At 35.4% G+C, this 72,089-nt stretch overlaps 5 protein-coding genes across 5 annotated transcripts in view; 4 read left to right on the forward strand and 1 right to left on the reverse strand.

Annotated features, from left to right (window-relative positions):
* The first annotated feature begins 8,903 nt into the window (after window positions 1-8,903).
* On the forward strand, window positions 8,904-11,958 carry LOC120276951 (ABC transporter I family member 10). Its single transcript, XM_039283692.1, has 6 exons — window positions 8,904-9,092; window positions 9,178-9,364; window positions 10,566-10,652; window positions 10,738-10,863; window positions 10,957-11,079; window positions 11,511-11,958. The coding sequence occupies exons 1-6, from the start codon at window positions 8,998-9,000 to the stop codon at window positions 11,718-11,720; spliced, it is 828 nt and encodes a 275-aa protein (XP_039139626.1). The 5' UTR covers window positions 8,904-8,997; the 3' UTR covers window positions 11,721-11,958.
* A 1,901-nt stretch (window positions 11,959-13,859) lies between these two features.
* On the forward strand, window positions 13,860-36,854 carry LOC120277604 (Fanconi anemia group D2 protein homolog). The gene is made up of 33 exons (XM_039284464.1): window positions 13,860-14,010; window positions 14,676-15,553; window positions 15,650-15,904; window positions 15,980-16,192; window positions 16,303-16,434; window positions 16,613-16,742; window positions 16,835-16,881; window positions 16,981-17,082; window positions 17,215-17,322; window positions 17,961-18,103; window positions 18,248-18,342; window positions 18,451-18,532; window positions 18,621-18,672; window positions 18,763-18,843; window positions 19,904-19,999; window positions 20,088-20,191; window positions 20,843-21,293; window positions 22,023-22,058; window positions 22,142-22,346; window positions 22,419-22,552; window positions 22,626-22,812; window positions 22,881-23,113; window positions 23,189-23,284; window positions 23,508-23,600; window positions 23,688-23,720; window positions 23,819-23,944; window positions 24,790-24,850; window positions 24,928-24,983; window positions 25,068-25,124; window positions 25,203-25,323; window positions 25,533-25,692; window positions 34,411-34,502; window positions 36,550-36,854. Exons 1-31 carry the CDS (start codon window positions 13,860-13,862, stop codon window positions 25,685-25,687), a joined length of 4,713 nt encoding a protein of 1,570 aa, XP_039140398.1. The 3' UTR covers window positions 25,688-25,692; window positions 34,411-34,502; window positions 36,550-36,854.
* On the reverse strand, window positions 25,744-26,346 carry LOC120277403 (outer envelope membrane protein 7). The gene has a single exon (XM_039284236.1). It carries the CDS (start codon window positions 26,145-26,147, stop codon window positions 25,914-25,916), a length of 234 nt encoding a protein of 77 aa, XP_039140170.1. The 5' UTR covers window positions 26,148-26,346; the 3' UTR covers window positions 25,744-25,913.
* A 9,716-nt stretch (window positions 36,855-46,570) lies between the features above and the next one.
* On the forward strand, window positions 46,571-48,752 carry LOC120276817 (9-cis-epoxycarotenoid dioxygenase, chloroplastic-like). Its single transcript, XM_039283532.1, is given in 2 exon segments — window positions 46,571-47,713; window positions 47,715-48,752. Coding segments are annotated over 2 exon segments (1,818 nt in total). The 5' UTR covers window positions 46,571-46,684; the 3' UTR covers window positions 48,504-48,752.
* Window positions 48,753-70,552: 21,800 nt separating this feature from the next.
* LOC120276751 (protein WHAT'S THIS FACTOR 9, mitochondrial-like) overlaps window positions 70,553-72,089 on the forward strand; it is a 3,604-nt gene continuing 2,067 nt past the window's right edge. Inside the window, 2 exon segments of the mRNA XM_039283437.1 lie at window positions 70,553-71,109; window positions 71,111-72,089. The exon segment at window positions 71,111-72,089 is cut by the window's right edge and continues 208 nt beyond it. Coding sequence (XP_039139371.1) covers window positions 70,634-71,109; window positions 71,111-71,930 — 1,296 coding nt within the window. The 5' untranslated portion in view covers window positions 70,553-70,633 and the 3' untranslated portion in view covers window positions 71,931-72,089.

The raw sequence follows: 72,089 nt of genomic DNA on the forward strand, positions 1-72,089 counted from the left end.
TATTACTCTGATGACTGATATTTACTTCCATAATTATTGGGAAATTTTTTAGTTATTCTGCAGGGTTTTTTCTTTTCTTTTTTCTTTTTTTAAATAGACTTCCACATTTTATTAAATAAAAAAAAAAAAATCAATCAAACATGACAATAATCAAAAGCGGCTTTGATTTTTTTAATATAATTTACGTAATATTAGGGGTTCCTTTTTAAATTAAAACATGGTAGAACATGTATGAGTATATAAGTCAAATTAGCTATGAACTATTTCCTGAAAACCCCTATTCTATCGTTTTAATCGTATATTGTAAGAACACCTGGCCAGGTGATTCTATGTATATTTTTCTTTTTACTTTTACTCTCCTTTAAACCTACATTATTCTTATAAGATCTTATATTCTCTCTAATATATTTGGATAGTTTATTTATTTTTATTAAAAAAATATGTATTTATTATTTTAATTTTGAATAATATATGTCAATGAGTAGTTGCAAAATATAGGATTAAAATATTTTTTCTTAATTATTTGGATAATTAGGGATCCTATAATTTTCACTAGTTTCTCATTGTTTATCAATTTATCTTATAAAAATATCAAGTACTAACCTAGAAAACTTTTCATAAGAAAGCTAGAAGGATCTTGTGATGAATGAGAAGACTTGTTTATTTGATATGACAAATGTGAATGGGATTCACCTGAGTGAATGATAATAACCATAACTAGTTTTTGGGGGCAGTTGGGAAACCTTTGTGAAAAAACAAAAAAAAAAACAAGCAATCAAATAAGCACCAATTGGAGAGTGGCAGTAAATGTTGCCCTTATTTCAACTACTTTGCCCATTTATTTCTATCTTTTTGGTCTCATTTAATGCAAAGTCATGCAAGTTGGGTTTGTGAAAGAATCAAATGATATGAGAGATGGTAGACTCTAATGTTCAATCATGAGGGTTTTACACATACTATTTGTTGTACATTGTATTTTGGAACTTGTGCCATGTACATTTCTTTATTAATTTTAAATTGGTTTTTCTCTATTATTATTATATTTTATTTTATAAATTAAATAAATCATAATTTATTAAAACAAAATCAACGAACAACAATCTAAAAACAGAGTCCAAAATAGCATAATAAATAATAAAAATAACAGTCTAAGAGCAGAAAGAGTTCAAACCAATAATACAGAAATAAAGTCCACTGAAAGTGAAACTATGAGAAAAAAAAAACACAAACTATTCTGATTTATTTTATTTTTTTATATTTTTATTTATCATTTGATGATGTGGAAATTATAAATAATGTGGTATAATAGGAGATAATATTTGGAGAATTGTTTATATATTTACATTAGAGTTTTGCATTACAAAAATTGGTATTTTATTCCATTCTTAAATAAAAAAATATAAGTTTAAGTCTATGATTTATCCATATATTTTAAAAAATTTATAAAACTTTACAATTAAAAAATTTATTTTGTCTCATTATATATATGTTCATTTTAACCATGCCATGAAGAGTAAAAAAATAATTAGAATTAAAAAATTATAAATATTTTTACTTTTTTATTTCTCTCCAATTAAGGTGCTAGTGATGAAAAATGGTATATTTTAAATAGGTTCATAAATTTCAATTTAACAATTAGTATTTAAATTAAGTATACAAATAAATAATTTAAAATATAAAAAAACTTTTAAAAATAAACACTCATAATGAAATAAAGAAAGTATTTACATAGAAAAAATAGTTTATCCATAAATTTTTTAAATCGGTTAATCCCTTTTATCTATGGTTCTTCATGATATTTTGGCATTATCATTGTGTTTACCGCAAGAATGTAAATAATAATAATAATAATAAAAATATTTTTTTAAAAATGTTAGTTAATTTTTAATCTTAATCTGCATGAGAAATATTAAAATAATAAAAATAAAGATGAAAATTAAATAAATCAGAATAATTTAAATTTTGATGTGATTTTATAAGTGTTAGAAAAGCAACCTTTGAATGGTTTAATCATGCATAAAAAAAGTTATATAAAAGACAAAGTGCCATAAATTTTGAAATATAAAGTTTACAGTTAAACTCAGATAAAACAGATGGATTATTAACTTTAGACAATAATGGGCTAGGTGGAGCAGTATAGGTATTCGTATACTTATCCTTATTTTTTTAGAGACTTTTCTGAAATGAATAAACCCGGATAAATAAATTTAAGTATTATTTTTATTTTAACCCGTTTGATACGGTGGGTTACCCTTCACATATATGCATATGGACTCTCTTTAATTAGTCAATGTAGGACTAAACCAAATTTATAATAATACTTCCCCCATCAAACCCAGTACGTCGAGTCAGACACACTTCACTTACCGACACTTCACTCAACATCGCTTTACTAAAGCTTTTCTCGGTCAACCCTTTGCCTAATCTCACACCACCTACTCGTAATAAAAGTATCAATGATGCATATAGTGGAGGATCTATAATTTTAAATGATTCAGTCTGATAGGGTAAAAGTTAGTCTCCTCTATACATATATGGCCTCCCTTTCAATCAGGTGATGTAAGACTAAATTACGCTTGTAATATTGATTTATTTATTTATTTTTAAAACGATTTAATGGGTGGTTGTAGTTTTACCAAAATAAAAGTATTTATTTTATATAATAATCAATCTTACTTTTACTTTGTTTTTCATATTTTATATCATTTTTATTTTTATTTTGATAAATACACGGTGTTGTGCTAAAACGGTAGTAAATGATATTAATGAATATAATATATAATTAAAAATTCTTGAATTTCAATTCCCTTATCATTGTGGATGAATTATTGTTGTATTTGATATTAGGAAATGGGAAAAAAAAAATCCCCCTTAAATTCGGTTATAAAAAAAATTATAAATTTCAATATTCACACCAAATGCCTTTTTTAAGTTTTTTTTATGAGTTTATTTTTTAATGTTCTATCCAGCGGAGTGAAATTTTGAATGTTTTCATAAAAATGCCCTCTACCTATTGTCTCACCGTCACACATTGATTGGAAAGCATTTTAGGCGATTGAGAACTCTAAGGAGTAAATGTTGATAATAGCTTAATTTTTCATTTTAAAATAGTGATGTTTTACTTGTGAATTCATTTTTTTATTTATCATTGCAAGTTTTCGTATACAATACAAGTTTTCTAATTAGTATACTCTGTTTTTGTTTAATATTTTTAACTCCCGATTAAGATGTAGTATTTTTGTGCATAAAAGTTAGGTAAAAAGATGAGAAAGTGATTAAAGTAATGACTATCCGTACATTTTTTTAAAAATTGGACATGATTTGATAGGATTTCTTCTGCCAATATTGAAGGATAATTTTAAAATTATTTAAAAGTGATATGTATGTACTAAAAAGTAAATAAACTCTAAAAAAATGAGAGACTATTTGTGTAACTTTCGTGAATTTATAATTTGTTTTAAGTTTGGATATTGATACCATGAATGGCTCCGATAAATGCTTGTACTCTTTTGAATATTATTTTAATAAATTATTATTCTATTTTTGTTGATATCATGAGTGGTAGAGATAAATGATGTCACTCTTTTAACTATTATTTTAATAAATTATTAGTCTATTTTTGTTGATATCATCAATCGTATGAATAAATGATGTTACAATTTTTCGTTATTATTTTATTATTGAAATGAATTGTTGTCACGTCTCTTTTTATGTAAATAAAAAAATAAAAAAATTATAGTAAACGGGATCATTAAAATATGAGCTATTGTATTTTCAATACAATAGCTCATATTTTATTCTACTCTATTCAAAATTTGAGAACACTCAAATCATACTAGTGATGTATCTATAATTCTATATATATATATATATATATCCCATTCATGATTTATGCATAATTATTTAATATATAAATATTGTATATCTTTGATTACTTAATGACATTGTATCACTATACTAATTGGATAAATAATTGTTCTATTATGTTGGTATTATGACGGGTGTTAAATAATAATAATAATAATAATAATAATAGTGTTAATAGTTGATGTTGCTTTTCAATTTTAAGGCTTAAATAAATTACTATTTTCATTCTCTCTGAGCAAAAATGCCATAAATTACGTGAAAAAATATATAATGTTATCAATTAAAATCACATAAAGATAGAATTTTTTTAAAAAAAATTGTCATTAACCACCTTCAATTATAAAAACATAATCCCATTCCGAACACCAATATTTTAATTTAATTATATTTTTAAAAAAAAATATAAATCAATGAATTTTAAGAATAATTTTCACCACCCAATCATGAGCTGACACATGTCCGTGTCTAAGGCTACAACGGAATCCACGCGCCACTCTGGAGGATCATTGTGCGGTACGGATCCTGACCCATTATCCGACATTTCACCGAGTTAAAACGATCCCACGCGAGTCTCCAAACAGCAAACGCAACCAACAACATACCCACCCCCTGATCTCCACGTGTCACATCCTAAATCCCTCCATAATGTGGGCCCCACGACACCCTCACGTGCGACAGAAATCATGGCACGAACGCCGGAGAAGGAAATCGTTATTAAGATCGAGGCGTTTCCCCATCCCAAGTAACGCGCGTGAAATCGCGATTCCCAAGAAACTAAAGAGTCAAAACCCCAACGCTTCAAACTTCAAAGCTTTAATAAGTTCCCATCTTTTCCGGTCAAACATCCACGTCCTCCTTCTCTAGTTCTCGTTTCCCAATATCGTTTCCGTTTTGATGACTCATTCACTACTCCCAAAAACCATAACTTCTAACGAAGTTTTAAATTTTTTTTTTATTATTTTAAAAACTATATATATTAATATATATATGTATGTATATATATACACATAGATAAAACCAAGTAAATAGTACAATTATCTGGTACAATGAGGCATAAGGTGTTTAAATAATAAGAAGAGAATAAGTGATGAGACATAGGGAACATGGCATGTTTGAAATCAACGTGATACTAATAATTTTTGTTTTTTCTTAGCATATATGTATTTATATATTTGTAAATCATCTAAAAAAAAAAATTATGTTGGAACTCATTGAAACACTGAGTCGTTGAAACTTTTAATATGAAACATAATTTCATTTCTAAATTGAGGAGTAATGCATAGTCCAATAGATTTTTATTTTAATAGTGAATGGACTGATGGTGTGACCTATATTTAAAATTATGGACATGCAACACTCTTATCCATTGTCATTTTATTGAGATTAGGTATTATATATTGGGTCCAAATGTAGGTCATTTTGACACCTTTATGATTGTCATTGATTTGGTGATTGTAGTTGTATATTATTGGTGTCAATTTATTATTGCAACAATAGAAGATAAGTTGAAGAGAATGCAAGATGTTGATAGTTGGAATTGTGTGCAAACAGTTTATAGCTTCTGAATTTATTCATTTATTATTTCAATCCTTAGAGTCAAATAGTTAAACTAAAGTTACTTTGATAAATTTATCTTTTAATACATAATCATAGATTTGTCACCCTGCCAGCTAAAGTTTTTAAGATGAATTGAGGTAAAGTTTATTTAAAAAAAAAAGAAAAAAAGAATTGAGGTAAAGGAATAAAGTTTGTATGTAACTTTGTATTATAACAAAAGAAAATAATATTTTTTTCTTCAGTACAATAAAAACAACATTACTTGTAATAGTGATTTGTTAGAGCAACTGTTACTTAGATTTGAACTGGATGCAGTTAGCATATATATTAGTAGATTGTAATTTTTTATTTTTAAGGAAAAAAACCTTTTTAAAAAACCATCAAATCTGTCAAAGAAAAACTATGGGAAAAATACTATGAAAACAATGAAGTTTGGGTGATCATTTCATGAGAGACATTTTCCGTTTTAATTTGTTTCATGTGAATTTAAAAAATTTATTTGCTCAATGTAATCCAAATATTTTGTCTCTTCGCCAGCCAGCTGGATATCAATAACCAGATAATGATGTTGACAACATGCATGGTGGTATACTATGTAGCAACATGACTAGATAAGATGATGATGATAATAACAACAACAATAATAATAATAATAATAATTCACCAAAATAATAATAACTAAAATGAAAGGGAATTATGTCAATAATCTTATCATTGAAATTTTGTATTACTCTCTGTTTACTTTAATTTAAAATTAAAAGTAGAATTATGATGAAAATGACCAACACTAAGAGTTCTTGATTTTTCAGTGTGAATATTTTAGAAAAGAAAAACATAGTTTGGAAATATCACATGGCATTTGTCCATATAATTTGGTGCAAAATACTATTTAATTATTATTTTTTATTCTTTAATCATCATTATTTTCTTAAAGGATTTTAAGAGATTTTTCACTTCTCTTATTTTACTGAGTAATTCTTATATACATCATAATACATTGTATAAATTAATCCATATAATATATTACCTCTATTAAAATAACACATTAACAATACAAATTTATTTGCATGTATTGAGTTCATATATATAGCAAAGCACTAGGTTAAGAAAAAATCAAACAGTAAATAAGAGATGGTTTTTTTACTAATAAGCGATAAGCGGAACACAAAAATAAATAAATAAATAAATGAATCAAAAATAATAAAATAAACAAATTAATTAAGAAATAAAGAAAAGATAAATAGTTTAATTAGCAGTTAGGAGGAAGAAGGTAGGGCAGGGTAGGGGAGTTGGCATGTCGGCATCCCTAAAGATGGGAAGCATGAAAGATAGTGTAAAATAGTGGGAGGGCCACGTTATATCCAAGTCACAAGACATGGTTCTATACATTGTACCTCGTTGGAGCTTGTTCATGTCTCCGAGGCTTTTGTTTAACTTTTACTTGGGAACCGGGACGTCCTCTTCCTCTTATTCTTTAGTTTTAGTCTCACATGCTCATCATGTGCTTCATCTCTCTCTCTCTCTCTTTCTCTTTCTCTTTCTCTTTCTCTTTCTTTCTTTCTTTCTTTTTCTAGTTGGCTTTCTTTCTTTTCCCAATCATCACCCTCATAGTTAGCTTTATTATTAGTACAAGGACTTGTTACTTGATGTGAGTTTACCAAGATTGGCATTGAGTATTCTATTACATTTTTGATAAAGATCCTACCACTTATTTCACTTGTGAATGTTCAATGCATGGGAGATGTTTGACTATGTGTGTGAGAGTTGTTTATGAATTATTTATATTTGTTTGTTTCAGAGAAGTTGTTAGGAAGTGATTAAAATAGAGATTCAAATGAGCTTATTTGTGGGATGGGTGAGTGATGATGCTTCTTTTGTTTTGAGGATATATTCCTAGGAGTAGACCTGACCCCGGTTCGATTCAAATCGTAGAACCAAACCGGAACCGTCACTAATGGAACCGAACTAAAACCGTAAAAACGGTTTCGGTTCCAAACCAGAATCTTGAATCAGAACTTTAAGGTTCTGATTAAGGTTTTTATGAGTTAAAAACCAGAACCTGAACCGAACTGAAACCGAACTACCGGTTCCGGTTCTATTTTTATTTTTTAAATAAAAAATATATATAATATAACTTTTTTATATATTTTAATTAATCGGAATTAAATTATTTAGAACATAACCGAGAACCGAAACTTTAAGACTATGGTTCGATTCGGTTCTATAGTATATAAAATCGGAACAGCGGTTTTGAACCGAAACCGAACCATTATTGAACCGAACCGAAACCATGGTAAGGTCTATATAGGAGTGCTTGGAAGCCATTATTGTTCAATTTTTCATTGTGTGTGAGAAGGTTGTCTTTTGGGTTGGGCTTTTGTGGCCCAAACATATGATGGAGGTCTTTATATAGCATAGTCTCACTTGTTTTTGTAAATAAGGTTAAAGTATAACATGAAAAAGGTTATCTCCTGCAACATAACTTCATAAAATTTTTTGTGCCCTAATAACTCTGGTATAATAATATTATTATGTTACAACACAACCCTAATAATTGTGGCATCGACTCCTTTCTAGCTCAATGGTTGAGAGTTCATGATTTGTCCAAAAAAAAAAAAAAGTCTCTTAAAGAATATATGCAAATTTTTAAAATCTTATTAAATATGAATGCATATAAAAAGAACTCAACATCTCAAAATAATCTCAAAATAAAATTTCTTAAAGGAAATTGCTTTTTATATTTTTATAAAAACATTTATATTATATATATATATATTTATTTATAATATGGACAAATCACTCATCTCAATTTGTCCTAAAAGAGAGTTGATCTCTTAGTCTATTTCTTGACAAAAAAAATAATAACATTTTTTTAAATTAATAAGAGACAAGTGTCCCCTATTTAAAAGATTATTAAAATGGCAGACATATATAAAGATTCACCACGTTAAAATGGCTTATAAATCTTTTAGAAAAACCTTCTTATCCTGCAACCCTGGAAAGTGAAACACATGTTTACCCCACAAAATACCCATACATAGACCGATAAACAATACATAAACAGTACTACTAGATCTTTGGTGTACAGATGCATGAATAATACATAAACTGTATTGCTGGGGAAGGATTCAAACTTTGCCTTTCTTTTACACTCTTTCTGTCATACTATTGAGCTATGACAAAGAGTAACATCTTTCTAATACGAAGATAGTCTATCTCATATTATAATTTAACAAAAATATATATTTTGAAATTCATAAAAGCTATAAATACAAGATTATATAGATGTCCAAACTCAGATGATGATTTATGTGAAATTTATAGGATTACGGTCTATAATTAATTAAAATTATATATATATATATATATAATTTTCTTTTATAGAAAAGTTTATAAATAGAAATTTAGAAGAAGGATTGAATTCATTCCCAAATAAAATAAAAGTATTTCTATTTTCTCTCTCAATAATTTTTGTTACTTTCTAATCCATTGCTTTAACCATTTTATAACAAAAAGTCATGTTTTTTTCATACACTTTCAAGGCAATAGTTTCAAGCTCCGGAGTTCTCATCCATGGCGCCACACCTCGCGGGAAGCCCATCTCTCTCCTCTTCTTCCGTTGCTCGTCTCCCTCTCCGTTCTCAAGGAACCATAGCAGCTTCAGCAAGGTGAGCCATGGTAGCATTGCGCACGCGCTCCCTCTTTGCTTACCATTCAATTCATGCACACAACCTGTTCGCTTCTTGTCCTCAGCCATCATTGCAGCGTCGCAACTCAGGATCGTCGCGCGGCCATTGAAGGGAGCGGTATTCGTTACTCGGTGACGACGAGGCAGGGACGGACTGTCCCTATACTCAAGGATTGCTCTCTCAGTGTGCCAACCGGGCAGCTGTGGATGCTTCTCGGGCCTAATGGTTGTGGCAAGTCCACCCTTCTCAAGGTTCTCTTCTTTTCCGTTGTTAATTTGCATATCATGCATTGCTCACACTGAAAGTGGATGAATTTTGGGAAAGGTGAGAATTTTACCAATACATGTGATTTGAAATTCCTTGTATATGAAGAGGAGGGGAGATAAAATAGATGAAATATTTTGATAGAATTAATGTTTATGTAGTAGTTATAGGTAGTAAGATTCATGGGAATCATGATTTAGATAGGCAGTTGATTGCTTAAGTTTTAATATTGTAAGGCTATGTGCTGGCAGAAGGGCTTGCGAAGGCGAGGCACTACTAAACTTGGGCATTGTTGGGATTAGTGGCACTCATATGCTATTTGAATGAGAGAGATAAAAGAGCACTTCTTAGTAGGTTAAGAGTGTTGACAGAGTCTTTTATGAGGGTTATTCACTTGTTCTTCACTATGTTGTTTATGTAATGGCCGGGTCGCTGTAGTATAAGTGATTGATCCCTAGTTGGAAGGTGTCAGTGAGAAATTCATCTTGTAGGGATTGGTGTTTGAGAATATGATGATGGGAGCACATTGTTGTTTTTAGAGATGTAATGATCTGTCTCTTTTCTTGTAACATTCTCAAATTGACATTGAATCATGCTTGATGGCTTACTTGTGGATATAACTTTATAGTTGGTGAACCATATAAATCATTGTTCCGATTTATTGCTTTTTGGTTTGTTTTTTGTTCCTTTTCTTTCTTGGAGCATTGGGGCATATCTTGTGATTAGCATTGTTAGTCTTATTTACATACATATATTGTATTGACACTAACAATTGTTGTTGGTGATCCTAGTGTTTTCGATATCAGGAATAAATTCATACACTATGCATTGAGGTTTGAACACTAGATCTCATACAATGAGTACTCTTAGCCACTTGAACCTAAGTCATTCAGTTTTGTAAAAGTTTGAAGTTGTAGACATACATTAGCAGTTGATGATATATGTATGCCCACATTTCATTCTGTTATGCCAATGTTTATTCTTACTCAATTCTAGCATTTGTCCAGTTTTAGGATATTAAAATCACCTAGAAGTAGGGACATAACACTGTCAATAATTTTGGGCCTAAAGTGATATTATGAGTAAGAAGAAGACGGTATGTATGTATATATATGTATATTAAACTGAAATGAAGGGAAAGAGCTTTCATCATGTGTATGTTCAGTAAGTCGTTATTTAAAATTGTAGGTCTTGGCAGGCCTCCTCAACCCTACTCATGGAATTGTACGTGTTAACAAGCCTAAGAGTTTTGTATTCCAGAATCCAGATCACCAGGTTACCTTTCAATGAATTCATGAATCTTTAGACTTAGTTTTTCCTCTTGTCAACCAAAGACGACACTGTTGTCATGCCTCTCTAGGTGGTAATGCCCACAGTTGAAGCTGATGTTGCATTTGGACTTGGCAAATTCAATCTTTCATCTGATGCAGTTAGATCAGGAGTATCAAAGGCATTAGATGCTGTTGGAATGTTGAAGTACTCACAGGTAGGTTATTGATTATTAGAATGCATCACGTTTATTTGTTGCCTTTGATTTGGTTGAAATGATTTATAAATTTGTTTGGCTGCCGTCCATTAGAGACCAATCCAAACTCTGAGTGGGGGTCAAAAACAAAGGGTTGCTATTGCAGGTGCTTTAGCAGAAGCCTGCAAAGTGCTGTTGTTGGATGAACTAACAACTTTTTTGGATGAACATGATCAGGTAAATTTCTATTCTTTCACATGGAGTCAATTTTGCAATCTGTTTTTTATATAGTTCTGTTTCTGAAAATGGTTGTTGTTTACCAAAACTTCATGTAATTCATGAAAACAAAAATCAGTCTGTCAAATTTGGAATAAATTAAGAGCAAGATGAAATAGTGCTAAGAGAATACCAGGATATGAAATCTGAACTAATCATCCTGAGTGATTCATAGTTTGCACCAATGAACATTCCATAGCTATACAAATCGAACATTCCATAGCTATACAAATCAAATTGTAGGTTTTCCATACTGTTCTTTCCTGGTTACTGGAATTTTGAAATAGTCTTGAAAGTCTCATATTCATCATGGACCATATACATCTTTTCTCCCACCTTATAATAATTTTCACATAAAATTAACTTTGGACATGAATTTCTTTTCATTACAGCTAGGAGTCATAAAAGCAGTCAAGAACTGTGTGTCTAGTCCTGGTGAAGTTTCGGCTTTATGGGTCACACATCGCTTGGAAGAACTCAAGTATGCAGATGGTGTTATTTATATGGAAGACGGTCGAATTGTCATGCATGGAGACGTGTCTGCTGCTGTTTCCTTTCTAAAAGAGAAGCAAGCACGTTACCTCAATCACCTTGATCTATAGATGAAATTTTCTACTTTTACTTTATATGTATCTATTTCAAACTTAGTTTCATGCTTGCAGTTCAGGCAATCCAAAGTCCCTGAATTTTGTATTATCTTTTGCTCATCATTCTATACAGACATTAACAGAAACTTGCTCTGATGATGTATATGCAAAAGATAGGACCAAGTGTTCTTGGAATGTTCAAAAAGGGGAATGCTGATTTGTGAATGATGAGGAGTTACTGAGATTCCATTTTCCCTCTAAATTTTTAATTATCTGTAAATCTAATTTTTTGTACATTTATATTTGAATATAAATAAAATTGCCAAGTTAAACTATGTTCGTTTTCCAATGTATTTGCATTTGATTTTTTCTATGGGATTTTCATTTTGTTCCTGCTCTGTTACGTAACTTGATTTGTGTTCATAAATAAGCATTAATTTTCATTTGCGTGGAAATATAATGATGTTCATTGAAAATATAAACAGGGTTAAACCCGCAGTTTTTTTTTTAATTGGTGACTATTTATTTAGGAAGCTCATGAATACGAATTTATTTGTTTTGATAAAATAAATAAATAAATACATAAATAATAAAAATGAAAATTGAGACGGAGGTTTTATGCTTCAAATTTTTTCGTGAATCCAACAACATTATTTACATTTATCTCCAATTCTTTTAAAAAATCAAATATTTTTGGAAATAAAAAGATTGTTAAACTACTTGTAAGTTGTAACAATGACACAATCAAACACTACAAGTTGTTTTTTAAAATAAGTATAATTCGTTTTCAAAATTTTTAAAAAACTCCTCATAATCTTAAATCCACGAGAAAAAAATTTTGGAACCGTTTTTCATAATCAACTTATTTCATGATCCTATTTGCTAAAAACTTTGGATTGAGATGGATTTTTTGGATCCACTCCATTTTGAATACCTCTAAGGCTAACATTTTGATCAACGCCTTTTTTTTGGATTATGTTTGTTACCAGCGGTGGGCTTCGGCAAGAAGATCCTCTTTTCCCCTTACTCTTCGCCTTGGTTATAGATGTCCTTAGTGCTACGTGCTTTAACGCCTTATCATCCAAGGTCCTTTCTGGAGTTCCTCTAGGTAATTTTGGAAATGTTTGCCATCTAGAGTACGTTGACGATCTTCTATTTCTCACGACCGGCAGAATTGAAGACCTCATAATTATTAAGCTCATTCTTCTCCTATTTGAGGGTTTGTCAGGATTGGCGGTAAATTTCGAGAAAGCTTCCTCTTCTCATTAGCCCTTGGCAATCTCCCCTCGGATCGCGACGCTCTCACCCTAAAGTGCACGGGGAACCTCCTGCCGGTGATCTATCTTGGGGTCCCGTTATCTAGTAGTCAACCCATAAACAGGAGTAGCTTTCTCTTACTCAGTCGATTAACAACCGCTTTGCAACTTGGAAGACTAGTTATCTTTCTCTAGGTGGGACCATTATTTTGGTCAACTCCATACTCTCAACCATTCCTACCTACTACTGGATGTCCGTTTTTGACCTACCCGAGAAATCGATCGAATTAGATGTGACTCTCTTTGGAGTGGATGTGACTTGCATGGGCAAATATCTGCAAGTCCAGTGAGCAAGGCGGTGTAGGCATCCTCAACTTGGCTAACTTCAATTGGGGCCTCCTTGGGAAATAGTGGTGGAAAACCTCCAACTGTAACAATTATGTTTGGACATATATCATTGTGTTTAATTACGCATCTAACAAAGAACATATCTCTTATTTTTCACACCATTCCTAGGAAGAAAATTTTCTTCTGCCTAGGGCTTCTTAAGTGTAGAATAGCTTTCCTTGCCTGCACTCCTATCTCTATTTCTAATCGGAGTGATATCGCGTTCTGACTTGACCGTTGATCTATTGACTCCACCCTCAACAAGGACAAATGACTTGCTATTTTTGACCTTTGGAGGGATCCCCTCTGTTCGGTGGTGAACTTTTGGCATTCAGCCCTTAGTCTGGCCTTTATTGAGCTTTATCCACTTCAATAGACCATGTTGTCTAACCTTTTGCACGGCAACGATTCTAGGATGTGGAGTTTGGATAATAAAGGTTTCTCAATCAAATCTTTCTACTATTTCCTTAATAGTGTAGGTTTGTGATGTGCTTTTAGTAAAGCTCTTTGGATGGGCTACACAATTGTATCTCCACCGGCACCTGTTCCCTTTGCCATGCGGCAGAGTAGGAAACAACTCACCTCTTGTTTCTTCTCTCCTTCTCATCCTGGATATGGGCCCATTTTGCGGCATTTTTCAGGTTGCTTTGCCTTTTTCCTTGGTAAAGGTGGAGACCTCTTAGGGGATAAAAAGAGGGATCCTCTCTAAGCACTCGGGTCAACTTCTGATTTGGGGAGAACGCAATTGCCGCATCTTTTCTTTTGTTGCTTTAGACACCCTTTCTATTATTTGTAAAATTGATCACCTGCTTCTTGCTTTGATTGATGCATCCCTAGATTTGCCATGATGTCTTTTTGAAGAGTTTGTTCCAATGATCAAGTGCAATCTGACCTTTGCGAACCCTAAGATTATGGACCCAGGACCCCGACTTAGTCAGCTAAAAGACCCCACTGTAGTCGGTGCCTCTTTAACCTAATCCTCACAATGTTTCTTCATCCAACTCTTAGATGAGGACTCTCCTTCCTGTCCCCTATCTTTTGTGTTTTTTCAACTTTTTGTGTCTTTTTCTTTTTTTATTTTTTTTTTTTATTTTATGGTTTTTTTGTTGTATTTTATTCTTGTTTTTTTAATAAATTCGTGGTTTATCTATTTTAAAAAAAATCGCTAGAATAATTACATTATTATTTTCAGAATCTATTTTAAAACGGCTATTTTTTTTTAAATTTTAAAAAAGAAATCCATGTTCAAAATAATATCCCACATTATCTTGATTTTTGCCATAATTTCCTCAAATAAAAAAAAATCAAAATAAATAAATTTTAAAAGCCCGCTTTTCCATCGGCGCTCTCTATATAAACACTCGCGGGCTTCACACGCCCAATTTCAAACCTTTCTCCCTTCTCTTCTCTTCTCTTCTCTTCTCCATCGCCGCGAAACCATGGTTTTCCTCCACCGCTCCGCTCCAAACCCTCGGAAGCGCCCAGCCGCCACCGTCGCCTCCGGCGGCACCCCAGTCACCACCCCCAATCTCCATTCCCAGGATACGAGACGATCCCGACGACCACATCGCGACCGTGATCTCTCTCCTCGCCGAGGCCGGCTGCACTCTCCACGTCGCCGCAGACGCGCCGCCATCCCTCCCCGCCGACCTCCACAAGTTCCGCCGCACCCTCGAGTCTCGTCTCTCCTCTGATCCCTCCCTCCTCCCCCAACTCCTCTCTGGTCTCTCCTCCTACATCAATGCCCCCCAAAACCTCCGCCTCCTTCTCGTCCCTGCATCCCGTGATGGCTCCTTGCCGAAAACTGATAGCCTCGCGAGAACCCTTCTCCTCGTTCCCCAAATCCAACTGCAGCTCCAGCATTTGCTTCTCGAGAAGCTTCCGGAGTACTTCGATTCGACTGTCGGTGATTCGGTGTCGTCGCTTAAGGACGATGTCGGGAGGATGATCATCAATCAGTTCAGGTGGCTTGATTTTCTTGTGGATTCGGAAAACTTTGTGGAGAAGCTGATGGAGGTGCTCTCCATTTCTCCGTTGTCTCTCAAGAAGGAGATCATCGGATCCCTCCCGGAGATTATTGGAAACCAGAGCCATGGATCTGTGATCACCGCACTTGAACGGCTCCTACAGGAGGACTCTGAGGTCATCGTTCCTGTTCTTGATTCTTTTTCCAATCTAAACTTGGATGAACAATTGCAAGAACAGGTATCTCAATTGCTTCTGTTCTTGAATCTTAAAATTTTGTTCATTGTTATCTTTTGAGCATGCTTTTGATTTAATGGCATTTTCATATTCTTGAAGGCTATCACTATTGCGTTGTCCTGCATTAGAACTGTGGATGGGGAGTACATGCCACACTTGCTTCGATTTCTATTGCTCTCTGCTACTCCTGCCAATGTGTGCAGGATAATTTTGCAGATACGCGAGCAGTTGAAGTTTGTTGGTGTGACTGATCCACTAGCTATTAGGAACAAGAAGCTCAAAGGCAAATTGGTGGCAAATAGCACTGAGGCCTCTACCCTTGAGGCTTTGAGGTTGAGCCTTCAGTTCAAGAACGTATGATGTGGTGTATAGCTTCTTCTATAATTATGTGGTTGTTCCCTGTAGTTTTGACTTGATTTTTGGTTGCAGATATTATGTGAGGCAATTCTGAAAGAGCTGAAGAGTCTTGATCAACCTCAAGATCACAAGGTAATTGATGTCTGGTTAATCATGCTTATATACATAAATGGTGGGTCTCTGCAGAAGGGCGTGGAGAAAATATTGAAGAAGAAAGTTATTGAAGGTTGTTTAAATGAATCTCTGTTTGATCAATGCATACATGGGCATCGAGAGCTGGTGAAGGTAAGTTCAATTTCATAAGTTCTCGAGTATGAGTTGGAGCCATGGATGGGCTGTACTTTTTTTGTTATACTGGTTTCTGAACCATGTTCTCGTATCTTCCATGCCTTCAGGATCATTTCTCCTCATTTCTCTCAGTTTCCGAGTACTTAATGGCATGCAGAGAACAAGAAGCAAGGGATTTCAGTATTTATTTGTACACAGCACTGTTTGAAGAATTCAGTGATACCTTCTATAGGCAGGAAGTAAGTCTTGTCTCTTTTTTGCAACTTAATGATGTGCAGTTAATTTCTTCAATTTCAGTTTAACATTCTCTCTGGCACTGAAATTAAAAGATACATTGGGAGATCATGGGTACTGGGTAGAATGGCTTTTCCAAATTTGTGAAGTTGAAAGAGTTCCCCCATAACATATATTCTGCAGGTTCTTGGCTCACTAGTCACTCATATAGGTTCTGGAATCACGTATGAGGTCAGTTCCGCTCTGGAGGCCATGTTTCGTCTTACTTCAAAGTATTCAGAGGAGCTTATTCCAATGTCTTCTCATATAAATGGTTTGCTCACTTGACCGTGCACTCATCATTCCCCTTTCCATGAACTTTTTCGTCCAAGATAGACCTGATAGTTTGCTCTTTTATTGGTCTAGGTATCTTGGATTACTTGGAGGGATTTCATGATGAAAATCTGCACAAGGTTTCAACCATTTTTTTAATATATTTTTTAATGATAACTTACTTTTGTCAGCAAGATATACTATTTGATCACCACCATTGATATTGTCTACAAGTGTAGGTTTATGAAATCTTTTGTTATTTGGCTGTGTCTGCTCGTTCCAAACCTGATTTTCTTGGCTCTTCTATTGCCAATGAACTTCTGATGATTGTGAGGAAGCAGGTATATTGAGCTGCTTGATTTTATGTCATAACTCTTGTAGCACGTTTTAATCTTATAATCATGGAAAATATCCTAGTTTACACAAAAGCCTTGTGTACCTTTTATTTTTTGGTTGCTTTTTCATATTTGCAGCTTGGCAATCCAGACATCAAGTACAGGAAGATGGGAATAGTAGGAACTTTGAAGATAATTTCCACTCTTGGAGATGTAAATGCAACTGTGAATTTCTCATCATCCCAGGTTGGAAGCATACATTAACCTGAAGAATGATTTGATCTTGCATAAATGTGATGAGATGATCTTAGTGCCCAATATTTAATGCCTGTTTGTAAGTCTTTTACTAACCTTTCTTATGTTGTTGTACTATCCGGGCCTCACCATGAGGTTGGTGTATTTAAGTTTTCCTTCTAGTGGTTTCACTGTCTCTTTGTGGCTATCGTTTATGGCTTAAATATGTTCATCATGTGTAGTTCAACTGCATTTGTGGTGCAATCCTTTCTTGATTGATCTGACACTACTTGTATTAACAATGATCTACTTACATCTTAACACAAATTTGCTTCATCTTAGACTCTGTCGGCATCTTTTCAATCTAATATAATTAGTAACTACAAAGCTTGGTCTGATTGATGTGCCATTGGCAAATATGGTGTAGCTTATAAGATAAACTGCTTTTTTCCCTCAAGGTTGCAGTTTTTTCATGTTGTATTAATTTTGGCTGGTGATTACACTAGGCAATCAGCTACTCCCATTTGATTTGGAAAGTGTATTTCTTGGAATGTCATTCTGTTAAAATATTCATTTTTCTTACATGTTTGGTTAATTTTATGTATACTTTCGTGTTTAGCTAACTATTTCCTCTTAAATTAACAATGCAGAAAACCAATTGTGAAGAAGCTTTGGAACTGTTAAAATTGGCCATAGAATTGAACAAATCAGCAACATTGTCCTTGATCTTGCTATATGATGAACTCAATTCTTTGTTTGAATGCAGAATCCTTCAACCAGCTATCATTGAATGGTTGGTGGATTATGAAATCTGTTTCATTATTGACATGCAGAATGAAAAATTTTGACTATATGCTACAGGGAATCCTTTGTCACATAATGATTTTAAATTGATTGTTGGGGTCATGTGAGAGTAAGATTAAATTGTCTTCTGCAGGATGGGAAAGCATGTCGGGGAACTTGAATCCCTGTTTCTTTCTGATCTCGAGGGAGGACAATTGCCCCAGAAGTATGTATCTAATGATATAGAAGGTCTGCCTGCATAAATTTGACTGGATGATTTTACATGAATTTGGAAATTTTATGTGTATCCTCATGTTGATGGCAACTGACATGATTTATGTCTTTGATTGATTTTAGGGGTTCTATGGATGAATTTGGATGGCAATCTTTCTCCTATATGCCTGAATATCTTGCCATTAATTTCCTCAATGGCACTACAGTGAAGTCTTTACTGTCCTAAGTTCTTACAACATGTGTTCTATGATTTTCCATACTCTATCCTTGATGTTACTATCTGCTGTTTTCAGGTCAGCTGATTCTTTGCAGATTCTTCCTTCTCAATTTTTGCTATTGTCTGTTGTAAGCACAAACTCTCTTTGATGTTTTTAAATAAGAGTAAAGTGTTTGTTCCTTAAACTCTTCTCACTTACCCCTCAATTGATTCTAAAGGTTGAAAGGCTAACAAACCAAGGCTCTCTTGGTGGTATTGATGCACTTCTGGGTTGTCCACTGCATCTTCCTTCTCCTAGGGTAAAGCACGAGCTTTTCCAAATGAATAAATTATTTATTGAATAACTTTTAATTATGTTTTTCTGGGGATCTGTCATGATATTTACTAATTTAACATTTCATTAGCGTTGTTCTTTTTATGAAGATTGAATTTTGAGCAAATCTCTCCTGTTAATTAACAAGAAGTGTACGGATGAGTAAATGACTGCATGACTTTGATTCCTCTATGTGGCAACCAGTTATGCCTTCAACCAGGAGATGATAGATGCAGCAAATTATCATCTACTCCAAAATGCGGTGCTTTGCTTACTAATTGTCATTTGATTGGAAATGCAACTAATTAGCCTTGTGCTGATAAGTGTTATTGTTTCTGTTTTTCTCTGATGAAGCAAAACACTTTGAATGCAAACTTTGTATCACCATAGTTTCACTTCAAATGCAGATGCTAGTCTTGCCCTACATTCTGACTTTCATACAAATTGAGACAATTTTGCTTAGCAAGCTTGGTAGACTTTCATTACTTCCTATTGTTGTATGGCCTAGTGATGTCATTTCTTATGCTTCGTGCTTGTGGACATTGCCATGGCCACGGCATTTTATTTGTTTTTATTTTCCTTAATAAAATATCACTGTATTGACAACTTGTTTGATATATGATCACACAAAATGTCTGTATAACTTCTCTTTTAGTTTCTATTTAAGATAATTTTGATTTATGGATTTCACATGTTACAGGTAAACTTTTAATTGACTCTTGACTGCTTTGAGGCATATATTTAGCTTCTTCTACATGCACATTTTCTTGCGAATGAGTTGGTGCATATGAAATGATTTAAATGATCTATTAATGCTACAGGAATGCTTGAGTTTCCGGCCATCAAATACATATCAGTTGATTGCCAAATTTACATTGATTATATTATGAAATCAATTTGACAACTGTGTCTATAGATATATACCTGTGAATTGTTTATGCATTTGGTTTCATTTCTTATTTTGATTGGTCTGGAAATATCACAGAAAATTTTGAAGGATATCTCAAATAGTTTGTGTTAATGCATTTTCATTTCCATCGCGCTAGCACTTAGCCGCAGGTGAATGGAAGAGGATGTCTGGACAGCAAAAGCAGATACTTTGCCTTTCACTCTATTACGCAGTCAATTGGATAAGAGAGTTGGTATGCTTAATATGTTCTTCATCATGAAATATTTACTTCTCATTCATTAACATCAGGTCTGATGCATATAGCACTTTCTATGTTGCAGCTGAATGCCTTTAGCACACAAGTTATTGATAAATTTGATTGCATAACTCAGGCCACAAGGGATGAGACAAATCGAAAACTCTTGAAACGTTTGAGAAATCTGGTGTAAGTCTGACTTATCAATAGAGTTCAATTAATTTTTTTTTTCTGCAAAGGTTCTCTTTCAGTTGGTTCCTAAGATTAATCTATATTGGTGTGATGTAATTGTGCTTTTCCTTCTCTTTTAATTATGAAGCCTATGAACTAGCATCTTAATATTTCTCATAGAAGCTGTTGGCTGAGAGAAATCTAAAGACAAAAAAAAAAAAAATCCTAGATTTAACCAAGGAAAATCTAAAACACAGAAAAGGTTTGACCTTTTTTACTAACATATAATTCAATCACTTGTTTACTATAAAATCTATGATCCAACATGGTAAATTTCTTCCAGAAAAATGTTGCGTGTGTATTTATGCTACGTGCTAGTAGGGAAATTTACATTTTTTAGGTTGCAAAACATGCATTAATATTGGTAGGTATCTCAGGCGTCCTGTCACCATCAAAGAATAATAAATCAAATCGCCTTGACCATTCTAGTCAAAGCTCTTAGCTTTCTTTTGCCAAGGAAAACAGTGCAGTAGTAGTATATTTTTAGACTATTTGCTCCGTGCTGTATTTCAAATGCGTATTTGAAACTTTTAGTAAATGAGCCCTTTTTTTTTTTCTCTTCATCACCATTTATATATGATTCTAATGAAAGAATGATTGTTTATGCAGTTTACTAGAGAGCTTACTGAATGCTTGTCTCAAGTATCACCAACTAACTTTACCTGAACTCCGCTGCAATCTGGATCATTCTGGGACTTCTTTCAGCAAGATTAATCATTCAAAGCAGAGGGAGACCAAGAATGATCAACCACTGAAGAAGAGAAAGCATAAGGATTTGACAGCTTCAGAGAAATCAGATCCTTATGGAAACCTCAGGCAGCCGACAATAGTGGAGACCCTGAAAAAAGCAGGAGCTGATATTAGTCAGGAAGTTGAAAACAGGAGCTCTTCAGGATCCCCAACAATCCAAAAGGTATCACAATGTGTTGAACATCAAGAAGCTAACTCTAATGAACTTGACCTTGTAGATATAGCAACAACTTCTGGAGTCTTGGATGCACAACGGTGCAAATTCAGACCTCTTCTTGTTGACTCCCTATTTATGTTGTCACTCTCTGAGGTAAGCACACATTCTGAGGAGTTGACATCTATATATACGACTGTGTTGTGCTAGACTATTATAGTATACTTCCTGGATGTAGTTAGATTACTGATTATTCCTTGAACTACTTCGCTATTTGTCCAATGGAGATGACAATTCTGTTTTAATGGCCCACCTCCCTGATATTTCATGTTCAATCCACCAAATTCGTGCTTTTTAGTTTTTCTAGTCCTGATTCCTGTGTTCTAAATTCATCCCTGGAGTTTTTATTTTGTCTTTTGAGTTTAGGATAACTATGATTGACTCTGCACTCTAATTTGTTGACAAAAATCACAATGCTGTGTTTTGTGTCAACTGCTAAAATTTTGTTCTTCCACAATGAGTATTTTCCGTCCTTTTCTCTGATCTTGTTTGTTTGGAAAGATGTTTCTTTTTGTGTTAATCTGTATGCCACAATAACTTTAATTTACTTTTACTACTTTTTCTCCTGTTGTGTTTAGCAAGGGTGGAAGGCAGCAAATTATGCCTGATCTAATCTACCATTACTGCAAGTTTGAGGATTAGACATAAGTACCAATCACTATACAGTACATAACATTGTTGATGACTCTGGCCCTCGTCATTCTTTCCTTTGTTATGAAAAATGATTTTTGCACCCGATTCTTTAGTATCATGTAGTAATGTTAAGAGATCAATTTGTAATTGGTTCCATATATCATGTTTCTTATTTGCTCGTTGTTATCACAGAGTCAGGATAATTGCTGTTCAGATCCTGCAGCTGAGGTAAACTACAGTTTCATAGTCTTAAAATTCATAGAGAAATATGTGGACCTTTTACAGTTGTTGATGCTCGGTTGTTGTTCTAGCTGCCATTGCACCTATACCTTCTCCGTGATCTTCACAAGAAGTTGGATTACTTAAATCCTCCGAACAGACAGTTTCTGATGGGTTACACCACAAAGATCCAACATGGTCACAACAAGTTAAAAACTTCGGAATTTTTGACCAAGATCAGGCCACTCTCTAAAAGCCTAAGGAAACATTTAGACAGTGCATTTTCTATTCTTAAAGGTGGTGAGATATTATCATAATGTTATCATTCCTGATCAGTTGTTACAGTATCTGACTGACAGGGTGATGTAGGATCAGAGCCTTGTCAGGAACATTGGAAATCTGGGCTGGTTTCAGCTGGAAGCCCGGATATTCCATTTGTGGTGGTCTCAATGGCTTCTGTCGCTAGTTCTGTTTTTAGAGAAGTTCTTTGCTGCTACAGAAAGGTAGACCCACCAGTGGTTTCTTTCTTGCCTCCTGTTTATGGTACTATTGCAGTTCTTTATGTTGTTGTTGCAGATGCTAAGCATTCCAGACCTTTTTCTTCAAACAAGTTTGCCGACTCTCAGGGACATGCTAGATGCTTTCCAGTCGGACAAAGATTCAAGCCAATTTTTCTCTGGGCTCCAACCTTTGCCAAATCCTGGGAGCATTGTTTACTTGTACTGCAGAGTGTACTCATTCCATGAGGATCTACTGGATATGGGTATGCTAATTGTCTTCTCAACTCATCCTCTTAGAGGTGTTGTAATTACATTATCTTTCTATGTGCAGCATATTCTTTGCCTTTCTCACTGGCATCAGAAGTTTTGGTAACTCTACAGTCAATTCTGAACTCGATTGCGATGTTGTTTGATAAGTCTATGGAGGAAACTGGGAGCAGCACACATGTAGGATTCACTCAGAGTCTCCTTCCTTTTCTGCGAAGCAAGCTGGCCTCTTCTGCCCGGAAGCTTTTAATGTATGATTGGAACTGTGCTGATAATGAGAACGAACTGAAAATCAAAGTAAGACTACATGAAATCCATTAACCTTATACAATATTTGTTTTACAGCTAAATATTTCTTGCTTTGCTTCTCAGGGTGATGTACTTCAAAAGATATTACATATTTACCTTAGAAACAGCGAATCTACTCCTGATTTACTTGATGAGTTGGCTTGCTCTATCTTGCCTCAGGTGAACATAACTTAATCTTCATTTTCATAAAGAATATATGCTAACCCTTAACTGCTGATAGAAGTGCCCACCACTATGTGAATTCGATTTTTATTTATTTGTTTATTTTGTTTAACTTTTTGTGTGTGCATAAAACCCAAATGTTAAGCCGTGGAATTGTACTCTAAAGGATTGAATTCCAAGTCCAAACAAAACCTATAAATTAATTTCTTTTGTGTTATAGGTTCCTTCATGCAGAACAAACAACACACAAGAAGCTGCCCATAGTTTTCCAACATTGTGCCCAACAATGTTTCTGACATGGTACAGGGTGTTGGTGAGCATTCTAGCTTCCTGCTGAACTAGCATTATGGTTCTTGTAAATTTCTTGAGACATTTATGCAGCCTTTCCCATTGTCCACAGCATGAAGAGAACCTTGATGTTTTAAACAAGCTGGTAAGCTGCAATGTTGATACAGAGTTAAACTTATACGAGGTTCCAAGCTCCATGTATTACACCACTTCAAGCTCACAATTTTTCTTTCTTCTGAATAGGTCAAGGGGGGGTCATTGAAATCAAGGTCCAATATTCAAAGAAAACCTGCTGAAGTGATGATAAAACTCCGGCAGTCAGTTAATGTCGTTGTCTCTTTGATCAGTATGTGCAAAATTCATGACAAGGTTATAATCCTTTAACAAAATTTTTATTATCCATGATTATTGATTCATCCATGTGCCATGAATAGTTGCATACTGGCTGATTGGTTAACCTGCTATTGCTTCAAATTTTGATTGATTGACTAACTACTAGTCAGTAGACCTCACATCTGTTATAAATTGCAGTAGAGGTGTTATCGTCTTACAAACCTGACTATAAGTTTAAAGTACAAGTACTAATTGTCTATTAAAGGCTCCGGATTTATAGGACCAAATAAAGTCCTGCAAAATGTTGAAATGGCCCAATTCAACATCAAACAAAAGCACTAAAAACATCCTTGGGTGGTAAAATCTCAGTAAATATTCAGCCATATCACTCAAAGGTATCAAAAACCTGAAAAATTAAAACTTAAAGTTCTCATTGACATTTTAATTATCTTACTGGCTTTTCTAGTTGGAAATATTTCTGGAAAACACAAGTCTGTTTGGAACAGCATTAAAATGAAGCAAAAGTAAGATGCATTCTGAACTTTGGGAAGCAGAGAACACAAAGTGGGATTTTGATCAAATATTTTGCATGAAATATACATGAACTCGTGCAACTAGTGGCTTGTGAAACATTAAATGCAACTTCTTGCTTGTTGTATATCTAACTCTGTTTAATTTGCTGGCTAGTTGTTACTATGAAGTTTCTCACCTCGGTCACAATGTTATCATTGAATTCTGATGATGAGAGTCTGAAACTCAAGTATCTTAGCAGGAAATCCGTGATCAGTTACTTATTTGGATTTTCCACACCTCAGTTGGTTTTTTCTTTGTGAAAATTTTCCATCTCAATTAGACATGTTTATTAAAGCTATTTGATGCAGGTTGCAGTGCATGCTATTGCGGTGAAGTATGGTGGTAGGTTTGTTGATACTTTCTTAAAAGGTATATGCTTCTAATTCTTGAGCTGCAATTCTATATTTAATCTCTAAACTATCACTAAATGATAACAAAATATCCAGTTTTTGACTTCCTAGAAGCCCATTTCAAGGAACACAATGACATCATAATACAAATGGTATGCAAGATGTTGGTTTCTTCTGGCTGACACGTTCACCAGCTCCATATCATTCTAGTTTACATGTATGAATATTTGTTGCAGGTCAAGGAGCTCCAGAAAGCAACGAGAATTATACAGACCTTGTGTTCTGAGGCTAAGGTATAAATCTGACAAGCAGATTAGTTGCATTGGTCTATTCTTGAGCTACTATTGAAAAGATCAAAAATTCTTGTTTAGGGTTCAAAACGAACTATGATCACCAGCAAGATTCCTGCTACAAAGAGATCCATGGAGCGTTTTGTGTTTCAAGTCAAGGCTCTTTTGCACAATACATCAAATGGATCCACTTTTTGGATGGGTAGGCACTGATAATACTTCAATTTTATTCTTGTTAATCCGTTACTCCTTCTATGACATAATGTGAGCTTCCTAAAATCTATAATAGACCATCTCATTTCCATTGTTAGTATGCATTTCTTTTCAACTAACCAAAAACACAGAATCTGGGATTCTTTCATAAGGATATAACACAAGATGTAAAACTCCTAATCACCTCTTCTATGACAGGTAATCTGAAACACAAGGACTTGTATGGCCAAGTGGTGAGCTCGCAAGTGTACGACAATGGAGATGATGATATGGATAGAGAAGCAGAAAATAACTCTGAGCCAGATACTGTCATCCCTGATGATGATCATGAACAAGGCGACAATGACAAGTGAATCAGGTACAATAAATCCCTAAATCATCCTAATTACTTATCAGAAACAACCAACACTGTGAAGTAAAACCAATCCTCTCATTACCATTTATCTAGGTGCATGATCGTTTACATATATGATAAAACAAACAAACTCATCCAAGAAACACATAATAGGATGCAATATAAAGCAGTATAAACCTGAGCATTTTTTAAGTAAAAGATGTAAAACATCACGGAGAGAATCATCAGATAGTCTTAACGGTGGTGGTGGAGATTGGAGGAGCAGATGGGGTGGGATCGAGGAGGGGCTGGGTGTGGTTAGGTGCGGAGATAGGGGAGTCCGGGTCGTAGTTGGGGTCGAGGGAGCGATCGATGGCTTCTCGGCCTTTCTCCAGGCACGGTTTGCAGGCGATCTCGATGGTGATCCAGCCCAGGATCACCGCCGCGATCGCCACAACCGCACTCGTGATCGCTGCCATCTTAGTTCTTCTCTCTTCTGTGAGCTGGGCTTGCGTTGTTGAATGTCAAGGGGTCGTTCGTTTTCGTCAAGGTCCGAAGGACTTCGTCTCCCGTTGGGTTGGGAAGTCTAGCTGGGCCACCTGGAACACGCGATAGCATTTCATAGCATGGATTGGGTGCAACCAGGGGCCTTACGATGGGTAAATTGTGATCTGCTTGCCCTATAGTTGCAGTTATTTTATTTTATTTTATTTATTTATTATCTTGTTTTATAGTGGCAGTACATATATATCATCACTAAAAGAGGAAAGTTGGTATTTTAATTTACTTCCCAATTAGAAGTTAAATATTTATTCATTACTTGCGGTTGAGGTTTTCCGTGCTAATATCATTGCCCCTCTTATTAGGTTTAATTAATATTTTATAAATAATTTTGAATTGAAAACGTTTTTGAAGGAGTATTGAAATTTTTTTAGGAAAATTATATTTTAGTGTATGATTTTTGCCGACTAATTAATTTAATTTTTTCCCATTGATTTTTTTTTAAATCATTTGTCATTTATTCCCCCACATCATTTCATTTAGACTTGCCAAATGGGTTGGATTTGACTCACCTGCTTAATATATTTTACAAAGTTGTTTGATGGATGTTAAATTTACTCGTATTTTTACCTATATAAATACCTTTTACTCATATTAGCCCATGGGTAGGCAGGTATCCATTCGTTGTGGTATTATATTGAGCACTTTTTTACATTTATTTATTTGGGTTTATTTTTAAATTATAATTTTTAGATTTTATGAAGTTATATACGAAAGCTTTTTTGAGTTTTCTTTTTCTTTTTTTCCTAATATTAATCGCTTAACAAAAAGTGCTTAATTTCTATTATTTTATTAAAAATTTATATAGAAGTTTAAAATTTTTATTTTTTTAAATATGTTTTTTATATATTTTAAACATAAGGAAAATCATTTGTATGCTAATACCCACTCATTTAAACCCAAAAATGGTTGCTTATTTCCGTAAATTTATGGCTTCTAAATAAATTGCACTTGCACATTAAGGGGAAGTGGGATACTTGTGGATAGAAAAATATGCACAAGATTTGTTAGGTCTAATCCCTGTTTTGCTAATTTGTTAAAAAATCATAAAATTATCCTCTATATTCGAGGAGAATCTTCTTGAAATGCCATATTACTAATTCATGTAAATATTTGAAGGTTATTAGGTAAGTCATTTTGATTGTTTTTTTCTCTTTCTTTTAATATAAGTACGAAGTAAATACACCAAAATTTTGTTAAAATATATAAAAAGAGTATATAAGGATGAAAAGAATACATATAAAAAACAAAAACCAAGATAAACTAATAGAGAAACATAGATAATTGAATCCATAAAGAGTTGAAGTAGACAAGTAAAACAAAAATATAAGATCATGAATATACGAAGAGACTCTGGGTCGTTGGGAGGGCTATCTCCAACGAAGCCAAAGGAAAATATGTAGATGAATTAATCCGTACTTGGGTTAAACATTGTGTCACTAGGATCATATGCATAGGATCAAGGAATTCAAAACTTCTTTTTAGCAATGCTGATCAAATTTTTAAGCTTAATTTGTTTCACCTCAACAACTAGGGAAATCTATAGAAGAAAAATGATAGTTAATTTTAATCAGTATTGCAATTAACTTGAGCAATCTCAAATATTCCAAATGATGACTTTAGCTTACAAATCCACAACTCTTTGAGTAGGACCTTAAGGTTAAACCTTCAAGAGTCGTAAAGATCACCTAAGGAGCTGGGTAGCAAGTTCAAACTGAAGAGTTGAGGAATGTTGCAACACACTGTCTGCCCTCCATCGGTGAGAAATTCATGAGTTTTAATTGAGAAACCACCATTAGTGGCAAGCTTTCAAACTTTAGCATCACTAATATTTTTGAAAGGGGAGGTTGGAGTAAAATCTTAGAAGGCTCCTTAAAAAAGACGTGGTTTCATATAGGTAAGGTGTAAGGATCATCAAATAAGATGTTTCTAATAGAGCTCATCAGATAAGGCGAATTTTGGAAGGCTTTAGGCCATAGGGACATTGGCACATTTCCATTGACTTAGTGATTAAGCTAAAAAAAGATGGATGCCCCCTCTCTAATGGCGGGAAAAGATGCATGCCCTAAAAGTTAGGAGACAATGAAAAATATATTTCTAGAAGAAAGATTTTATATCGGGAAACTTATGATGTAAATTCCATGTAGATTTATTCTAGAAGCAATAGAATTGGGCAACTTGAATTCTGCACCAAATTGACCAAGATGTGAATTTTCATGAGCACTTAGCAAGGAGGATATTATTAAAATATTCAAGATTTAGTATGTCCCATTTATCTTGGTCTTGAGATTTACAGAGCTTCAAGTTGATAAATTGGCATCTTGGGTTATTAATGTTGGGCCTATGCCAAGGGAAATCTATCTGGATGTTATTAATTATCTTGACAACCAAATGGGAACATCTAGTGGGTGTGGATAAAAGTGAGGACTGAGTTGATAGATAAGCCTGCCTTTAAGAGAGAGGAGCTTGGTTTTCTAGGAGAGTGTCTTGCCCTAATTGCAGCAATTAATGCCTCCCAACCATGATGTTGAGGATTTTTATCAGAATTAGAGATACCTAGACATCTTAAAGAAGAAGATCCATTGAGTAATTTAGCATATGAGCAAAAGAAATGTATGGCTTTTGGCCAATTCTAGATAGGTATAGGTGGGTTTTTTTTTGAAAATTAATGGTTTTCGATCTCAATGTGTTTAGTGTGCTAATGGAAAACTGGATTGGCAACAATATGTAGAGTTGATTGGTTGTCACAATATAAAAGCATTGGTTGAGAATGAGATAAAGAAAGATCAACAAGTAGATTGTGTAACCATATCAATTCACTATTTGAAGCAACCATAGGATGATATTCTGATTCTGCAGAGGAGCATGAGATTGTAGGCTACTTCTTGGATTTCTAAGAGATAGGAGTGTCGCCAATAAATATGTAATAACATGCAATAGATTGTTGGGTCTCGGGACAACTTGCCTAATCAACACCATAGAAAGCTTTAATTTGAAAGTCAATATGTGAAGGAGAAAGAGAGAGCTTGACCAGGATATCTTCACATAAAGAAAAACATGATAAGCAACATCAAGATGAGGATGAGAAGGTGTTTGCATGAACTAACTAAGAAGCTATATTACATAAGTAATATTTGGCTGAGATATAGTGAGATAAATGAGACACTTAATTAGGCGACAATATTGGCTTGGAACTTTTAAAGGTTCATTATAGTTGAAGACAATCAATGTTGTTGAGGAATGGGAAACAGTTGGTTTGCTCCCAAACATCCTTGTTTCATTTTAAGAGATCAAGAGTGTACTTGCGTTGACAAAGATATATTCCTTGAGGATAGTGGGCAAGTCCCAAGCCAAGAAAATACTTAAGTGTACCAAGATCCTTTATGGAGAAACATGTGCTAAGATATTTTTTGAGCTTTTGAATATGCCAAATATCATTTCCGGCAATAACCATGCTCATCTGCATAGACAAGAAGAACAAGAAAAGAGGTACCTCTGGTCTAAGTAAAAAGTGAATGATCATTACAAGATTGAACAAAGCCATATGTTCTAAATGATGGAGAGAACTTTTTAAACCATTGGCAACGGGCCTGTTTAAGCCCATACATAGATTTGCGGAGCTGAGATACACAAGTGTCACCAATTTAAAGGTATTATGGGGGAGGATCCATACATTCCTTATGCAATTCACCATGAAGCAATGCATGATTCACATCTAATTGGTGTAATTCCCAAATTTTTAGCGGCAGTAACATCCAACAAACATCTAATAGTAGTTAATTTTGCAACAGATGTAAAGGTTTTAATATAGTATAAACCTTCAATTTGAGTGTATTCTTGTGCTACCAAATGCGCTTTGTAGTGCTTGATAGAACCATTTGACTTATATTTCGCTTTGTATACCCAACATGATCCAACTGGCTTATTTCCTGGGGTTAATGGCATTAAAAGTATGATTTTGCTCTAGAGCAGAAATTTCTTGTTTCCTAGCCTCACACCATTTTGGTTCTATGACAACTTGGCAAAATGTTTAAGGCTTACTAACAATGGAAATATTAGCAAGAAAAACTTGACGAGATGGAACAAAACGAGAATAAGATAAATAATATGACATGGGATAGGGAGTACATGAAGAAATTGCATTGGATGTAGGCTTTGATGGGTAATTTATTCGAGGAAGCTGATACAAAATCATCAAGATGAGTTGGAATATGGTGTGCTCTTTGAGGTCGAGGTGTGTTAATTTGAGATTGTTGAGTGGGATTTGGTTGATTGGCAGAGATTTGTGTAGATGAGTCTTGAGATGGAGGTATAACCTCATGATTTGAATTAGTGGAGACAGGTGAGGCACTATTATCCATTGGTTCAGTTTGAGGAGTCACATTTGTTGAATCTTCCAAAGAATAAAAAATGGGAAGAGGAACAACAATATTTGCTTCTTTTGAAGGACTACGGGAATGAAAAGGAAATTGATTTTTATAGAAATTGACATCTCGAGATGTAAAAATTGTGTGATTTCATGTCATAAATTATATACGACTTTTGTCCCATAGGATAACCAATGAAATTACATTGCTTAGAACGAGGTGCAAAATTTTCTTTTGATCAATTGTTATCAAGAGCGTAGCGCAAACAACCAACACATGTAGGTGAGAGTATGAAAGAGGTTTGGAAAATAACACCTCGTAAGGAGTCTTCCTCGATAATTTAGGTGTAGGAGTATAATTCATCAAGTAAGCTGCTGTTTAAACACAATCACCCCAAAATTTAATTGGCAAATTTGCATGGAATCGAAGAGCACGGGCAACTTCTAATAGGTGACGATGTTTTCGCTCTATTATTTCATTTTGTTGCGGAGTATTACCACAAAATGTTTGATGTGAGATGCCATGAAGAGAGAAAAAAATAGAAATAAGACAAGCAGTAAATTCTAGACCATTATCACTCTTAACTTGTTTGATTTTGCAATTAAATTGAGTGCTAACCATAGCATGACATTTACTGAAGTATTTCTGTGCTTCTGACTTGTGTTTAAAGAGATAAACCCAAGTGCATCTTGTGCAATCATCCACAATAATGAGAAAATAATGAGCATTAGAAATAGATTGGGTTTTATAAGGTCCCCAAATGTCACAGTGGACCAGATGAAAAGGAAAATCAGATTTATTATTGCTTAAAGGAAAAATATTATTAGTTGGTTTAGCTCGATGACACACATCACAACATTTGTTCAGATTTTTGAAAGACATGCTAGATAATTCAGGAATTAAAGATAATTGATCAAAGGAAAAATGGGCTAACTGCTCATGCCATAAGGTGGATGAGACAAAACTAGAAGTAGTTGCAACAAAGGGTAATTGAAGCTCACGGAAATCTTATAAGCCATCACGTAATTCACACACAAAAAGAAGGAAAGAAAGTGACTAAACATTGAAGAGCTTTTGTCAATCTACGTACTGAAAAAAGATTACATTTAAAGAAAGGTATATGGAGAACATGATCTAAAACCATATCTAACAATTTTATTTGACCAACAGAGTGCACATGGACAGTTTTCCTATTTGGTAATCGAACAGGTAAAGAGTAAGAAGTAGTTTTCATATGAGAAAGAAAGGGTGCATCATAAGTAAGATGTTCAGAAGCACCATTATCAAGAATCCAGTCTGAGGTATCATGAGACTGAGTGACTTTACCAACAAAATTTGCTACATTTTGACTAGCAGAGGGCAATAAGGAAATGAGATGCTTATATTGTTTTGAGTGAGACAAAAATCTTTTCATGTTGATTGTCTTGAACCAGCAATGGCAGTATTGGATGAGACAGATTCTATTTTTCCTCTTGAACTAGCCTAGGTGTGTTATAGTATGCACATCTTATCTTGTTTGTCCCTCCTACAAAATCCTTTGCCTGATTATTGAAAGGTGCGACAACAAAGGCTGTTGTCTTTGTTAGATGATCACAACCAATTGAAGTAATGACTAGCTACTTCTCTTATTTGGTGACAAAGGCATAAGTCTTGTTGATTGATGGAAAAAGTTCCATGTTCAAGATTTGGGATCGAATGATTCCATATTAATCATTCAATCCCATGAGAAATTAATAAACCTTTTCCTTATCTTGTTCTACCAAGATTTCTTTTCCAGCATCACATGAACATTGAGGAATGTTATGAATAAGCTGCTAACTCATCCCAATGACCTTTCAATTTGGTGTAGTAGGCTGCCATTGAAAGTGTGTTTTTTTTTTTTTCTTCTTGTGCTAGACAAATTTCCTTTTTAACTCGTGAACACATGGAATATTTCCTTGACAGAAACGTTCTTGCATGTTTCGTCACATCTCACAAGCTGTATCTACATATGCAACACTGCCATGTAATTTCGGAGCTAAAGCATTAAAGATCCAAGAGATTACCATTGAGTTACATTTCTCCCAAGACTGAATTTCTTGGTTATTCTTGTCTGGTTTGGTTAGGAAGCCATCAACAAAACACAATTTGTTTGTGGCGCGAGAGCATTCATCTTAGCATGCCTCTATGTTAGGTAATTCTCACCTTTGAGAAGACTAGAAAGAAGTATTGTGCCTGGGTAAGTAGAAGAATCTCGAAAACAAGAAGAAAAATCATGTTCAGACATCAGCTTTGATGCTGAACCTTTAGATCTCATTGAAGAAATTTCTTCACTCATAATGATTAGAATTGAGGATAAGAACTATAGCTTTGATATCATGAAAAAAAGGAATAGATATATAAATGAAAGAAACATTGAATCCTCTCAGTTTATCTGTATCAATGGGGTTTAATTTATACTATACAGGTATTTAAAGAGAAAAATAAAATCAGAGAAATAACCAGCTAGCTAATGGGAGTTGACTAACTTATGGGAAACAACTAGCTAATTTACATAACATAATAGAAGCCTTAATTCTAGGTGTTTACTGCTAGTTTTATAATAATATATTAATATATAGAGAATCAATTACAAAAGGAAGCATATTTTCAAGAATTTTTGAATGATGTATGGTTTAGTTCACCGTGCAAGAAGTATGTGATGTATTAGTTGGTCTTTTGTCATATACATGGATGTCTAAGATTTGCCTCTTGTTTCTAAGCAACAATGGAATTTTCCATGTGAGATGGGATTTTTTTTCTTTTTTAAATGTGGATTTCAACAAATTTGCCTTGGATATTGGACTATTGTTTATTTTTTATATCTATATTTATAAAATATATAATATGTTGTGTAGTTTTTTGCGAAAATGTTATTGTATGGATGATTCAATGTACAAATTTATATTTTAATTTTTTATTTAATTATTTTTTTAAAAAATACGGACAAGCCATGGGTATAATTTAAAATATCAATCTTTTAAGTTGGTAGGAAAATGAAATGCTATCTGACAATGAACTTGATGATAAGTGATTACTGATTTAGATTTATTTTTATTGTTATAGTGTTATATATATATATAGACGCACAACAATGTGATGCAACGCATTGTCTAAAATAAACATCAAATAAATGGGAGCATCTACAATTGATGCAAATAAACAAATAAGAGTCCTGCAGCAAACTGAAAACTAAACTACTCAAGGTCCTTCCAGTTGGCCCGCTGGACATATTCCTACCAGACTAGGCCCGTCTATTAGGCCCAATTGTTAATGCGTGAGCAAAGTGTCCCAACTTAGTTAAATTCTGGTTTCAATTTCTAATTCAAGACCAGTGCACCTTTTATTCATAAAACATTTTTTTAAAACCTATGATATTTCACTGAAATTGACGCATGTATTTATTTGGTTATTTTTTTTTTATAATTATTATAATGTGTCTTTTCTCTGCCATGTTTACTGATTTAAAATCAAATGATAGTAAGTGTTGCCCATTTAACCACAGATTTGCTTCAATTTCGCATTTATTTATTTATGTATAGAACTGTTTATTTTATTTTTACCATAATTTGCTTCTTGATGCTTACAGACTTTTATAGTAAACAATCTTAATTATTCTCTTGACCTGAGGGCAAGCTAAAATATGATGTGATTTTTTACCCCAGATGTTACAATATAAAAAATAAAATAAAATTTGAAATCCGGTTGATTTTCTAGATGTATTTTTATTTTTAGTTTGTGAAAATTTTTAGAAAGTATACCAAAAAACCTCATCCCTTTCTCTTTATTGTAATAGATATCATGGATGATCTCGCTGTGTGAGACTTAAGCTGATGTTATTCTGAAGGGTCAAAAGATTATGAAAGAAAAAATCTCTTGAAAATCAAGGTAAGCTTGTCCTTTCACTGGGCCTGAAATTTGCATTGTCTTAATATGACAAGACTCAAAGGTGGAAATCATTGTTTTTAATGTACCTTCCTGAATTTTCTGCATATGCACAAAAAGAAAAAGAAAAGAAATTTCTGAATTTATTAGCAATTCATGCATAATTATGAAAAAATCATGATACATATGTGAAGAGACCTTTTTGAAGTGATATTAGAAAAAGGGAAAGAAATATTCCATTATTGAGACTTGAGAGAGAGACCTAGCATTTTTTTCTCTTACTGAGTGACATCTGATCTTTATGCCATTGTCATTCTATAGAGCTTGAGTGTGACCTAACTTCATGAGCTTCCATTCACCTCCTCTGGTACAAAAGCTTTGGCATTATATTGTCACCTATTCCGACATGTGCAAGACATGATAATGAAACCCTAAAGTTGCCCTTATATTGTTCATAACATCATTGATTACATGGTGTGTACTACATCCTTGAATTTTCTTTTTGATAATTTTCTCACTAGTTTCAATGGTATGACTTTTTTTTCCCCACTTGTTTAGTGTCTTATTAGCAAGGTGGGCAAGGTTAAATGGTTTGGTAATGGTTGACATAGAAAAGCAGTGAACCAGGGACATGCATCATTTAGTGATTATAGTGGTGTTGGTGTCTTTTTAATTTTATTTTTTTCCGTAAAGTGTTCTCATTTATTTGTTATTAGTGGAGTGGGTCACTGATTATATACTACTTTGGTGCGCCTTTGACATTCAATCATACTCTTGTACCCCATGCGTTCCCATTCCAAAAGTCTTGAATTACATTATAGAGACCGTAGTGCTTTTTTTTTATTTTTCTTCTTTGATGTGTTAAGAATATCAAAGTGATGAATTGATTGCCGTGGATGAGTTACAGTTGAATTTGAACTCTCAACTTGTGAGTTGAGTTGAAAGGAGAATGGAATATATATATATATATATATATAATTATTGTATATTATTTTAATTTTTTTTTTCAGGTATACTTATGAAAATTTGATGTAATAATTATAAATAAATGCGAAAATTTCTATTGATGTCGGTAGAAAACAGAAAGGAAGAAAAAGTGAAAACAAGAAAAAGAGTTAAGTGAAAGCAAGAGGAAGAAAGGTGTTAAGAGTTAGGGTTTAGTATTTTTAGGGGAGGGTTGTAGCAAGGAGGGATGAGGGCCATCGAAGGATGTGCATAGATTTAAAACCTACCCATTAACCCTAGAAAATTTGCCCTAGATGAATATATTTTTAAATAAAATTATAAAAAAGTTATTTAGAAAAAGTTCAAATATATCAAAGGCAAACGTATTTCACTCGATCTCCAAAAATTATATGACAAAAAATTAAATACACTTAAGGTTATATATATATATATATATATATAATGATGAATGTGAGCAAGCCACATTAGAGGCGAGCAGACACGTGAAGCGTGATTATAAGTTCAATAACATTTGTGATTTAAGTCTATGCAAATTAAAGTTCGAATTTGTCTTCTTAACGGAATATAAACATTTTACAATGTGATCCGATGTAAATAGACCAAATAGCAATTAATTAGGTTATATATATGCTCACATACAAGAATCTCAAATGTTTTTCAAGTATAAATGAAAATTTTTATGAAGAAATATTTGTAATTTCAGGTTTATAACTTTATACAGATGTGTGTGTGGAGAGATGATCTCACAGAATCAGTTTCATGATAGTTACTATAGAACCAAGATGTGGCTCAACCTCATCTGTTGGATTATCTTGATTTAATAACTTCTAAAGTAAAGGGCATGTATCTTTAAGATAATTATCAATATATCTTTAGATTATATAATAAAAAACAATAAAATTTATAAACCAATGGCTAAGATTGAGCCACGTCTCGGTTCCGTAGTAACTACCACGGAACCGAGTCTACCGGATAAAAATTCGTGTGTCTATAATTGTGTTTTATTTTATTTTATTTTTTGAAGTACTCATCAAAAGCATCAGTTATATATATTTTTTTCTTTGTTTATATTATATTTATACAGTGAACAATGAAGAGGAGGATGTGGGTCATGAAGTGGACCCTAATGCAGAGATATTTGATTGCAAAACCATGTGCAAGATTGGCTCAACGGCAACATGGTGTTTAAATGTGTGATCCTATTGTCCTTGGGGGCCACTATGTTTCACACGAGATCACCATGTTCAATTTGAAACCATTGTTACACAATACCATATATGTATATACATATTAATGATAAGGTGTAATGCTGATGTTTGTAGCTTGTCTGAACTTTTGTTATCAACCACTGCCATGGATCTTAAATACATGTCTACCTTATGGTATTATTAAGCATTGTTACACATACTTCATATATATGTGTACATATTAATGATAAGGTGTAATGCTCTTGTTGGTATCATGTCTGAACTTTAGTTATCAACTACTGGCATGGATTTTAAATACATGTCTTCCGTTTTATATAAATATTTATGTATGAAATTTTATGCTAATGGATGCTTTACTTGAGATGATAGAATTTATTTATTTTTTTTAAAAAAAATAGAGGTAAAGAGAGGGTAGTACCTAAAACATTAGATTGAATATTAAATTAGGTAATGAGTGGTGTTGTAATTTTGTATGCAATCCCTTGACTAATGTTGTCCAATGTCTCAATGCCTAAGACTAACATTCATTGATGATACCCAATCAAATGGGAATAACGTTAGTAGTAGCTAAATCTTGACTAAGATGTAATTTGGATTGGGTTTGAAGAACTGTTTTTCTGTAGTCATGATTTTAGTGTGTTTTTTTCTTTTTCACAATATGCTTCAAAAATAATACAAATATTTTATAATAATTACATAACAATAGATGAGATTTAAAAGAGAGGAAACAACAATGAAAAGTTTATATTTAATTACTTCTTTTTGTTGAAAATAATGGCCCCTCAAAAAACTTTCTTTCTTGAAATGTTCAAAAACACAAGTTTGTTTAATTTGCTGGCTTCTTAAAACCAGTTTTTAAAAACAAATCACTTGAAAAGAGTGGAATGCATGTATGGAAGCAACTGACAACAAAGATAGAACAGTAAGTAAACATAAGAGTTGTTGTGTGACCTTGTCTCTACCAAGCAGGGCCCCCCCCCCTCTTTCCTTTAACTACCACCAAAACAAGAGAAGAGAGACACCACTCAAAGCACTTGATAAAGTACCATTCCATCATGAACATGACTGTTTATATATATATATAATTTTATATCTACTATTAGAGGCAGGTTCATAAGTAAACTCTTTGCTAATTTTTCTATGCCTAAAAGGATGATTTCAGACTACAGTCACAGAGTACAAATGGACTTTGGTGAGTTTGATAAACATACTAATAATGTGGTGAATGGTCCTGGTAGACATACTGAAGGTTGGTCAGCAGACAAAATTGGGTGTAATACCTTGTAACAAGCTCTCATGTCATGTCTCTAATATCTTTGTCTTGTAACATTGGATCTTATGAGGATGTTGTACATTTTCACTTGCATTGGTTCACAGACATGCAAGGTACACTGAAGAATGGACCAAAGACAAGGTTCTGATCAAAATTCATTGTCTGGTCTGGCCCTTAATTTCATGTTTGTTGTAGAACATGCACATACCATTTCTTTGGGTTGTTTTTGTTTTGTTTTGCAGATAGATGAGGTTTATTTATGATTAGACATGGGCAGATACTCAAGGTTTGCGGAATCTACGCCGAATGTTTGTTTATATGTATGTGAATTCTATATAGCATGTCCCAGACAAAGTCTATATATGATTTATTTGTGCTGTGAATCTGTGATTGGGTTGTATCTTGAATCAAGTGTTTGTTGTATGTTTGTGTTTCTAGAAAAAGAGAAGGTTTCATTGTTTCATTGAAAATGAAAAAGACACAAGAATTTACTGTATTAAACCATACCTAATTATTTTGTTGGATGTTGATCAAAGTCCTCTCTTCCTTTCTTGATCTTCTTTAAATTTTCTCATGCATGACATCAAATGAAAGATAATCACATAGAGGAGAATCTTGGAAAGAAATGAAAAGCAATGCTTAATTTGCAACTTTGTTTTGATTAATTAGCTTAATAAAGTCTTGCTAGCTCACTGCACTGTGATGTTCATATAATTTAATGATAAAGTAGGAAACTTAGTCCAAGTGAACATGTTTGCATTTGAATTAATGAAGTTTAGGGTTAGCTTTTTGCATTTACTCACAAACAAGACAAGCATTAACCCTAGATTTTTCAAGGTTAGAGAGGGACAGGTTTCTACTTGTGGAAGACTTCCCATTGACATCACACCTAACATATCTTAGTATCTGAAAGTGATAAGGCAACAAACTGAGCTCCAATTTTCTAAGCACTGAGATCATATAAAGACATGGTGTTGTCTTTAGCTTTAAAAATAGTGAGAAAAAAGAAAGAAAAAAAAAGAACGGTTACAAATGGTGCTTTGCTAATGCCTATTAAAATTGGGAAGAGTGTTATTTGGTTAGTGAAAGTTTGACAGAGAATTGAAAGAACCCAAGAGTCATTTTCATGGAGATCACACTTCTCTTGAACTTTGTGTTGCAATTGTTTTTGGAAAAATAATAATTAAGTGTTGCAATCTGTTAGTTCCATCACACAAATTAAATTTAGTTAACATGCATTTCATTCTACATTCCAAATATAATTATTTGTTTACAAAAATACAAAACTACCCCCTTAAAAAAAATCATCTTTTCCTTTTTACCAAAATAATATGTTATATGTCTTGTCACCAATTTAAATATTATGTGTAACAGTTCAACTACAGTACTTAACATTCAAGGTCAATGTTTGTATTTATGAAATCAAAGAACCATTCATATTTTTTCAAAACATTAATTTAAATAACTTCTTTCTTTATAGACTTTAGCTTTGGTCAAAAGGCAAAAATGAAGGAGAAAAAAGTCACCTCCCTCATATATATATCACAAGTAATTCATGCCTATATAATTATTATTATTAGGTGCATTGTATCAAATCATTAACAAGGCAGGATGTCAAGGCTAGCTTTTTCATAAAATTTATTACCACGTGATAAATGGTGTAAGTAAGAAAGAAAGAAAGAAAGAAAGAAAATTTCCATGGAACACATCTTTAGAGAAGAAGGGTACGTGATGCATGGCCAATGGTAGGCCATGCATGCACCATTTCTTACCACTTGTTCTAAGAAGTTAGGACCCTTCCACTAAACTTAAGATCTGAAGGTACAGTCAGGAGATATGAATGAGAAGCAAGTGGTGGGTGGGAGGGACACCATCACACAAAACTATGATCATTTGAAATTGCAGGTCATTGCAAGGATCTTATAATGTTGTGACTTGTGGCCTAAACCAAAGACATGGAATCCAATATACTTCTCAACTGATAGAGACTCTGATATAGAACTAGGGTTAAAACTTAAAAGTAGAGTGTCACAAAGGAGTCTGAAAAGAGGAAAGAGGAGAGAGGATTTCATTTAAAAACCATGCATGAAAGACAAGTAATTAAGTTGGTGATAAGTATAGTACCTGTTTTCTTGTTGGTGTTTGTTGCCAAGTAGTGACAGTGAACAATGCTTTCTTGTTTTCCATTGAATATGTATCAGTGATGGTACATCAAGTGCAACTTGGCCAGGCTATAAAGTGGAAGTGCTTGATCACTTGCAAGGTTGGCTGGTAAGTGGCACCAAATGAGAAACTCAAGATAAATAATAGGAAAAAAAAATAATGTGATAGAATTATATATATATATATATATATATATATATATATATATATATATATATATAAACTCAATTAAAAATAACTAAAGAGGATGAAGAAAAGAGGAGAATGAAAAGAAATGAAATGAAAAGGAAATGGAAGGTGGCTTCCCACTTCACTGCCAAGCCTCTTAATCAAAACAGGAGCACATCTTTCCAAATAGTGTTAACTGGTGGAGGATTCTTATCTAAATCAAATATCTCTAGATATCAAGAAAAACAGTTTGATTATTAAAAGTCTTATCATTTCCTTAAGAATTCATAGCCACATTATTGAGTTCTCTCCATGTGTCTGACTCAAAAGTTTGTAAGCTTTGTGATATGAAATGGCCACCATGACATGGTTATCAATGGATCTATCTATCCCACATTAAATGAGAAGCCCACCCTTTTTGTCTTTCCCCTCTCCTATCCCTATCCAATGGTTTGCATCATTTATTAAACCATAGACACAAATCCAATGCTTAGGATTTTTCTGCTTTCATATACAGATTCTTACTTAGTCAAAAGTGTAATTAGTTTGCCCATAACTAATACAAGATAAAAATGTCTTATTCTTAATTTTATGTCTAAACACCTCTTGAGTTCAAGTGTTTGATGTGGAATATCTCAGATAATTACTTGATAGCTCTATAATAATGTTAGTATAAAAGAGGAATTACATGTACATACATACACAAGTTGGAATTGGCATCAAACTTATGAAAATTACCCTGAAGTTAACTTAGAAAATAATGAAAGATGGATTGAAAGTTTTGGCAGTTGGTAGTTTTTTTTCTGGTTAGGTTTGTTGAGTGGAGGGATCCACATAAAATTTTTGGGTACATGATGATTAGGGGAGTACATTTGTCTATGCATTAAAGCCTAAAGATAGGGTTCATCAAGACACAACCAAAAAGGACTTGTGGGCCTAAGAAAAAACTCCACATGATTTGCATCCTTTTTCCCATCCATTATTATTCTCATATCTTGGTATGAAAAAGGAAGTAATAATATCTTTAAAACAAGAGGAAATAATAGAGAATGAAACTCAATCCTATGCATGATTAGCGCATTTATGAAATGAAATTAACAACTATATATATATATAAAAAAATATATATATATATATATATATATATATGTTCCTACTAAATGATTAATAGATTTTGGCTATCAAATCACACATGAGCTTGACTTATATCTGTCCATCTGTTTTTACCCAGTAGAGGACAAACTTGTTTTGTCTAATCAAATCATCAAGAGAATCCAATAACTTCATGTTTTAACATGGTAAAAATCTGCCATATTGTGAATGTTTTTTTACTTCACTAAAAAAAATCAAACAGCAATTGAGATTTTTTATGATAAAAATAAGGAATGAATGATTCAAAAACATCTGAACCGTCTCAATCATTCCATGTATCTAACGAGAACAGTAGACTTGCACTAGCAATTAAGTTATTAAAATCAAGAGACAAATTGTAAAAAGAAACTGTGGTTCAGAGAACTTAATTTTGTAGAACTTCATGATATGAAAATACAACATCATGAGAGTGGTTCAAGTTGTAAAATGTTGTCTTTGTCCAGGCATCAGCATTGCCAAAAAGGCATGTCCAAATACTAAATTTGTCACCATACGGACAGGCATGATGCTCTTTCTAGTGAGATGAGCACAGCCACATGGTGCTATGTCCTCCAAGTGCACGGAGGACAAAGGACTCAATTTTGGTTCTTGTTTGGCATTCTCTTCCTTTTAGCTAGATATATCCCTGTTTCGTTGGGAAATGAAGTATTTGGCTTGGTAAAACTATTTCATTAACCAAGTCCAGCATAGGTAAATATTAATACAAATGAAAAATATATATATATATACATATATTAGCTTGCATTTAGAACAAACTAATCTACCACCCTGCAACAAGAGAATCGCTAAGGGTTTGTCACTTGTTCATATTTATCTTTAAAAACACTAATGTGTACAAAATAAATATAACATCAATTAAATAAATATATATATACATACTGAACATCATTTGCGGGCATCAATAAATGATGAAAAGTAAGATAAAAAAAAGTTAAAAGGAACTCAGGATTTGGAATGAAAAAAAGAGAGGAGGGAGAGCTGAGAAGGTAGAATATCTAAATTATTGGATGAGAATTTTCTAAATGACATCCACATTCAAAATCTACAAACATCTTCTTTGTGACATAACATTTAAATTTTTTTCTCAACCCTTTTTATTCATAATGGACTCATGAGCCGTGCTGATTCTTTTTTTTTATCAACGCATTGTTTTTATTTTTTATTTTTCAGTATGGTATTTTAATCTAATTGGATTTGATAAATCTGTGACAAAATAAAAAAAAATTTTAAATAAACCACTTTTATTAAGAAAAGAGTGCCAAAATAAATTTGTATCCTATACATACAATAAATCATTTAGTTTATTCTGTGGTTAATGAAGAAAAGGACACCAATTAAAACAATCCTTATATATAAATAAATATTATCTTATAAAACTCTAACATTTTTTTTAAAAAAAAAAAACACCACCCAATCACAAGGCATGCATTAGTTTATATCTATCAAGCAAACAAGCAGAAAACTAATAAAAATGAAACATGTTTGCATAAGATAAAATACAAGCTCAAAATGGTTTATAATAATTTTGATTTTAGTTATTGATATCAAAGAACATGTAAAGCATTTTATATTTAAACAAATACCAAATATCAAACAACATTATTCATATCCTTAATTTGAATTATCTCTAAATATATATATGCAACCCATTAAGTGAACATAAAATAAAGTATCATGATTAAAAAAAAACATCCATTAATGGATGTTTTTTTTAAAAAAATAGGGCGAAAAAACACCAACCCTCGTGAACATACACGGATAGGGAATTGCCACATGTCCTCACTCTTTTGAAAGTGGATAACACAGTCAGGAAGAATTAAACTCGTGTTTCTCCTAAACGAGGGAACCCAGAGTATCACTGGATTACAAGCCCATCGGTCAAATAAATCATTCATCAGGCATGCAAACTAAAAAATAATAAAATCAAATTCTAATATGAAACAATAATGAAAAGAAAAACAAGAACATAGCCAAAGTGAACCCGGCGTGGTACGAAGACCAACCACCAGCTCCACCACCACCACTAGTACCAAGTTATAAGGTTCTCCGTGCCAAGTTGCAGATTGCCTATGTCTGGCAGATGGGACACCCAAACACATAAAGAAGCTACTTTGGATGCCATCTAATGTTGATGTTTTACTGTCTATTGATAAAGGTGTAACTACACGCAATCTAAGTTGTGCCCACTTGTTTGGGTGGTCAAGGCCTTGTCCACTACCTCTTCTTCTCTTATGCTTATTATTTGTGGGTTTGTTTTGCCTTCCCTGCTTCTTTCTCAAAGTAATTTCACATCAATGTACAATATATATATAGATATATTTATATATATATATGTGGCCTCTCATTACCCTATTCAAACATTAATTTTCTCTTTATGACTAATGAGCCACTCTCATTCATCATTCCAATCAACTTTCCAACTTGCTACAACCTCCAAACAACCATTCTGTTCAATGCTCTTGATTGTCAAATTTATCATTGACTACTCTTCTTATACTTCTTGTTTTTCTAAGGAGAAGTTAGTTATCACCTTTGATAAAAGTTGAGATGATTTCTAGAAAACACTCTAGTCCCTGTTACTTTTATATAAAAAGAAGAAAAGGAAACCATAAATAAAGAACTTGAAGAATTTACAAAGGAAAAATAAGAACAGCTTGCATGGTAGACTTTGAAAAATCTAGATTGCAACAAATTTGAAAGAAAAAGATAGGAAATGCTAAAAACAAAAAGATATAGAGATTTTTCTAATTAACTCTTTTGAGAAATTTAGATGGCCTAGCAATGCTGAGCACTAGAACAACTTGACCTCCAATTTGAAGCAAAGTCCACAAGAACAAGATGATCAAATAAAACCGCCAATAGAGAAAAGTGCAAGTGCCCCACAAGACTAAACAAAGCAGAGCCATGAACCACATCAAACACTAGAACACTTTTAATTATAGATTGAAAGAATGGTATAATATTATCCCAGACTCACTGGGATGAGGAGTCATCCATGACACCACCAAAGCCACATTATTTAGTTAACTAAACAAAACCATACAAACAAAAAGAGATACATTTGTTGACAAATGAATGGAGAACAGAGGCTTTCTGGATTAGCTTTTATACCAGAAATTGGAGACCAAAATAATCAAGAAGTGAACATGAAAAGCTCATGTTATTGCAAGATTAGTATGAGAATCAGATAACATTGAAGATTGATTATTAAGTTGGTGAGGATGGCAATCAGGTAAGGATAGATACGCATGAGACTGTTGATCTGAAAGAGAGGCTGAGTCATCAAAGAGAGATTAGGATGAGTTAGTTTAATCAAGTACATGCTTATGTTTTGCATTTCTCTCATTCTTTGGTTTAGTACAATTTAAAGCATTTATATTGGCTGTTAAGAATAAATTGAGAAATTTATTTAATGTGGCTTTCACACATACCACGTGTTTTCTATAATATATTATTATTATTATTATATATTTTTTAATTCTCAATAGTAGAAAAGGAGTTTGTAATTAAGGGAGATGAAGTTTCAATCATTTGACCATCTTTGAATCCAAACTTCAATTTAATCTTATGGACCAAGACTGGTCACCATCTTCAATTTTCTAAAAAGGAATTCAAGAGAAAGACTTATATATAGACATCAAACCAAAATGCATGGCAGGATGAAATTTCCATGAAATCACATTGCATTGATTGATGATTAAATTGATCTATATAAGCTAAAAAACATAGAAAAGAATCAAAGAAAAATCTTAGTGTCTGACTTGTAGAGATTAATTGGTCCTACTCAAATAATACTGGAAAGCACTTCCAAGTTGTGAATGAAAATAAAAAAATCACCCGTGAATCATGTGAGGTACAAAAAGGAAACATTCTACTTGCAAAAATCAATCAAATTAAATCTTTAATGAAAATGTCACTCTCAAAGGAAAAGAGAAAATGAGGCAAACTAGTACAACAATTTGTGGCTTGTGAAGCTCAACTCATTCTGATCAGTCATTTATGCAAACCAGATATCCAAAGATTGTCAGAAGCCATTTCAAAAAAAGCTAATTCCAGTTTTCAGTACAAAATAATTCACTAAGACCAAACAGAGTGACAAAACAAAGCCAACTTAAACTGCACGTAACTAATAAATTGGTAGGTAAAAAAGAAAGAAAAAAAAAGTCAAGATTTGGGTCCATGGGTATGGGATTACCTAAGCTAAGATGGTTTGGTGTTTATGATATATAATCCTAATTAGAGGAATAATTTAACATGAGTTTAGGCTGCACAAAGTTGCAACCTCTGAGTATAGGTCCCTTCATCTCCAAAGGTGAAGACCTTTTTAGAAAAATAATCACAACAATGACCAAACAAAAGAGTTCATCATAGAAAAATAAAAGCATATAAGAATCATGGCCAACGAGCTCACACCACGTCCGGCATTGCACTCCATATGAAATAACAAGGTGCTGAACCTTGTCATACTTCCTCTATCACCAACCTAATTAATAACATCTCAGCCACATAAAAAGAACATTCATCTAGTAAGGTAAGATTCATAATCTCAAACCAAAAAGACAAAATTTAATACCCAAAATGGTTTTTGTGTCATTGTTTTAAGATCATGCGGTTAAACTCAAATTATTTGCTTAGGGTGTTCTGTGGTAACTTTTGGTCTCAGAAACAGTTCAAATTTGTTATATGTACGTATACTTAATTAAAAAAGTTTCAATAATCAGAAAATAAGGAATTAGGTGAATGATAAATACAAGTATAAGCAACATTTGAGGGAGAGCATGTGGGATGTCCTAAGAGGAAAAGGCAATCTATTTTTGAAGAACAACATGGAGATGAGATGAGAAAGAGAGAGACAGAGAAAGAAGAATTAAATGAGGCAGCAAGTGATCAGGCATTGCCCCACAAACGAAGGGACACCAGAGCCCACCAGTGAGACCAAGCCTAAACCATACACCACCCTTCTCACAAGCACATAATACTCTAGAAATCCCAAGGATTTGAAGAAATCCATGTCAAACCCCATTCTTCCTTTTAAGTAGAATCCACCACGTGGGCTTCTCTGGGATGTCTAGGTGGAGCTCCTTTGCCCACCTTAAGAAACCCCTCCCCCCTCCCAAACTCTATATATAACCACCCCTCACTACATCACAAATTCAACTCCAAAAGCAAAGCAATCTCCAAAACAAACCCAACCCCCTCAAAGCCATCATCATATATACCCTTTTAAATTGCTAAACCACTGAGACAAAGAAGCCATGGCTACTTCTTACATATCAACCAATCCAATTCCCATCACAACAATGAGAAACAGAAATAACCACTCAAAGCCTTTAACCACCATCCAGTGCTCTGCCACTTCTCATCCCTTTGTCCAACATATAACCCAATCATCCCCTTATTACCAGCAATCTTCATCACCTTTCATCAAAGAAGACATGTCCTCCATGTCCCAACTCATGGGCCCAACCAAACATGAGCGGCAACAGCACACGAGAGAGAGCAGCAGCGGTTCACGTCCGAGTTGGAACATCTTCCAGCGCGCGGCGGCTGCGGCGCTTGATGTGATTGAGGAGGCTTTCATAAGCAGAGTGCTCGAGAGCGGCCACCCGTTGCCTAAGACTGCCGACCCAGATGTCCAGATATCTGGGAACTTCGCCCCTGTAGATGAGCAACCACCGTGTCACAACCTGGAGGTCTCCGGCCGTATACCTCCATTCATCAATGGTTTCTACGTCCGCAACGGTGCTAACCCTTTGTTCAAGCCTGTGGCTGGGCACCACTTCTTTGACGGTGATGGTATGGTCCACGCCGTGCGCATCTCTAACGGTAGCGCTAGCTACGCGTGCCGGTATACCGAGACAGAGCGGCTCCGTCAGGAGCGTGACATCGGGCGGGCTATATTCCCTAAGGCGATCGGCGAGCTGCACGGCCACTCGGGCGTTGCGCGCTTGCTCCTATTCTACGCGCGCGGACTCTTCGGGCTGGTTGACCACACTCACGGCATCGGTGTGGCCAACGCTGGGCTTGTCTACTTCAACGATCGCTTGCTTGCCATGTCCGAAGATGACCTCCCGTACCAAGTCCGGCTCAAAGCCGACGGCGACCTTGAGACCGTCGGACGCTATGACTTCAACGGCCAGCTCAAAGACTCCATGATCGCGCACCCCAAGCTCGACCCTGACACTCGGGAACTCTTCGGACTTAGCTACGATGTCATCAAGAAACCATACCTCAAGTACTTCAAGTTCTCACCGGACGGTGAGAAGTCCGCTGACGTTGAGATTCCCTCTCGAGAAACCAACCATGATGCACGACTTCGCCATCACCGAGAAATACGTAGTCATTCCAGATCAACAGGTGGTGTTCAGGATGCAGGAGATGATCCGAGGTGGCTCACCCGTGGTGTACGACAAGGACAAGACATCAAGATTCGGGATTCTACCGAAGAACGCCAAGGACGCGGCGGAGATTGCATGGGTGGACGTTCCCGATTGCTTCTGTTTCCATCTCTGGAATGCATGGGAGGATGAAAGCACAGGAGAGGTGGTCGTCGTCGGTTCTTGCATGACTCCGGCTGACTCCGTTTTCAACGAATGCGAAGAGAGCTTGAAGAGCGTGTTGTCAGAGATCCGGCTAAATCCAAAGACTGGTAAGTCCACTCGCCGGCCAATCATAAACCCATCCAACCAGTTGAATTTGGAGGCTGGCATGGTGAACCGCAACCTGCTTGGCAGGAAGACACGCTACGCGTATCTCGCCATCGCCGAGCCATGGCCGAAAGTGTCAGGCTTTGCCAAGGTTGATCTCTTCACCGGAGAAGTGAGGAAGTTCTTGTACGGTGATCAGAGGTATGGTGGCGAACCTTACTTCTTGGCTAAAGACCCGGCGGCGAAGAGAGAAGATGATGGGTATGTTGTCACCCTCATGCACAACGAGAAGACATCGGAATCGGAGCTCCTGATAGTGAATGCGACCGATATGAGGTTGGAGGCATCAGTGAAGCTGCCATCCAGGGTACCTTATGGATTCCATGGGACCTTCATCAGTGCCAAGGACATCCAGTCTCAGGCATAACACAGTTTATAGTATTATTACTGTTAGTGTTATACTGCATATGATGATTACTCTTATCAGTATAGAAAGGGAAGGGAGAATTACCAGAGGGATTGGTAGAGGTCCCCGGAGTCTCCCTTTTGGCACTATAATAGTTTATTCTTTTGTTGTTGGTACTTGGTACCACAGTGTTTTCATCTTAGGACCATGAGAGACCAGCTTGTAGCTTTGTTGGCAGTAGTTTAGGTTTAGCCGAGCTCAGCAGGTTTCTCCTTTCCAGTTATATGCATGTATATGTTCATATTTCTGTTTGTCATAATAAGGGCCCTCACTCTAGTACTACATGGAGGGGCACCACTTGTTGTAAATAATGTTCAGCTACATACATACATATTTACATATATATGGATAAATTTCAGTGCTTTAAATTTGGACCAAGTCATAGGTGAGATTGTAACTTGAAAGGAGAACTTCCATTTGCATTTTCTCTTGCATATGTGAAAGCAAAATAGAACTAGTAACTATCTATAAAGTTAGAACTGGCCAATGGGCAGAGAGTGTTGGGTTTCTACTTTCTAGAGTGAGTGAGAGGGACGCACAGAAATGAAGTGGGATATGACTTTATATCCAGTGGAGAGAAAGTAAAGGATGCTGACGTTTCTGTCTGTGTGTTAAGAAACGACACGTTCGCTAAAAAGAAGAGAAAAAAAATAAACGATGGTGGACTACTGGTTTTGAGGACCCAAAACCCAATGTAAGCAACCAATAAGATGAATTAAATGATCCTAAAAAATAGTTAGTTACCAGCACTGAGCCATCAATCACGGATGAGATTAAAAAGGCTTTGGAAAAAAAAAATAAATAAAGAAAGGGAGAGCCAATAATATGATAAGCTCATAAAGCTCATTCCCCCACACGTACGTTCTATTGACTGATAAAAACTCCACCGCCCATTTGTCTACTAAAGACCGAGTAAACCCATAATTAAGACTAGTGCTCTTACTTCTAAGCTTCACTCACCGTCCAGACTCCAGAACGTCCTTCTCTTGTTGTCATAGCTTGGGAATCTGAAGCCACTCCACTCTCATGTGAACGTCCACTTCGTTGTTCTCTTTTCCCAATAGTACCCCCATTTTGGGCGGTCATTATTTTTGTTTTCTTAATCTCAAATTACATATTTTTTTTAAAAAATAAATATAAATAAATTATAAATTTATTGAATAGAAAAAGACAGTACAAAATAAGAAACTTCTTTCACCAGAGGTGAGGAGAAACAGAATATCAAAAAGAAGTGAAAAAAATAAGAAAAAAGATCTACGGTGTCGACACCGCCTGGCATCCTCAAAGTACATATTCGTTCTTTGTTTCTTTTTTTCATTTATTTTAATTAGAAGAGATTATTGTTATTGATTTTTTTCTTATATAACAAAAATCAAAAGATATTATGTTTAATGGAACCCATCCCACCTAAACATGAATTATATAACAACTCAAAATAAGATCTACGTCACAAATTTAATAAGTTTTTTTTAAAACAAAAATCGTGAATTAGTCCAGATTCAGAGATTCTCTCTTTTAAAACTGCATAGCAGAAGATAAATTCTTTAATTTGATACTTACATATATATATATATATATATATTATCAAATCAAAATACACTAGTTATAAACAAGTTACACAGATTCAGTTAAATTGTACTTGAAAATAATGTGTGAAATCAAATAACAAATTTTTAAGATCTATTTTTTATTAAAATGAATAAATTATAATTTTATTAAAAAAATAAGGCAGTACAAATTTAAAGAATAAACCTGAAGAATAAAAATAAATAGAATCAAATAATAGAAAAAACAAACAACAAAACATCTGAATTATCATAGAGGAACAATAACAGCCACACTTATAACAATGCAAATATAATAAATAAATCAACCGACGTGCATAATAAAGTATTTTGCTAGAAAACATCCCACTGACTAACAGTTTTAACGTGTTGCCCTCCAACCATTATATTTTAATCAAATTGGTCATGTTGATTTAAATGTCTTTTCAATTATGATAGAAAAATTTTATTCAACATTCTAAACAGTCTGAACACTATTATTAACATCCCATATTAAATTTTAATGTGATCAACAAATTGTAACCGAACCGCATACCCTACCATCAAATTGTTCAACATATCAATCAACGCACATGGTTCAGCCAAACAGTATGACTTCTTTGACTTATCCCATTAATATATAAGGGTATAATCAATTGTCAACTTGTAACATTCACCAACATCTCATAACACTGCATTATCTGTCAACATATATATATATATATATATATACTAACAAGTAATTCATATTCATTCTAAGCTACATTCATATAACATATAATATCAGAGATATCTGATAAAAACAGCGCATTGAGTAATTAAACAAATTTAATTTACACACATGCATGGATCTCAATTCATGATAGTTTAAACTGAGAAATTGGAGTGAGCTCATCCAAACAAATGCCAACAAAAACCATCATCAATCTACATTGAACAATGACAAATATAAAACTCAACATGTGTAACATGAAATCAATGTCTGAGTAATATTAAAATATACAAGCGTGTCTTGCGTGCCAAGAATACTGTTTTCTTCGCCACAAAAAAATTTCAGGTTGAAAATAAGATGTCTTTGTGCATAAATCATGCCTGAACTACGAAGACTATTGTCCAAATATATGAATTCAGACTGGAAAATTACTTGCTATCAGATCTCATAACTTAATACAATTTAGGGTGCAAGATTTTAGTTTATCTTTCAACGGAAATCAATGCTTCCATCAAGATGATAAAGCTGAAAAAAAATTATAGGCAGTGCACTCTTAACGTTCATTTCCATTAATTTTAGAAAGTGAAATGCAAGTCATTTCACATATACATATAATTCTTTTTTACAAATTTTGTAAAGGATGTGAAATTCATGATAAAAGTGGATGGTGATATATAGCCAATCAAATTGATCAAATTTTGCCGCTATAACAGCTTATAAATTGATTTGAAAACGAAATAGATATTTTACATTGAGGAAAGTTAATTGTATTTTTATTTTATTATTATTTTCTTTGACAATGTGGACAAGCTATGTGTCAAAAACACACGCACTACCGCACACTACCGGAATTGATCGACCGGCTGGCTCTTGCACACTCATCTAATAAACAGGGGATTGAATTGCAAACCCACTCTCACAACTGAAGATCATCACTACATTTGGCGTGCTTCAATCTTTGGGCATTTACAGTAGGACCTTTGGTTAATTGTAATGTTAAGATGGGACAAAAATTTTAAACATTTAGAAAATACATGGATGGAAATAAATAAATAAACAATACATGGATTATATGTAACATTTTAAAAGAACATTCATAAAAGAGAAACATTGACATAAAACATGCTTAATAAAACTCATTTTATAAGTATTTGAGGGTATTTCAAAGTTATTAATTAATAAACTACCACTAAACCTATCTATATTCCTCCAGATACGAGTATACATTAGAGTCATCTCTTGCTAAGACAGTTAATTACACCACTGCAGCCTTACTTACCTTGGTGTCCCACCTCTAGGAGACAATCCTATTGGCGGGATTGGGAAAAAGCTTATTTTGGGCATCAAACTGAGACACCCCCCAGAAATTTAAACTCTTTTTTTAGGAGGAAGGTTAACTCTCATGAATAAGGTGTTCACATCTATTCCAACCTACTGGATATTCATTTTTAAACCCTTTTTGGCAGAAAAAGTCAATTTATCTTTATCCGAGTGTGACTTTCTTTAGTTTAAACCAGGTGTTGACAAAACTAGATATTAATTAGTCAATTCGAAACGCATTTGCACACCCAAGAATCAAGGTGTAGAGATTCCTAAAAATTTACAAGTTTAATCTTGCCATCCTAGGAAAATGATAGTGGAAGACTAGCTAGTGTAGCTCTACTGTCATTCAATTTAAGTACTTTCAAAACAACTAAACTTAAAACCTTTTTCAATCAATCACCTATTAGAGTATCTGTTTTTTAAAAAAAGTATACTAAGTACACTTCACCCTTTTAAGAGCTACATCATCTCCGTAATCCAAGATGGCATCCACCATTTTCTAGTGAGAACAATAAATTGATATATGTGCATCTATAAATCTTTGGCTCAAGATTTTTAGAGTTTCACGGCACCCAATGAGCGACTTCATTTCATTTATAGCCACAAATATTTACACTTTATAATGTTGTGGCCACAAATATTTTTTTTTGTAACTGGATGATCACATAGCTTTTTTTTAGTAGCACCCATGGCCATAAAGGCATGTTTGGAGGCTATTTCCAGTGACTTGACTAATGTGGAGGGGTTTCACGTCAGCCAAGTCACCAGAAATAACCTTCAAACAGGTCTTTATGGTCACGAATGCTACCGGAGAAAAGTTATGTGGCCATCCGATTACAAAAAAATATTTGTGGTCACAACGATATAAATTACAAAACATTTGTGACCACCAGTGAAATGAAAACCGATATGTAACAAACTCTCACTAGCTACTTACATTCTCTGTCGCTTTACAATTAAATCAGTTGATCATTTTTTATCTAGTGCTCTTTTGCTTCAAGAATTTGGGTGTTTATGGTCATTTTTTGAAAGTTTGTGGGATTCACCTAGTTTTTTTGTTGATTGGTCCTTGAGATAATCTCCGAGACTTACTTAAAAGAAACTTCGAGCTTTCTTGCTAGAGCTATTATCTAAAATATCTGGAATGTTCGAAATAATCAAATTTGTAACTCTATAATGACACATATATCTATGTTGCACAAAATTAACCATATATTTATTTTATGGGGTTCTATAGCTCTTGAACTGAAAAAAATCAAATGGAGAATTTGGTTTGTATAGTCTAACGCAGCTTGGAGTTTTTGAGACCCTGAAGCAAGAGATCCTAGAGAGCCGTTATCTTCACGAGGTCTAGCTAATCTACTATTGTCCTTGTCAATGTCACTCAAAGTAAAAACAGTCTCATTACTTTTTAGTTTTAGCGGCCGCTATATGTTGCTTTCTTTTGTTTGTTAGAGTCATATTTGTTGTTATATGAGTTTTCCATTTCAAGTGGAGTAGTTGTTGTAGCTCTCCTTTTTTATGTACCCATGTAATTCCTTTATATTTTTTTCTCCTTTTAATATATTCAGTTTATCCACCTGGAAAAAAAAATTAAATAAAGGTAAAACAAACTGAAAACAATGGGTGTAGCTCCCGCTTATAAAAAATTAAACTGTTATATTGTTAGGTTAAACCCCAATTAGTCCAACGAATATTCAAATGAATGAAAGAATAATTTTATGCACTTTAACAAGTAGCTGAAGTTTGCATGTTTGAAGTTCATCCAATCCTAATTGTGGGTGAGCGGATAATATAAACATGCACCAAAGTTGAAAGCATACGTATCCATTGCAATTAACATAATCAGAAGTGACCACAAGCATAAACAAAAAAGTCCAATGAATTGGCTTTGCGGCTGGAATTTGGATTTTTTTAAATAGGGTCACAAAACAACATGAATAATGAAAGGATTAAGATAGAATAAATGGACGAGGCTTTTGTTTAATTTGAAAAGATCACTGGCCTTTTACTAACTTGGAGAGTTGAAAACACAATTATTCACAGACTAAAGAGAGTATTAAGCAAAATAAAAAAAATATATCTGAAATCTAAATAGAAACAAAGGAAAATATACTCTTTTCCGTTCTTTTTATTTATCACAAATTCATGTTTCCTTTTTTATCTATTATTTTCTAACATCAAAAACATTTATTATTTTTTTATTTTCTAAAACTATCCTTGACACTCTATTTAATTTTTTTTTTAAAATTAAATATAAAAGAGATAAATGTAAAAATATAAATTAGAGATAATTTTGGAAAAAAAACTATTTTTTTATAAAATTTTATAAAATAATTAAGTTTTTTGATACGTGAAATTCAGTTAATCTAAAAAAGAAAAAGAGTATATTTACTCTACGGCGTGTGTACACATAAACCATGCGCAAAGTGGTTAATGGTTAAAAATATGGAAAAAGAAGCAGCAGAAGAAATTTTGGTTTAAAATTCACCCATGAATAATCCTCACACCTTTGAGAGATATAAAGAAATAAAATTTGAACTTCAGACAAAAATGACTAAACTACTACCTCTACAATAAAGAAAAAGTTAGGGATTTCATTCCCCAGACTAATTAGAGGTTGACATTTTTTTCAAAAGAAAAAACCCTAAGACAGAAAATTTAGTATTTTAATCCGCACATGGAATCAATAACCTATCCGTATTTCTCAAATAAAAAAAGAATGACTACACTAACCAAAGGGTAAATCCCTAGCACTGATGTCATATAGTTTATAATCAGATAAATATCTAGGTTCTTGAAAAAATTTTGAGTGGAAACAGCCTATCACACTCATTGAGAGCAGAAGAACTTATCCACAACTACGTTCTTTTGTAAAGTAAAAAACACAAGAAACCATCACATCTCTGTCAGATATACTTGCAAACAGAACAAGGCGGGCATGGTGTTCCTTTCATGGAGATTTTATAACAGAAACTGAGAAATTAAAAAAGATTATACCCAACAAAGTAGTCTTCCAGAAGAAGACAATGCGTCATGCAGCTTAGTTTCCCTAAATCACAAATAATATCCTCTAACCTTTTCTTGCAATACATTATTTACCCTTGCTTTTCTCAAAACATCAACATAAAAACTACTCTCCATTCTTAATTACATGTCATTTAAAGATGTTGCACAAAAATTAAAAATAACATTAAATTATCTAAACTTTAATATAAAAAATAATCAAATTATTAAATTATCCCTCTCTTCAAACCATATATTTTTTCTTGGGATTATAAATATTATTCTTTTCATTTATATAACTTAAAAAATTAAAAATGGGTAAAATTGAAAAAAAAAAAACAAATAAATATTGTCTGGATATTGTAAAATTACAATTATTTTGGAATAATTTTTTTTGGTTAATACGACATATATTTTGAAATGGAGGGAGTACCAAATAGCATTAATAATCAAATAAATGTGTTGTGTAAAGCCTTAAATTGATTGAGTGGTCCATTAGGTCCATAACATTATCGTCTTGTGGGGTTTGACTTTTATTTATCCTCCTAAGAATGTAAAGGGTCAGTTTTGTGAAGGCCATCTACTTTATAGAAGTGGTAACAGAGCAGCCTCCAACATGAAAGCGATGTCATCCCAAGCCCAGACTCACGTGGAACCCACGTGCAACAGCATGGGCTAGATGTCATGGAATTGGTAGATGCATGAGATGAATATGGGGTGTAAGAAATGGTGTGTGTGAGACAGAGACAAAGACAAAGACAGAGACAGACACACACACACAGACAGAGACACAGAGAGATATCCCCACATGCTCTCGCATGGAAGCGAAGGAAACTTCAAAACCTTCTTATGTAATTCCCATTTCCCCAGGTATAAAGAAATCTCAAGCTTTTGGAGAGAGAATAGAAAAGGAAAGACATGAAAAGACAATGAAAATGAAAAAGAATGCACTAAAAGAATAACCCTTTCAGCTCTGAAAACAAAGGAGTGCAATGACGCATGAAATGATGCCTTTTAGCATTCTAATTTCAGCCATATAGTATAAATTTAGTGGTAGTATAAAACAAGCACATGGAAGAAAAAAATAATATTAAGCAACGAAGTGCAACTGTCAATTCATTTAAAGCAAAAGCAAGGAAAATGCATGTTCTTCAACCATCAGCCCTTGTTGGAACTGAGATGAATCATTAAAATAAACCCATTTTCTCATCTAATCCTTGTCACTTTCGTTCTTATTCCTCCATCCAAAACTATGACTTATTTTGGTGCTTCTTTACGTTAATTGAGCTCATAACCAACTTGTTTCTTGCTTTCCCAACTAATGGATAGAAGTAATGCGAGAGAAGGGAGAGGACAAGGAGTGGCCACTGCCACTTCTCCCACTCCTTTCATTGGATAGGTAAAGTTGCTTTCTTTTCCAATGAAATCAAATTTAGTGTCCAGTCTACTATTGGGATAAGTAAAATTATGCGTAAGACAAATCGCATGATTCGAAATTCAATGTATGGCATAGACAACACACTAAAAATGATTGAAAAACCCATCAACATTCTGCAGTAGGGAAAAAGGGGAGAAGAAAAACATGGGCAGCTCTGTTAACTCCTAAAAACGATGTCGGTCAAATGCTAGTTTATCTTGAATCAAGATTGTTAGTAACTTCCAACTCATTATCAATGCCAGTTTAAAAAAAATGGATAAATCACATTCATTGCAAACAAAAAATACAACTAAAACAGTCCACTAAAGGTGGAAACCGGCAAGATACATTGACAAAAGCAAAAGAAAAACATATTTAGGCCTATTTTAAGCAAGTTAAATTTTCACAGTACTTTTAATAAAAAAAATACAATAAAAATATTTCATGACACTAAGCAACCTTTTCCCCAAAAATGATGTCAAAACTTTTTTGTCCAAGTAAAAACAATTGGTTCAATTCAAAGGATACCCGGAGCCAAAGCTATGGCTTTCAATTCAACAAGGGCAGCAAGGAACCCAGAGGCTCTCACAGCTTGACCTCGCTCATCAAGCAACAACTAATCATAAGCAAGTATTATATCAATTATCAAAAGCCATCACATCTAAGTAGTTAACGAACACACACAAACAACTAGCGTACCTCACCCATGACTAATCACTAGACAATGGACAGTTCCACAGAATAAAGTGGGGCAGAAAGAATAAAGAAGATCAGTGGTTTAGCTAAAGAAAAAACCTTTTGGTCATCATCAATGATCCATCATCTTTTATTCCATTTCCAAACAAGTGTTCATTTTAAGTTAACCAGTCACCAATGGTGGCCCTGCTCAAGTGACGTGTGTGCACCTAATAGCTTCTCTGACATTTCTCCATATCTTACTAAATTCAGTATCGAGTTACGAAGACCAGTTACTAATAATAGTATTCAAGTGCGTGCGTGTGCCGTGATGCAATCGCCCGGACAACTGTTTGACAAATGATGAACTCTATACTGGAGAAAAAAGAGAGCTGGCAGCTCATAAGGTTTCTATCTCATTGGCCACTCAAACATAGTTTAATATTTTTTTATAATTTATGAGATTGAAAGAAGGGGAAAACCATTGACGTGGAAACCAGCGGTTGAATTGAAGGCAGTGTGGGGCATGAAAAACACGCAAAATATAACTTAGTCCATGTTGCGTGTTGCCGGATGTTGGGAGATTTCCCTACCATACGTATTCTTTATTTAGACTCTGAATCTAGTTAACGGTCAGCCAAAGCTGACACTGTTGTTGCCAAAGTGTATCTCTATGTCACAATCCCTAGTGCCTTCAACAACCAATATCCTTTTAGAGTTCTAGTCATTCAAGCAAACAAAGTGAATTCTTTCTTTTTTATGGTAGGTCTAGTTCAACTCGCCTTCCATTCATGATTCTTCTTCAATGTTCTAGTAGCATTACTCATGCATAGCTATAAAGTGCACCACCTAAAATTTAGCACTTTTCTTAGCTAACATCATACTAAAATAATGGTTGGACCACGAAGCCAATGCCACTTACGTACATTATCAAGCTCATCTGGACATAATTTTTTCCCAAAAGAACGGGGCTAGTTGCAACCACAGAGCCATGGCCACAAAACCATAATCCACCTGTCCAATTATTATATCCTTCTTTTTCAATGATCAACAACTATGTCCATTTCCAACATTTTTCCACGCTGTTATGCCCCAGGTTCCGCCATATAACTAACAAAATTTTCTAACACTAAGCAACAGAGACAGCACGGCAAAGCAAAAGTTTCCATATAAACATAATATAGGGGCTGAGGTTGAAATGTAAAGGGATGGAGTAAACAAAAACAAAAGGGGAGCAGCCTTGGACGTGGAGATGCACCATTCCTGGAATAACACTTTAGTCTCGATATGCTCCCCTGTTGCTCTACCTCACATCATAACTAAACAGTAATTCATTCATTAGTGTCTTCATCCAGGCCCACCACCTGAGCACCAAACAGTGTTCAGGCCAAGGAGCTCGTGACACCGCGACCAGCGCAAGCGCACAAGCGCCGCGATCTCCGAGCGAGATATCTGCGTCTTAAAGCATTAAGAAAAGCAACGGTAGAAGCGCCGGGGCACGTGTCCCGCCACTCATGCATACAAAAGACCAGAGGGAAGTAACAAAAAATTTAAGTTTCTATGATAGGTATCATTACTCCTACCATCCTGGCGTTCAGGCGTTGCATCTCCATGATTCTGGGTGGAAAATTTTTTAGTTAATGATTTCACACGAGAAGAATGGAACTACCACCGAGAAATAATTCAGATTCACTTAAAAGTATTGGTGTTTGATGCCAGATCATTCATGATGGGGTTTTCTATAGCGTTTCCGCACTAGAATGAGGTAACAGACTTGAGAAGCATCTAGTCTTTCTTGTGTGGCGGTGACTGAAATGGGAGGAAAACCAAGATGAAATACAGAGAATCCAAGAAGCATATTCCTGAGAGAGGAGTCGTGTAAAGAATAAACAATTTCTGGCACTGGTAACAGTGAGCAGACACGTGCTGCAGACATGTTCTGCAGGGAGTACATTATAAATTTCACACATGGACATCGTAGAAATTGGAATTTGTCATTTGAGATGAGAATTGCTAGGATGAGGTTAAGACGACTGATGAAATGAATTGAATTACAGGCAATAAAAAAAAGACTTGTACCTCAACTTAAAAAGTAAAAAGTATAACAAGCCCAAGCCCAAGCCCAACTGAAGACACAAAATATTGGGCTCTAAGAACTATTGCCGAAGGTGTCTCAAGATTTAACCCATTGGCCCACCAAAATTGATCAACCCAAGGTTTGCAGAAAAAAAAAATCACTGTGACTCTTTATATGAGTACAAAATCAAGAACAAAGGTTAATGTTTAAGAAGACATAAAACGGAGACCAATAGCATCAACAATTGACAAAGAAGTCATTTATCAAATCACAGGCAGTTGATAGGACTTGCAGCATGCATGTTTCATGGGACTATTAATACACGATTGGATGAACCGATTAAAATCTCTGACCAACTACCCTGGCTAAAAACAAGCTATTTGGGACAAGGAATAAGAAGAACAGGACGAGGCATACGAGCAATCATTTGAACATGCATGCGGTATACCCCTATCAACACTACACGGACCACAGACATTGGTTGCATCCATTGTTTTAATCCAAGGCTACACTAGTTGACCATACATGTAAACTAAAATGTTTGCTTTCTAAATCTTGAGTATGGTAACAATTGAAACAAAGCAAGCATCAAAAGCATCCTGCTTGATTCTTCATGAAAAGCAGCTACGAGGGACACCAAGAGCACGCATCTTGTAATGGCATGGCAAATGTAACTACATGAAGATTAAAATCACTATCACAGCAAGACCTTGTCTTTCTAAACAACAGCAAAAAAACCGAATGCCAATGTTCTTGCAATTAGCAGATGCATAAAAGTCAACCATCATCTACAAGGCAACACTTCATGCATGGTAAGATCAAACCATGCATGAAATTGTAAAGAGTAGGCGGGTAAGATCATGCAATTAGAGTATAATGATGGGGGAGATTAAGAAGTAAAATATTTAACCAACAAGTGTGTTTTGTAGAATCATGGACTTGGAAAGAGTAGGCGGGTGAAAATGAAATTGTATCTGAAAGATAATTTCAAACCTACATATTGCGAAAGTTTGACCTAAAAGTTGCAAAGTTATGCAACCAGCTGCTTCATGGAGTGGTTATATAAGCAAGCATATATGATCGCAACATGGAATCTGGTAATATCCAGACAGAAAACAGAAAGGAAACCTCAAACTGAAAGATATACGAAAGCGAAAAAGGAGCTAATTTTTTTTTTTTAATTCTAAAGGTATAAACATACTAGAATTTTTTTTTTTTCCTCTTTTTTTCTGTGTAATAGGTGAAACATCACTTGTGAAGGGCAACATTGCACAATAACTTAAATAAAAACAGGATAGATTTAGCTTAGTGCCTAGTTATGATTATAATATTCAGAATTCCAGATGTTTGGGCTCAAAAGAGAAGAATCTCTAAACCACAGCCAGAGAGATGCAAAAGCCTCTTACTAAAGCAACCCCAGGAAAGGAATCGAACAAATGGGACAACAAGCATAATAAGGAGCACCTACTTGAATAGCAAGCCCACCAAGCACAATGGAGTTCCGAAGTGTATATCAAACCCATGAAACACAATATGAAGTGCCTACTTTTATAGCAAGCCAAGCCCAAGCAATAAGCCCCCCATGAAAACAACTTGATGAACATGTTAAAATTGAGTCTTCTGCTATTTGTATGCCTCAGTCAGATGCAAATCCGTCAACCAAGAAATGGATTTAAATAATCAGCATAAGATATAATCAATATACCACGGGAAAATATTTGCAAGCACCCAGTTGCTACGGTACAAAAGCATTCATGGAACAGATGTACCAGTACAAAATAAGATAATTAGATGCTGCATGAACAGAATCAGCAAGTCTGAGTAAACATGTTCAACAACATTTCCTACATCAAAAGGAACTGAAATTTATTGTGCATTGTAGGAAAAGAATAACATGAGAAACAAGGCATCAAGTGTAATCGGACCTAACGGGACAAGGCGAGGAGAGGTCAAATCAACTTTGAAGTGCCAAATAATAAGCAAACAGGTTATGTGTAAGTTCGTAATGCAAGACCATAACTCTTCATAATGCTACATGAAACTTTCGTCTAAGGCAATGATCTATCATCTTTAGTGGAAAAAAGTCCTCATCAGATGTGGACACCAAGAATATTTTCTATCCAAGTGTCAAACCACCATTGGCTTTGTACACAATCATAAATAGTAATCAATGGAGGGAAAGTTTTAAATTTTTCTCAAAATATTTAACAAAAATCTAGAACAAAACAATAGATATAAGACTTTTCATCTACTAGATTATCAGATTATCGTCAATGACAATAATTGCACTCAGAATAATTATAGGTTCTTATTGTAATGTAATGTTGTGATCCATCAAGACCAACAAAGAGTTCTAAGTTTTTCCTAAGTTCGATGATGTGATGTTTTTGATCAAGGTCGCAACTAAATTAGAATTTTCTGCATGGAACATTTTGAGACAGAGTGCTGTTAGAACAGCATTAATCATGATAACTAAATTGGCGTGTGATGTTATCTCTGCTGTATTTCTATCAATTCTGCTTATAGATCACTACTCTTCATCGTGCTCAAATATCTGCCTCAAGAAACCGAATTGCAAACCTAAAAAAATCAACTTGCTTATACTATGTTACAGTTTTCGAACATAATTCTATATTTATGAATGTCAAGTTGTTGAATATTTCCTGTTTTAGAGATTTAGACACCTGCTCCTTCCGTTTTCCTCTGTTCTTTCTATTCTACCTCAGGGGATGCACATTTCAACCAAATTGACATCCTATATATACTCAATGCAGCATTGTGCTCTCAAAAGTAATGACATATAGCAGAATTCTTCATGATCATATAATACCTATTCCGAACTGAGATTGGAAAGCAGACAATCTTGAATTTCAGGTAGCTAAAGAGAATGGAACATAAGAAAAGAAGTTTGGTTATCCTTCAGGCGGAAAAATTCTCTCCCCATTCCAATGAAGCACAATGAAGAAGAAACAAATCTACGGAAACTATCAAGTGCAAGATAAAATAGGTAAACTCTAAACAATGCTAGCCATGGTTGCAAAAACAAAACTGTTGAGTGGAGAGAGAATATATGAAACTTAATTTTATTAATTAACTTTTACAAGACACTCTCTTTCTTTCACTCTAATTTTTCTCACTCTCACTTTAAGCACTTTGCTTTTGCTTACTTGCTTCTTCATTGTATCATTAGCAATGGAGAACATGTATTTATAGGGTGTTAAGTCGGTTAAAGGAAAGTTTCATGATGCTTCTAATATGGCGGTGCAATTGATTGAGTTGGTGTGAGAAGCTTCAAGAAAGGCTGAAGTCGGTGATGGAGGTCTCAAGCTTCTTCTAGAAGCTTCACACTTTATCACTCCCCCTCAGCACCGACTTCTCTTGAATTGATGCTTTCCTGAGTATCCCTAACTGTGCACGTAAATCTTCAAATTTCTTTGTGCTGAGACTTTTAGTGAAGATATCAGCAACTTGCTCTTCTGTGGGCGTCAGCTTCATGTGGATCTCACCTTCCAACACTTTTTCTCTTAGGAAGTGGTAGTGTACCTCAATATGCTTTGTCCTTGCATGAAACATTGGATTTTCTGCTAGGCATACTGCTGACCTGTTATCACAATGAAGTATGACCTGTTCATTCGGTTGATGAAGATCTCTCAGTAACTGCATCAACCACGTGCTTTCTTGTGCTGCCATAGCTGCTGCTCTCGTACTCGACCGGTGGTGGAGAGAGATACGGTGAGGGTCGCCTCTTCGCACCATGACATCGCTCCCGATCCCAAATCGAAGATGTAACCTCGTAGTCGATCGTCTCGTGTCACAATCTCCGGCATGATCGGTCGCAATATCCGAGTTACATGGCATCCTTCACCTTTTTCGGTATAGAATACCGTAATCAGTAGTTCCTTTTTAAGTATCGCGAGTATCCGACGACTGCTTCCAAATGTGGCTTCTTTGGATTTTTGCATGTAACGGCTTGCTACTCCGATCGCATATGCCAAGTCGGTCGAGTAAGAGTTAAATAGATAAGACTACCTACCAGTTGTCGATACATCCTTGGATCTTCCAAGTCTTTCCCTTCTCCTGCACGAAGCTTGATGTTGGGCTCCATTGGTGTAGATAGTGGCTTGCACTCCAACATCCCATATGTTTCTAGTAGATCCTTTGCATACTTTTGTTGATATAGGAACATACCTTCCTTTGTCTTCTCAACTTCGAGCCCCAGAAAATGCTTCAATTCTCCAAGCTCCTTCATCCGGAACCGGATTGAAAAGATTTTTCCTTTGTGCACTCGGATTTCTTCGAGTGAGATCTCCGGTTAAGATGAGGGTCATCAACATACACCAGTACTATAGCCATCTTGCCTCCTGTGTGCTTGACGAATAGGCTCGAATCTGATGCTGTTAACCTGTAGCCACTTTGTACAAGAAATTCTGCAATTTTCCCATACCATGCTCTTGGAGCCTGCTTTAAGCCATATAATGCTTTCTTGAGCTTGCATACATACTCTGGATGAGCCTTGCTCTCAAATCCTTGTGGTTGATCCATGTAGATGTCTCTATCAAGCTCTCCATGTAGGAAGGCATTCTTCACATCCATCTGCCAAAGCTTCCATCCTTTGCTTGCAGCTAATGCCAATAGTACTCGCACCGTTGTTATCTTTGCTACTGGACTGAATGTCTCATCGTAGTCTATTCCATACTGTTGCGAGAATCCTCGTGCCACAAGTCGAGCTTTGTACCTTTCGATTGTTCCATCTGCTCGAGTTTTCACCTTATACACCCACTTGCACGAGATTGGTTTTACTTCTTCTGGCCTTGGCACCAACTCCCACGTCTGATTTTGCTTGAGAGCTGCTATCTCTTCCTCCATTGCTTTCTTCCATTTATCACTTTTAACTGCTTCTTGATAGGATGTTGGTTCTTCAACTTCCATGATTAGTGCAGCATTTGCATACTTAGGATTGGGATGTCTTACCCTGGATGATCTTCTTAAAGGTGGAGGCATTTCTTCTATAGAGTCTTCTTCAGCTTCTCCATGAACTCCTGTCTTCCATGGGCTCTTGGTCTTTGATGATCTTGGACTTATGTCTTCTTCAGTTGTTGTTGGTATCTCTTGAGCTTGGTCTTGTAACTGTTCTTCGACTATTGGCTCAGTCTCCTTCATATTTGGTTGAACTGAGTCTGTTGAAGGCCACCAAGCTGAAGCTTCATCAAAGACCACATTTCTGGATGTGTAGATGCGTCCAGACGTCGGATCACAGCATCTCCATCCTTTTCTCTCATCATCATAGCCGACAAAGATGCATCGTACCGCCTTCTTGTCGAACTTGGTACGAAGATGATCTGGTACAAAAACATAACACACACATCCAAAGACTTTGAAGTGACTTACTGTAGGTTTGATATTCCACAGTCTTTGGAATGGAGAGAGAAAGCCCATCTTCTCTTGTGGAAGCCGGTTGATGATATGAGCTGCTGTTCTCATGCATTCAGCCCAAAATCTCCCTGGCACATTCTTGGCATGTAGCATACTTCTGCATATCTCTGTTATATGCCGATTCTTTCTTTCAGCAACACCATTTTGCTGTGGAGTGTTGGGGCAGGTCAGTTGTCTTCGAATCCTATGCTCCTTCAGATAGACATGAAACTCTTGAGAGAGATACTCTCTTCCATTGTCAGTACGAAGACACCGTACCTTTTTGTTGAGCTCATTCTCCATCTTCTCCTTAAACTCCTTGAACTTGGAGAATGCTTCAGATTTTTCTTTCATAAAGAACACCCATACGTACCTTGAGAAGTCGTCGATAAAGGTCACCATGTATTTGGCACCACTTACAGATGATTGTTTGACTGGTCCAAATACGTCAGAGTGCACCAACTCCAAAGGCTCCTTAGCTCTGAATTTAGATTGCTGGAAGGGAAGTTGATGAGCCTTACCGAATTGACACCCAGCGCAAATTGTGTCAGTTCGTACTTCTATGTCGGACAGGCCTTTGACCATTGACTTCTCCACCATCAACTTTAGCTTGTGATAGCTCACATGTCCCAGTCTTGCGTGCCAGAGATCAGACGTCTCGTTCTTCCGGGCCTTGTCTACATAGGGTCGATTCATGAGACATCACATAGATAGACTCCGGTTTGCGACCTTCCATTCTTTGGAGTGCCCGATGCTCGTAGATTGCGGTATACCTTGACTTCTTCCGGCCCGAATACCACATAGTTTTCCTTGTCTTTGTCGGTTGTGAGGACCCGACAGCGGGTTCTTCTTCATCCCGGGAGCGTGATAGGGCGTCCCCGCAACTTAATTTGATCCCGAATTGAAGCGGGGAGATAAGTGTCTTACCGATGTGGGTGATGGGCAGCTTGGAGTTATTGGCAGTCACAATCACCTGCTTCCCCTTGTACTTTTCCAGGTCCTCTAATTTCTTGATGTCACCAGTCATGTGGTTGGAGCAGCCAGAGTCGATGATCCAGTCATTCTCATAATTGATCTTCTTCTGCTTTGTTATTGCTGTCAGAGCTACCATCTCTTTCTCTTCTTGCTCCTCTACTTTGGTGGTGACCACTGCAAATGCTGCTTCAACATCCCACTCTTCTTCACTATCATACCGTCCTTGATGTTTGGTATCTTGGAAGCTTCTTGATGTTGCTGCATTTCCTTGGCCTTTCTTCTTATGCCAACAGTCTCGTGCATAGTGCCCTTTCTTTCCACAGTTGTAGCAGCGGTCATCTCGACTGTCACCTCCTTTGGACGGGTGACTGCTGGTACTCCTTTCATGCTGAGCTCCCCCGAAAAAGTCGGGTCTTTTCCTTTGGCCTTCTTTCTTTGGCTTGTTTTGTCTTCGATTGTAGGTCTACGCTTTGGGTTGAATCGACCTTTCCTCCCTACCACTCGAAGAGTGCCTCCTCCTCTTGCTTCAAGGAAACACCAGCTATCTGCTTAGCTAATGCTTCTTGATTGGCGAGCATATTCTCCAGCTCCAACAATGTTGGTTGTGTTGGCCAGCCTCGAACAGCAGCCATAAACCCACTATATTCAGGTTTAAGGCCATTGATAATTATCCTCCTCATTCGCTGCTCACTGATCTTCTCTTCAGGGGCGACCTGTGCAATCTCACTGCATAGTGATTTTACCTTGGTGAAGTACTGACTGATTGTCATACTTCCTTGCGAGATTGTCATCAGCTCACTTTCAAGTAGTTGGAGACGAGCATCATTCTTCTTGGAGAATAGTGTGGCGAGAGTGTCCCATGCAACTTTTGGTGTAGCAGCATCTCTGATATACTCCAACAACTCATCTTCCACACTGTTCTCGAACAAACATCGCCTTACACGCCTTGATGCGCCACTTTCGCGAGCTTCATCTTTTGACTTCTCTGCGCGAGCCTTCTTCTCCTTTGATTTAGAATCACCAGCGACGATCCGCCACTTCTTCAAAGTGACATCCGGTGGAGTCGCTTTCCGACCCACCCTCGACCTCCCATAGGTCCTGTCCTTGTAGATAGGACTCCATGCAGGCCTTCCAATTTATGTAATTATTATTGTTTAATTTCTTTAAACCACCAGTCGTACCTGTGAACTCCATAGCTGTGTCTGGGTCACCTGACGTCCAGCAAGCCTCCTCGGTAGAATACCGGTACCTCACTTACTCCGACTGGCGAACTTCTTGCAACACTGGTGAACTCCTTATGCTCGGGCACTTGTCGATGATCTGGCAGAATCTTCCCTGTAACCTGGCTCTGGTACCAGAAATGTTGAGTGGAGAGAGAATATATGAAACTTAATTTTATTAATTAACTTTTACAAGACACTCTCTTTCTTTCACTCTAATTTTTCTCACTCTCACTTTAAGCACTTTGCTTTTGCTTACTTGCTTCTTCATTGTATCATTAGCAATGGAGAACATGTATTTATAGGGTGTTAAGTCGGTTAAAGGAAAGTTTCATGATGCTTCTAATATGGCGGTGCAATTGATTGAGTTGGTGTGAGAAGCTTCAAGAAAGGCTGAAGTCGGTGATGGAGGTCTCAAGCTTCTTCTAGAAGCTTCACACTTTATCAAAAACCCTAGAATCACAACAAAGGAAAAAAAAAAAAACATAGAGAAGATTAATAAATCAGCATATTCAACCAAAGCACAGCATCCTCAACAGATCCCACGCACCATACAAAGCTCGATTAATTTAACTATTAACTCACATTCCACCAAGCAAATCAAAGCAGAACCAACCACTATAAACAACACAATCGCATCACCACAAGAAATTCACCAAAAACTCAAACAAATTATAAGAACCAAAGAACCATATCAAAATCGATGAACTGAGATCAGAGATGCGATCTAACCTCCAATGGCGATCATCCACGCATTCCATAGCACGAATCCTGGCTCTCCTGCACTGCAAATTCAAATCAAACAACGATCAATGAAGCAATTGAAGAGGAAGCAGGGAATGAGATCATGGGAGGGATATGAACTCACGCATTCGAATTGGATGGATGCTCGTCGAGATTGAGAGTGGCGAGAGAATCGCGGAATTTGGGAACCCTTTTGCAGCTTTGATGCTCGATGGAGCGGAGGGAAAAGGAAACTAAAAAGGTACTAACCGCGCTATCTGTCGAAAACGAAGGGCGCGCGCGCGCGATGTTTTAGTAAAAATGAATAATATAATTTTTTTAAAAATAAATAAATAAAGAAGCATGGAAATTTAGAATAAATATTTTAAATAATCTATATATATATATGTGTGTTTGTGATTGAAAATATTACTAATAATTCATTCAAATATATATATATACTATGAATACTATATAATGAGATTACCAAACACTTTTATTTCTATTTCCTTTATTCTTTTTGCATACATACATTTACAAAAATACAAGGGAGAATAAGGGTTAGGAAATTGGAAGTGCATATGCAAATCTAGAGAATAGGGGGCTGGGGAATTTTGAACTTAGAAAAATTTAACACTGGACTTCTTAGTAAATGGTGGTGAAAAATATTCATTGAAACTCCTTGGTGTGGAAGTAAGGTGATTCTCTTCAATTATTTTCCATGACTCCCCATCTTAGAATCTTTTATGTAGACTTCCTATAAGAAAATCTTTCTTTTGGAATGGTATATTCATTTGTCTTCCATCGTTTAGGACTTGTACCTCCCCTGTCATACAGAAATGGAGCGAACACGCTTTTCTGGCTCGATAGGTGGATTGATGATCGTGCACCAATGTACCTTTGGGCCGATCTCTTCCATGCAGCTTCAAACCCCTTTATTACCATTCAAGAGTGTCTGCTTTATCTACCATTGCCTAGTTCTATAGGGACCAAGGGAAGAGGTTCACATTCACTTAATTCCAGAGAGAGCAAACGATGGCGCCTAACTTCAAATGGCCAATTTACCTCGAAATTCTTTTATGGTTTTCTTAACTATAGAGGTATTCTTTGCCCTTCAACAAAGCTAATATGGAAAAACACATGCCCCCGAGAAAGACTATTCTTTTTGATTGGCTTGCTTGGGATAATAGTATTTTGACCCTAGATAATTTGGCTATCAAGAGATGTAATAAGCTTCCTGCCACCACCTGTGTACTCTTCTACATGGCTTCAGTAGTTAGTCGACCATTTACTCTTACTCTGCCCCTTTATTGTTCGCATTTGCCATTTTTTTAACTCTAAGTGTTTAAAGTTCCTTTCCCTCCTAACACCCTTGAGTGAACTTAGGGGATTTCTGGAGACTCCAATTACCCTCTTCAGTGAAAGAAATTGGGGATCCTCTCACTAAGGTTATAACTTTGGAATATTTTGGCTTGAAAAAAATACTTGTATTTTCCATGATAATTTTCATGAGTATTCTTCACATATTGATATCATGGATTTCTACAACACCAGAAGGCAAGAGGCCCAGGCTGGAGACTCAACTGCGACATCTAAGTATAGCTTTGGAGTTCCTTGGACACCACACAGATGCAAGTGATCTTGGCGCGAGCTTAGCTCAGAGGACTTATCGAAAGTATGTTGGGCTCCCTTTGGTTTATCCCTTTTCTCTTGTTGTGTTGTTGTTTTTCTTGTCTGTGTATTTTTTTTTATACTTCGTCTTTCATTTTTGCTGTTCTTTATGTTGTCTTTCTTCATTAGTCCCCTTGTTGTTCTTTGTTAGCCTCCACAACTAGTGGACTGCTCTCTTTTATACTCCTTTTTTGTTTTGAATGAGTGTGGTTTATCCACTTGGTTTTTTTTTTAAAGTGTTAACCATTCACCGGATGAATGAATGGTAGAGATTATTTTGATTCAATAGGTCAAAATGAATTAGTTGACGCAATAATAAAAACATCAACGTCTACTACAGTAACAAGTGCCACAATGACGTTGTTGCTACATTGTTATCGTTTGCTATTGTAAGCATCCGTTATTGTTATGGTTGTTCATAATATATATATATATTTATTTTTTTTTTATATTAACATTATAATAATCGATTAATAATAGTGGCACTTTAGAAAAAAAAGAAGTATTGGTTTATTTAAATGGGTGTAAGTATCATTTAATTATATTCTATTTTCCTCATTATACTAGTAAATTAGTTAATATGATGTAGGAGTCTAAATATTAGTAGCTTAAAAAACAACCGTACTAAACTCATGGGTATAGCTAAAATGAAATATTAAGATGAATGCCCAATATTATTAGGATATGCAGATTAAGAACGTATTTAAGATAAATCACATAGGGATGCTTGAAAAAACAAGATGATAGTATATATAAAAAAAAATCCTACGACAAGCAGCTGACAGGCTGCTAGCATTGTCACAATGCAGTGATGGACAAAGTGCATGGTCAAATTTATTGGATAAAGCACTATAGGAGCATTATTCATCATTGTCCCCCGACCAAATATTACTTCCATTCTGTTTAAATGGGCATGATCAATCCCCAGTGAAAAGTGTTACATTTTTTTCTTTAAAATTACATATAGCAAGGGAATTTATTAGCTCAATTTAAAACTTAAAAATTTTATGAGTGTATACATGACAGAACTATAATCACACCCTATTTGACATCCATCCAAGATAATAAGTGATCGGTAAGCTACAGTAATTAACAAATCATTGTACTTATCTATTTTTTCTACAATGTATTAATAGGGTGGTTTTGGTCTCTTTGCCAAAAAGAAAAGAAAAGAAAAAAAAAGAAAAAATAAATTGTTGTTGTTGTTGTTGTTGTTGTTGAATCCAAATAGGCTCACGCACTTGACGCACAACCAGACTCCAAAACCTCTAAAACCCTGATCCATCCCAGCTCACCCAAACTCGAAAACCCTCCTGATTCATCCTCCAAACCCCAAATGCCGCCACCGCTCTTCGCCGCCGCTCGCCACCACCTCCCCGTCCTCCCCCATCGTCTCCTCCAACCCCGCCGTTTCATCGACGCCCGCGTTCCCTGGATCCGCGACCGCGCCCTCGACCACGCGGTCGAGAAGGAGAAGCACCTCCTTCCCTTCCACTCCCTCAAAGACTTTCTTCTCTCCTCGTCGTCGTCGTCGTCGTCGTCGTCCTCGCCCTCACTCCCCCTCGCCACCATCGCACCCCGCTCCGCCGCCCTTCGCCTCCCCTTCCGCCCAATCCGCTTCATCCGCCTTTTCCCCGCCGCCTTCCTCGAATCCCACCCTCCTCCCCCATCTCCTCCATCCCCACTCATCTCCGCCTCCCCCGCACTCCTCTCTATCCACTCCGAGGAGCTCCGCGCCCTCTCCTCCTCCCTCCCTGACGCCGCCTCCCGCCTCCTCCGCCTTCTCATGCTCTGTCCCCGCCGCCGTCTCCCCTCCCCTCCTCCACCGCCTCCGCTGGGACCTCGGCCTCCCTCCCGACTTCCCCCGCTCCCTCCTCCCTGACTTCCCCGACTACTTCCTCCTCTCCCCATCTCTCTCCAACCCCTCCGATCTTGACCTCGAGCTCGTCCTCTATAACAAGGACCTCGCCGTCTCCGCCATGGAGCAGTTCTCTTGCCGAACCGGCGGGTATAGGAAGGGCACTCCGCTCTCCTTCCCTCTGAACTTTCCCAGCGGGTTTGAGCTGGAGAAGAAGGTGAGGAAGTGGCTTGATGAGTGGCAGAAGCTGCCTTTCATCTCTCCCTATGAAGATGCTTCGCATTTGGATCCTAAGAGTGATTTGTTTGATAAGTGGACTGTAGGGATGGTGCATGAGGTACTGAGCTTGTTTATATCCAAGAAAACCGAGAAGGAGAATTTGGAGATGCTTGCGCCACATCTGGGGCTTCGGCCGGGGTTCAAGAAGGTGATCACACACCACCCAGGGATCTTTTATGTGTCGAATAAGCTTAGGACTCACACAGTTGTGTTGAGGGAGGCATATAGGAGGGATTTACTAGTTGAGAAGCATCCTTTGATGGGGTTCAGATATCAGTATATTCATCTAATGCGCAAGGGGAAGGAAGGTGGTGATGCTAGTAAGGATGGAAAGGGTAAAGAGATTGATCCACAATCCATTGATGATGGAGAGAATTTAGTTGATGAAATTAAGGGGGAGGATGAGGAGGAGGATTGGGAAGATGATAGTCAAGGAGAAGAGGAAGAGGGGTTTGTGGGAAGTGCTGTTATTGATACCACGGATGAGGAAAAGTGATGATGATGATGATGATGATAGTGTGAGTGAAGCGGCATCACTTAGTGGTGAGAGTAGTTTTAATCATCAAGGAGAAAATATTGAACTTGCTAGGAATGAAAGAAGAATAAGGCGAGGGGAATCTAATGAAGAAAGTATGATTGGGAGGGGTCTTCAATC

This window comes from Dioscorea cayenensis, chromosome 15 (genome assembly GCF_009730915.1).
Source record: "Dioscorea cayenensis subsp. rotundata cultivar TDr96_F1 chromosome 15, TDr96_F1_v2_PseudoChromosome.rev07_lg8_w22 25.fasta, whole genome shotgun sequence".
NCBI classification, from domain to species: Eukaryota; Viridiplantae; Streptophyta; class Magnoliopsida; order Dioscoreales; family Dioscoreaceae; genus Dioscorea; species Dioscorea cayenensis.

Coding starts and splice junctions, on each gene's coding strand:
- LOC120277604 (XM_039284464.1), top strand. CDS start 13,860: ATGGGCTACACAATTGTATCTCCACCGGCACCTGTTCCCTTTGCCATG. Junction 18,844..19,903: donor TGCATCTTCCTTCTCCTAGG/GTAAAGCACGAG, acceptor CCATCGCGCTAG/CACTTAGCCGCAGGTGAATG. Junction 20,192..20,842: donor AAACGTTTGAGAAATCTGGT/GTAAGTCTGACT, acceptor TTGTTTATGCAG/TTTACTAGAGAGCTTACTGA.
- LOC120276951 (XM_039283692.1), top strand. CDS start 8,998: ATGGCGCCACACCTCGCGGGAAGCCCATCTCTCTCCTCTTCTTCCGTT. Junction 10,864..10,956: donor GAATGTTGAAGTACTCACAG/GTAGGTTATTGA, acceptor GCCGTCCATTAG/AGACCAATCCAAACTCTGAG. Junction 11,080..11,510: donor TTTTGGATGAACATGATCAG/GTAAATTTCTAT, acceptor TTTTCATTACAG/CTAGGAGTCATAAAAGCAGT.
- LOC120277403 (XM_039284236.1), bottom strand. CDS start 26,147: ATGGCAGCGATCACGAGTGCGGTTGTGGCGATCGCGGCGGTGATCCTG.